Source organism: Rutidosis leptorrhynchoides, chromosome 2, assembly GCF_046630445.1.
Source record: "Rutidosis leptorrhynchoides isolate AG116_Rl617_1_P2 chromosome 2, CSIRO_AGI_Rlap_v1, whole genome shotgun sequence".
Classification (NCBI taxonomy): Eukaryota; Viridiplantae; Streptophyta; class Magnoliopsida; order Asterales; family Asteraceae; genus Rutidosis; species Rutidosis leptorrhynchoides.
This window is the reverse complement of record NC_092334.1, coordinates 319106441-319178529: the sequence shown is the minus strand read 5'-3', so window position 1 is coordinate 319178529 and position 72089 is coordinate 319106441. Positions and strand designations below refer to the sequence as shown.

Genomic DNA, 72089 nt, shown 5'->3' with positions numbered 1-72089 from the left:
CCATCACTTCCTTACCCGAGTAAAATGAGAAAAGAGAGACTTGAAGCCGAGCAATCCAAATTCTTGGATATGTTTAAACAGATAAATGTAAATCTTCCTTTCATTGATGTAATTTCAGGAATGCCTAGATATGCTAAATTTCTGAAAGATCTAATCTCGAATAGAAAGAAAATGGAAGAACTCTCGGCTATTACTATGAATGCTAATTGTTCAGCAGTGCTGTTGAATAAGATACCAGAAAAACTATCTGATCCAGGAAGTTTCACAATTCCATGTTTTCTGGGTAGTCTTAGTTCAATAGAAGCATTGGCAGACTTAGGTGCTAGTATAAATTTAATGCCGTATTCACTATACGCTAAACTAGGCCTTGGAGAATTGAAACCAACACGAATAAGCATACAACTAGCCGATCGATCAGTAAAATATCCTAGAGGGATAATGGAAAATATGCTAGTTAAAGTTGGTACTTTAGTATTTCCAGTAGATTTTGTTGTTCTGGACATGGAAGAAGATTCTCAAGTTCCTCTCATATTAGGAAGACCATTCTTAAACACGGCTAAAGCAATGATAGACGTGTTTGGTAAGAAACTGACCCTAAGTATAGAGGACGAGAGTGTTACCTTTTCAGTTGATAGAGCAATGCAACAACCGCAATCTGCAGATGATACATGCTATTATATTCAAACTATAGAATCACATGCAGAATTGTTAGAAGAATTTCCAGAATTACAAGGAACAGGAGAATGTTCTTTAGGAGAAGGAACTGAACCAATTGATGAAACTGAAATGTTAGCTACACTAATGGCTAATGGATATGAACCAACAACATAAGAAATTCAAATGCTAAAAGAAGAAGACAGATATCGATATAAATCATCGATAGAAGAACCTCCAAAATTAGAGTTAAAGCCACTTCCAAACCATTTGGAATACGCGTATTTACATGGTAAATCTGAATTACCTGTAATAATATCGTCTTCTCTTACTAATAATGAAAAATCTCAACTCATTTCTGTGTTAAAAGCTCATAAACCAGCCATTGCATGGAAGATTCATGATATTAAAGGAATAAGTCCTTCGTATAGCACACATAAAATCCTTATGGAAGAAGGTCATAAAACATATGTGCAACGCCAACGAAGACTAAATCCTAATATGCAAGATGTTGTTAAGAAAGAAATTATTAAACTGCTAGATGCAGGTTTAATTTATCCAATTTCTGATAGTCCATGGGTAAGCCCAGTTCAATGCGTGCCTAAGAAGGGTGGCATGACTGTCATCACAAATGAGAAAAATGAGCTTATTCCTACTAGGACTGTAACAGGATGGCGTGTATGTATTGATTATAGAAAATTAAATGACGCCACCAGAAAAGATCATTTTCCCTTAACTTTCATTGATCAAATGTTGGAAAGATTAGCCGGAAATAGTTACTATTATTTTCTTGATGGTTTTTCCGGATATTTTCAAATTCCAATAGCACCCGAGGACCAAGAAAAAACCACGTTCAGGTGCCCTTATGGTACTTTTTCTTACAAACGCATGCCATTTGGACTTTGCAACGCCCCTGTAACCTTTCAAAGGTGCATGATGGCGATTTTTCACGACATGATAGAAGAATGCATAGAAGTTTTCATGGATGACTTTTCAGTCTTCGGTGATACTTTTGAATCATGTTTAGTTAATCTTGAACGAATGCTTATTAGATGCGAACAATCAAATCTAGTACTTAATTGGGAGAAATGCCATTTCATGGTTAAAGAAGGCATAGTTCTTGGACATAAAATTTCAAAGGAAGGAATTGAAGTGGATAGAGCTAAAGTAGATGTAACTGCAAAACTTCCACATCCCACCAATGTTAGAGGAGTTAGCAGTTTTCTAGGGCATGCCGGTTTTTACCGACGTTTCATAAAAGATTTTTCTAAAATTCCCACTCCTATGAATAAACTCCTAGAAAAGGATGCTCCATTCATCTTTTCAGATGAATGTATCAAATCCTTTAATATTCTTAAAGAGAAACTCACTAATGCGCCGATCATGATAATTCCAAATTGGAATCTACCATTTGAACTAATGTGCGATGCAAGTGATTTTGCAATGGGAGCCGTTTTAGGACAAAGGATTGAAAAAAGATTTCAACCTATTTATTATGCTAGTAAGATGTTACAAGGAGCACAAACAAATTACACAACTACTGAAAAAGAACTCCTTGCTATTGTCTTTGCTTTTGACAAATTTCGATCATATCTCGTTCTAGCTAAAACGGTGGTCTATACCGACCATTCTGCTCTTAGATACCTATTTTTGGAACAAGATGCTAAACCAAGATTAATCCGTTGGATCTTACTCTTACAAGAGTTTGATATTGAAATCCGAGATAAAAAGGGAGCAAAAAATCTCGTCGCTGATCATCTTTCTCGTCTTGAAAATCCCGAATTAGAAGTTCTAAATGAATCGGCCATACAAGACAACTTTCCTGATGAATATCTATTGAAGATAGATTATAATGAAATTCCATGGTTTGCAGACTATGCAAACTACTTAGTATGTGGATTCCTTGAAAAAGTATTATCGTACCAAAAATGAAAGAAATTCTTTAGTGATATAAAACACTATTTCTGGGAAGATCCACATTTGTTTAAGAGTTGTCCCGATGGAATAATACGCCGATGTGTATTCGGGGAGGAAGCTAGTAAAATCTTAAACCATTGTCACACAGGACCAACAGGAGGGCATTATGGGCCTCAACTAACAGCAAGAAAAGTTTACGATGCTGGATTCTATTGGCCTACAATTTACAAAGACGCACTCCTTCTTTGCAAATCCTGTGATGCATGTCAAAGGGCCGGAAAAATAAGTCAACGTGATGAAATGCCACAAAATGTCATTCAAGTATGTGAAGTATTTGACATTTGGGGTATTGACTTTATGGGTCCATTTCCAAAATCTCATAATAATCTATACATTCTCGTTGCCATTGATTATGTATCTAAATGGGCGGAAACACAAGCTCTCCCAACTAACGATTCACGAGTTGTAGTCAACTTTTTAAAACATCTTTTTGCAAGGTTTGGAACACCGAAAGCTTTAATAAGTGATCGGGGTACTCTTTCTATAATAATCAACTTGAGAAAGTTCTTAAAAGATATGGAGTAACTCATAAAATCTCCACTGCTTATCATCCACAAACAAGTGGACAAGTTGAAAATACCAACCGAGCTTTAAAACGTATTCTAGAGAAAACCGTAGGATCAAATCCGAAGGAATGGTCCATTAAATTGGAGGATGCACTCTGGGCATTTAGAACAGCCTACAAAACTCCAATTGGAACCACACCTTTTAAACTCGTTTACGAAAAAGCATGTCATCTTCCAGTAGAAATTGAACACAAAGCATTTTGGGCTTTGAAGACATGTAATCTTGATTTACATGAAGCCGGACGTCTACGGTTAAGTCAATTAAATGAATTAGAAGAATTAAGACATGAAGCATATGAAAATTCCTTAATCTATAAGGAAAGAACGAAGAAATGGCATGATAAAAGAATCAGAAGTTCAAAAGAATTCAAAGAAGGAGACAGAGTTCTTCTTTTCAATTCACGATTCAAGCTATTTCCTGGAAAATTGAAATCAAGATGGTCTGGACCATTCATAGTCAAAAGAGTTTTCCCATACGGAACAGTAGAATTAATAAATTTAAATGGGATTGAATTTAAGGTTAATGGTCACAGAGTTAAACATTACATAGATTGTCCAATGGAAGTTGACAACGAAGTTAATCACAATTTAGACACCACAGCTAACTAAGTGTGGGGAGAATCAAGTCTTTAAAAGATAATATGTATTTCTGTTAGAGTTAGATTTTCTGTTTTCATGTAGTTCTCGAAAATGGAACCCGAATGGTTTTTCCCTAGCAGACCCTAAAGAACTAGTCTTCTCCCCCCATTCTAAATTTTTATTTTTTTTAGGTTTTACGAAATGAAGACTTCCTGTGAATTAAACCATGGTCTAATGCTACACGCTTTGATCACTAAACGTAATAATGACACACTTCCAAGTGAATTAGTATCATTAATCAGAGGTAAATTGGACGGAGTAAGAAAAGAATCCAGATGCGAAGATAATAAGTTACAATTTGGTAAAGGAAAATTAAAAACCGCAGCGAAAAGAAGAGCATGACACCTTGAAAGATGTCACAAATGCGGAAAAGGGTCACACGAAGGTAAATGTTCAAATAATCAAACCTATTCAAATACCGAATTTGTTACTTTATGCAGAGACGGACCGTTCATATGTTTAGAAGAAAAAAATGTTAAATGCTCGAGGTTACGCCTATGTAGCCATGGAAAATCAATTAGTCCGACTATCTTATGAGTGGGCTAGAGCATATCACTAAGAAATATATTTCACAGGTAAGTTTGTACAGTTTTTATTTTTATTTTTATTTTTTAACCTTTTGATAATAAACGCTAATTTGTTCGCTATAAAGTATTAAATTGATATTCGATAAAATTAGGTCTTGCGACCGAATTTATTGATATCATACAAAAATTTATTACAACACTGCGAAATTTAACGTTTATTCTTAAGGTATAAATATCTTTAATCAATCAACCCAAAATATTTCAAAAATTCGACATGAGTTAAACTAGGTTATGTAACCGAAATTACTTTACCGAAAAGAGAGGCGTATATTTTTGATAATATTTGATTGATTAAAGTGGGATAAAAGCCAAAAAGATTTTTAATTTTGTTTTTATTTTGTTTTTAAAATTAATATTAAAATAATATTGTAAACTTGTTAAAATTAATATATATTTAAAATTGTAAATATTTGAAAAATAAATATTTTTAATATAAGTTTGTATGTATAAAAACAAAAATATAATTTAAGTTTGTTGTAAATTTTTAATATGAATTTTTAATTTTATGCATTTTGAATTTAAGTTTGGTGTGAATTTAAAAACAAAAATTTACTTTATTTCGTAAGTTAAAAATGTGATTTTTAAAATTCGTCGTGAGTTGAAGACTAGGTCGTTGAACCGAAATTGCTTTACCCGAGGAAGGGACGGGAACTTTTATTATCATTATTTTATATCTTATTGAATTAAAGTATGCCAAAAACATTAAAAAACCCAAAAATCTTTGCTTTTAAAACCGCGCTTAAAAGTGACAAATTTTAAAATTTTTGTCGAGGGTCCGAAACGCCCTCGCTCCTAAAGGAAAACAAAATTTTTTGAATTTTATTAATTATATGTTTTAGAAGTTATAAGGTTTTATAAAAAAAAAAAAAAAAAAAAAAAAAAAAAAAAAAAAAACGGGCCAAAGTACTGTTCCCGGATACCCATGCGATCGCATGGGTATTGCACTCCAACTCCATGCGATCGCATGAAGCTGGAAAACTGGCCAGATAGAAAAAGACCAGCGAGCTGTTCTTTCTCCACAATACACACACATACACGAAAATACTCTCAAATCTTCACCAAATTTCACCAAAATTCACCGTAATTCATCAAATTTTTCACTCTAATCATGCCTAGATTTTCATTCTTCAGCAAAAAGGTAAAAATTACACCCCTAAACTCTATAAATTCCTAGTTTTTGTGATAATTACCAATATTTTACCTAATGCAATTTTTTTAATTTCTAGTGTAATTAGTGTTAAATTGATAGTATTTTGTGCATGTATAACCTAGATTGATGCTATTTAACATGATTTGAAGCCAAAAACTTCAAAATTTTTAGAAATCTAGGGTTTGTGTTCTTGAGCAATTTGGGGCTTTTTGATATAAACAGGTTATGGCCGATTTTTGTCATGAATTATTGCTAAATTGAGTAGTGTAACATGTTTAGGTAGTTAAATGATCCAAACATTGATCCTAAACATGATTTTTAAAGATTTAAGTGGACTTTTTAGGTACAAAATTCATGAACTTGATTAATTTGATATATTTTCCATTTGAGACTTGTTTAATTATTAGAAATGACTATTTTGACATGTTATTTGAGTTATATGCTTATGAACTTTGTATACATTTTCATATGTGCTTATTTGAAAAAGTGTAGAATTGTGAAAAATTGTGAAAATGTGTATAAGTTTAATTTTGATTTAACATGTTATTGTGAATGTTTTAAGTTGTTATTTTGCTAACACTAATGCATATTTGGATGCACAAATTTTGTGTTTAATGTGTTTTGCAGAAAGCCGATACTGGAGGTTCAGGAGCATCATCATCTAGACGACCTGCTCCAGCACCAGAACCAGAACCAGAAATGCAACACGAGCCAGAACCCGAACAAGAACCACAACAGGAACTACAACAACAGCCTGATCAACACGTACCTTATTATGATCCGGTACAGTTTGTTAATGAATTCATAGTATTCCCGATGAGGCCGCCAGTAGAATACCCAACGATTCCTGAGCACACTTTGCATCCTAATCTGAGATTTAATAGAAGATGGAGGGATTACGAGACATATCAAAGGAACAAATTCAGATTGGTAACTAAAAATGTAGAGGTGCCAAGGGTAATCGATTGGGATCCTTTGGAAAGAGTTCAGCTAGCTAATAGAGTCAGACTGCTACTGATTCAGAGGTACAGGAACTCTTCTTTTACAGATTGGGAACGTCTTTTCACCATTCGTAGACCTGTATATAAGGAATGGTGTGTTGAGCTCATGAGTACTGTATCACTTGATACAAATATAGTTAGAATAGATGATAAAGATTTCTTAGGTTTATCCTTGGTGGTAGGATGTACAGAATATCCATGCTGGACATGGCCAGGGCTTTACAGATATATACTCCTGGTGAGTTACTACTACCCGATTGTACAAATTTGATTCGTTATGGTGAAAGGGTAGATATCAACTTTGACGCTGACGCCATTTGGAGGCGTATGTCACATTTTGATGTTTTTACACGAGCGGGAGGACACTCCTATACACATATTGACAGAGCCGAACTTCGTATCATTCATAGATTTTCGGCTAATTCGATTACACAAAGAGGTAACAATAAAGAAAAAGTAACCTTACATGATTTATTCTACCTAAAGTGTATTCGGGATCCTAGAAGCTTTGTCAATATCCCTTACTGTGTTGGTTTCTATTTATCTAAAATGGTAGAAGGAATGCAGGACGGGAGTATAATAGGAGGAGGTATTTTTGTTACTCTCATTGGAGAGTATTTAGGTGTTGATAGGAACCAAGGGGGTCCATTACAGCTTTGTAGAGAACAGGTTAAGCTTTTAGGATTGAAAGTTTATGTTGGTGCTAAGGTATTGAAAAGTAGACGCAACCAGGCAGTACCCTATGAGGGCCCTCATCCACAGGTAGAAAGGGGATCAGACGAGGAAATGGAGGAGGCGGAAGACATTAGGGATGTCTTACGAGATGCTATTCTTGACGTCCACGTTCGTATAGATGAGGAAGCAATGACGAGCGCGGCCAGACATAGTATGTACGAGCAGTGGAACTCCGAGCGAGTATACGAAGATTATAGGTGACGCCAACACGATAGCTGGTTAGTTCATCAGCACCAAATCATGAGCCAGCTATCATATCAGGTACCAAATAATTACGTGCCTACTCGACCTGCTCATTTTCCGCCACACAACCCCGACATCCGACCACCCTTTAACCGGTATGACTATAACCCAGCCTATCAGAACACCTATAACCAACAATGGAACCCACCTGACGAGATGAACTGGAACCCCTATCCTGACTGATTTAGTTCCATTGGTTATGTTTATGATTTTTATGTTTTTATGTTTTTAATTATTCATGTTTAAACTTATGTTATTGGATATATTTATGTAATTTTTATAATTTTTATTATTATTGTGTACTAATATTTCACATTTAGGATTTGAAAGTGGGATATTAAGTCCCATTTCAAATTTCCATGCATGTTTATATTTGTATGTATGTATATTGTCGATTGTACAAAACAGGGTAAAACATCGCATTTTCAAAGACTGGCATTAAGTTCAGCAAAAGCTAGTAATTTTGACGACAAAACGAAAAACAAATGTGATGAAACAACAAGACGGAATGAACAAATGATGTGCACCATTTATCATTCAGCGAACAAACGCCAATATGTTTGGAAACTTTGGTAAAATTTAATCATTTTTCTACGCTAATCACCCTCAATAATTTAAATTGTTACTGATTTCTTGCAAATGAGGGCATTGCAAGATCTTAAGTGTGGGAAGGGGTTAAATTCTTTCAGAATTTTAAAAAATTTTTTAACTTAAAACACTTGGTTACCATTAAAAATACTAGCAAAGCAGTAGTTGTATTAGAATCTAGTGCTCTTTGATAATAAAGAAGAGCCCTAGTCTTATATACTGACTATCCAATTCTAGTAAAAATTTTCAAAATTTTCAATTAAATGAATTCAAAATCATGTTTATACATATATATGAACGATAAAACTAGGTGTTAACACCGAAATTATTGTTACCTCGGAAAGGACATAAATTGAGAAACAAACCAAAATGTTAGAATTCATTTAAAATGGAATAGAGGACAATAAAAAGGCAAATAAAAGAAAATAAAAGCCAAGTGTGGGAAAATTTACCAAGTTATTTTAAACATATGTCACATATTTCTGTAACAAATAATTGAAGATACTTTTGCTTTGGATTAAAATAAAAGGATTTACCCAATTTACTGTAAGAAAGATGGATCTACACGATGAATCAAGTCCATCATTAAAAGGAAGTAAAGTCTTCCGAAAAAGAAACGCGCTTCTTGATTTAGGTCATGAAGTTGTCGTCCCCAGCTGTAGGTTGACGAAAAATCTAGAAAAGTCATATCTAAAATCGACTGGAAATCTACGGACCTCGGCATAAAACAGGGTCGCCAAGTGGTCAGACTTATCCTAACCATGAGAGGATCTATCTTGTAAAACGGGGAGGGCGCCGTGCAAATTAGCTGGATAAGACTAATGAATCAGATCCCCAGAAAGGATAATCTCCTTAAAAGATCAAAAATCAGCTTTTAAGACTGATATTACTCAATCCTTGAGATTGACCTTAAAGATTGAGAATTACAAACTCATGGAATTCGATGATATCTAAACTCGAGCTTGAACGAGAAAATATTTTGATCAAAATTACAAACCGATTTGTTTTCTAAAAACCCATTTTCAATGCGTTCATTACCATTGAACGTAAAATCCTAGGAATTCACCTAGAATTCATTAGGTCACCTGAACCAAATCGGGTGTCAACCGTAAGAACGGTAGTTGCATAGCATGGTCAAAGACAGGACCTTGTGCCAGACCAAAAAATTATAAGGGTGAGCTTTACTATTGCTCCTACAAAGGATAGTAATTGCATCCGACGCGTTATAGACCATAATTAAAAGCATGTCAGGGGACATTGCCTTAATAGTTGCTTGTTCAACGCTTTCCTTTACAACCGGACGGTAGTTTACCGAAAGGTAATATACGGAACAAGTAAACTGGACGTGTTGCTTTCCTAATACAAGGTTAGCAAGTGGTTGACACAAAACCACAAGTTTTGAGCTAAAATTTTCAAATCTGAAACCCACAAAACCTACAAAAAGAATTTGCAAACACCGGTGAAGGGTTATTCCGGAAAACTTATCTAGGGTAAAAACTAGATTGAATTTTCAAAAAGATCAAATATTTTCGTAAAGATCCAATTTCCTTAAAGGATCTAAATTTTATAGTCATGTGGGACTGTAAACACATCGTTACTATCATTGTTTATACCGCCGTATAGAAATCACTGATGTACAAAGTGTGAAGAATAAAGAGGTGATTCTAGTATTTCATGACTATATTGCTTGAGGACAAGCAACACTCAAGAGTGGGAATATTTGATAATGCTAAAAACGAACATATATTTCATAGCATTATCCCTCAAGAAAGACAAGCTTTTAGTTGCAATTGTTCTATTTACAAGTGATATTCGTTTAAATAATAAAAGGTGAAGACAAAAGATAGATTCGACGAATTGAAGACGCAAACGACCAAAAAGCTCAAAAGTACAAAATACAATCAAAGTGGTTCCAATTATTGATAAGAAACGTCTCAAAATTACAAGAGTACAAGATTCAAAATGCAAAGTACAAGATATTAAATTGTACACAAGGACGTTCGAAAATCCAGAACCGGGACCAGAGTCAACTCTCAACGCTCGACGCAACGGACTAAAAATTACAAGTCAACTGAGTACAAGAATATAATATAATATATATATATAATTAAATTTAATTATATATATTATATTATATAATAAATAAATAAATAAATAAGCATCCCACGTTTTTAATGACTTTTGAGCCTCCCCAGCTGGCCATGCGATCGCATGGCCTTGAAGGGCAAAGCTCATGCGATCGCATGAGCCTCTTTTCCAGCCCACATGCCTATAAAAATCGAGCTTTGGTGCATCATATATGATATATCAATCTCTCTATCTAAACGTATATATATATATATATATATATATATTTATATATATATATATATATATATATATATTTTAATTTTAATTTTAAATTCTAATAATAAGGGTATGTTAGCAAATGTTGTAAGGGTGTAAGCCGAAATTCTGTCTGAGTAACGCTACGCTATTTTTAATCATTGTAAGTTATGTTCAACCTTTTTACATTAATGTCTCGTAGCTAAATTATTATTATGCTTATTTAAAACGAAGTAATCATGATGTTGGTCTAAATACTAAAATTGGGTAATTAGGCTTTGTACCATAATTGGGGTTTGGACAAAAGAACGACACTTGTGGAAATTAGACTATGGGCTATTAGTGGGCTTTATATTTGTTTAACTAAATGATAGTTTGTTAATTTTAATATAAAGATTTACAATTGGACGTCCCTATAAATAACCATATACACTCGATCGGACACGATGGGCGGGATATTTATATGTACGAATAATCGTTCATTTAACCGGACACGGGAATGGATTAATAGTCTATGGAATTATTAAAACAGGGGTGAAATTATGTACAAGGACACTTGTCATAATTGATACCAAAGTATTAAAACCTTGGGTTACACGCAGTCGATAATCTGGTGTAATTATTAAACAAAGTATTAAAATCTTGTTACAGTTTAAGTCCCCAATTAGTTGGAATATTTGACTTCGGGTATAAGGATAATTTGACGAGGATACTCGCACTTTATATTTATGACTGATGGACTGTTATGGACAAAAACCAGACGGACATATTAAATAATCCAGGACAAAGGACAATTAACCCATGGGCATAAAACTAAAATCAACACGTCAAACATCATGATTACGGAAGTTTAAATAAGCATAATTCTTTTATTTCATATTTAATTTCCTTTATTTTATATTTAATTGCACTTCTAATTATCGTACTTTTATTTATTGTCATTGTATTTAATTGCACTTTTAATTATCGTACTTTTTAATTATCGCAAGTTTATTTTATCGCACTTTTATTTATTGCAATTTCATTATCATTATTTACTTTACGCTTTAAATTAAGTCTTTTATTTATTTAATATTTTACATTAAGTTTTAACTGCGACTAAAGTTTTTAAAATCGACAAACCGGTCATTAAACGGTAAAAACCCCCCTTTTTATAATAATAATATTACTTATATATATTTGTATTTTTATAAATTAAAACTAATATAGCATTAAGCTTTGTTTAAAGATTTCCCTGTGGAACGAACAGGACTTAGTAAAAACTACACTACTGTACGATTAGGTACACTGCCTATAAGTGTTGTAGCAAGGTTTAGGTATATCCATTCTATAAATAAATAAATATCTTGTGTAAAATTGTATCGTATTTAATAGTTTTTCCTAGTTAAATATAAGCTATTTCATATACACCTCTACGCACATCAAGTATTTTTGGCGCCGCTGTCGGGGAAAGGTTATTCCGGAAAACTTATCTAAGATAAAAACTAGATTGAATTTTCAAAAAGATCAAATGTTTTCATAAAGATCCAATTTCCTGAAAGGATCTAAATTTTATAGTCATGTGGGACTGTAAACCACATCGTTACTTTCATTGTTTATACCGCCGTATAGAAATCACTGATGTACAAAGTGTGAAGAATAAAGAGGTGATTCTAGTATTTCAAGACTATATTGCTTGAGGACAAGCAACACTCAAGTGTGGGAATATTTGATAATGCTAAAAACGAGCATATATTTCATAGCATTATCCCTCAATTAAGACAAGCTTTTAGTTGCAATTATTCTATTTACAAGTGATATTCGTTTAAATAATAAAAGGTGAAGACAAAAGACAGATTCGATAAATTGAAGAGGCAAACGACCAAAAAGCTCAAAAGTACAAAATACAATCAAAGTGGTTCCAATTATTGATAAGAAACGTCTCAAAATTACAAGAGTACAAGATTCAAAACGCAAAGTACAAGATATTAAATTGTACACAAGGACGTTCGAAAATCCGGAACCGGGACCAGAGTCAACTCTCAACGCTCGACGCAACGGACTAAAAATTACAAGTCAACGGAGTACAAGAATATAATATAATATATATATAATTAAATTTAATTATATATATTATATTATATAATAAATAAATAAGCAGCCCACGTTTTTAAAGACTTTTGAGCCTCCCCAGCTGGCCATGCGATCGCATGTCCTTGAAGGGCAAAGCCCATGCGATCGCATGAGGCTCTTTTCCGGCCCACATGCCTATAAAAATCGAGCTTTGGTGCATCATATATCATATATCAATCTCTCTATCTAAACGTATATATATATATATATATATATATATATATATATATATATATTTTTAATTTTAATTTTAATTTTAATTTTAAATTCTAATAATAAGGGTATGTTAGCGAATGTTGTAAGGGTGTAAGTCGAAATTCTGTCCGTGTAACGCTACGCTATTTTTAATCATTGTAAGTTATGTTCAACCTTTTTACATTAATGTCTCGTAGCTAAATTATTATTATGCTTATTTAAAACGAAGTAATCATGATGTTGAGCTAAATACTAAAATTGGGTAATTGGGCTTTGTACCATAATTGGGTTTTGGACAAAAGAACGACACTTGTGGAAATTAGACTATGGTCTATTAGTGGGCTTTATATTTGTTTAACTAAATGATAGTTTGTTAATTTTAATATAAAGATTTACAATTGGACGTCCCTATAAATAACCATATACACTCGATCGGACACGATGGGCGGGATATTTATATGTACGAATAATCGTTCATTTAACCGGACACGGGAATGGATTAATAGTCTATGGAATTATTAAAACAGGGGTGAAATTATGTACAAGGACACTTGGCATAATTGATAACAAAGTATTAAAACCTTGGGTTACACGCAGTCGATAACCTGGTGTAATTATTAAACAAAGTATTAAAACCTTGTTACAGTTTAAGTCCCCAATTAGTTGGAATATTTGACTTCGGGTATAAGGATAATTTGACGAGGATACTCGCACTTTATATTTATAACTGATGGACTGTTATGGACAAAAACCAGACGGACATATTGAATAATACAGGACAAAGGACAATTAACCCATGGGCATAAAACTAAAATCAACACGTCAAACATCATGATTACGGAAGTTTAAATAAGCATAATTCCTTTATTTTCATATTTAATTGCACTTCTAATTATCGCACTTTTATTTATTGTCATTATATTTAATTGCACTTTTAATTATCGTACTTTTTAATTATCGCAATTTTATTTCATCGCACTTTTATTTATCGCAATTTCATTATCGTTATTTATTTTACGCTTTAAATTAAGTCTTTTATTTATTTAATATTTTACATTAGGTTTTAACTGCGACTAAAGTTTTTAAAATCGACAAACCGGTTATTAAACGGTAAAAAAGCCCCTTTATAATAATAATATTACTTATATATATTTGTATTTTTATAAATTAAAACTAATATAGCGTTAAGCTTTGTTTAAAAGATTTTCCCTGTGGAACGAACCGGACTTACTAAAAACTACACTACTGTACGATTAGGTACACTGCCTATAAGTGTTGTAGCAAGGTTTAGGTATATCCATTCTATAAATAAATAAATATCTTGTGTAAAATTGTATCGTATTTAATAGTATTTCGTAGCAAAAATACTACTATTTTGTACCCCTTCGCTTTAACATCAAGTATTTTTGGCACCGCTGTCGGGGATCAAATCTAGCTTAAAAGCCGGAAGCGCAACGCTTTATATAAAATAGCTTTAAAAAAAATTTTATTTTTAAGTTTACTTTTATAAAAAAAAATACGCTTTTGTAAAAATACGTTTTAAAACCAAAAATATAAAAAGAAAAACAAAAATATAAATATTTTTAAGAGTTTGTTAAATATATAAGTTCTATAAAAGTATCTTTATCTTTATTTTATAAAAATATAAGTTTTATTTAATTTATATAAATATATTCTATAAATATATAAAACAGAAAAATAAACACAGCAAAAACAGAAAAAAAAATAATATAAATAAATTCGAGTCCAGTACTGTAGCAACCCAGTCACTGGCCCGAAACCCTAGCCCATGCGATCGCATGGTCGGGTAACTTAGGACTCACGCGATCGCATGAGCCCTACTGACACGCCACAGTTGACATCGTACTGCAATCATTACGGGTTATTATTATTAATTATAATTAATTTAAAACCCTAATTAGGTTTTACTTATTTTATTATTTAAGTTTTAGTTTTTGTATTTAATTTGTTTTATATTTAGTTTAATTAGTTTAAATAATTTATAAAATTAATAGTTTTATAAAATAAATAATATAAAAATAATATTTTTATAAAAATTGTAATTTTTACAACTTTTAGTATATTTTTATATTTTGTCTCCTTTTAATTGTTTTAGCGTAATTTTTGTATTTTTCGTTCGTATTTAGTTTTAAATCATAGTTTTTGCCTTAGTTATTTTTATTTCTAGATTTTTAGGCTTTGCCGTAAAATCCCTTAAGTGCTTTTTCTTTAGACTAAGATTTAGGTGCTTTAGAATTTTGCGACGCCTTTTGAAGTTTTAGTACCTTTTTAAATTATTGCCATTTGGGATATAGTTTTACTTGTAAGCTTTAATATTTTTAGACGCAACTTTTAATTCTTAGTTTTTAGTTCCTTTTTAAGTTTCAACGCGCTACTTTCTTATTTTTATTTTTCGACGCCTTTTACCTATCTATCAATTATCACTCCAATTAGTAATCTCAATTTGCAATTTTAATTTTAAGTTAGTGATAATAATAAGGTTGGGTTAGTCGAGTGTTTTAAAGTTTTATAAGTCACTCTTTTTCTTTCTTATTTCTCCAATTTTAATACCGACGCGCTCTTTTTCTTTCTTATTTCTCGCCATTCTAGTTTTTAGGACATAGAATTTTCTACTTCTTCTCTAAATTTCTTTAAATTACGAAAAATTATTTTAAGCGGTTAAATTGATAGACATCAAACTTTTCTGGTTCGTAGTAATAGTTGGATTTGTACGTGGACCGGGTTATTGGAGCCAAACAGTACTCAATTATATTGAGACCAAACGAATCCTGCCCCTCTGCTGCATCTTTTGGCTTTTCGAAATGTGGGCAAAATCAGAAAAGTCTATTAATTTGATAACTTATATAATTTTTCTTCCTTTTTAAAAAACTAATAAGATATTCAGTGAATGCACCGAGCAAAACGTTCACCACCTTTTGTACGTTCACCACCGGTAACTCGATCAAGACATCTAGCAAACATTGTCGCCGTTGATTTTTCTTTAGAATCGTCATCCAGTCGACCAAGTACTCCAATTCAAATTTCCGATAATGCATTTTTTGAACCCGACCTCACAATTGAGAATCCGGAGAATATTCAGGGACAATTCATAGATCCTGAACTATTAATCTTTCCTCCGGAACCACCAATCATTCAAACAGAGATTGTTGAGGAACGAACCATTAAATCAGAATCCTCTAGTGATTCTGATTCAACAAATTCAATCATGGAGAATCTGAAACCTTTAAGTATGGAAGACCGAATGAGAGCTAAACGCACTGGCCAAGGTCACACAATTACTCATCCAGACATTAATGCGCCAGATTATGAAATCAAGGGACAAATTCTACACATGGTAACTAATCAAGGACAATTTAGTGGTGCGCCGAAGGAAGATCCAAATGAACATCTTCGTACCTTTAATAGGATCTGCACTCTATTTAAGATAAGAGAAGTTGAGGATGAACAGATATATCTCATGTTATTTCCCTGGACTTTAAAGGGAGAAGCCAAAGATTGGTTAGAATCGTTACCTGAAGGGGCGATTGATACATGGGACGTTTTAGTTGAAAAATTTTTTAAACAATTCTTTCCGGCATCTAAAGCCGTAAGACTTCAAGGAGAAATTGTTACGTTCACACAGAAGCCAAATGAAACTCTATATGAGGCATGGACAAGATTTGGAAAGTTATTGAGAGGATGTCCGCAACATGGTTTAGACACCTGTCAAATAGTACAAATATTCTACCAAGGATGCGACATCACTACAAGGAAAGACATAGATATAGCAGCTGGTGGTTCCATTATGAAGAAAACCGAAACTGATGCTTATAAAATTATTGATAACACTGCTTCCCACTCACATGAGTGGCACCAAGAAAAATATATCGTTAGATCATCTAAAGCAGCTAGAGCCGATTCTAGCCATGACTTAGATTCCATTTCCGCAAAGATAGATGCTGTCGAGAGACGAATGGAAAAGAAGACTAAGGATATACACTCAATACGAATTAGTTGTGAGCAGTGTGGAGGACCACATTTAACAAAAGATTGTCTCAGTATTGAACTAACAATGGAACAAAGAGAGAATGTTTCATACATAAACCAAAGGCCTGGAAATAATTATTAGAATAATTATCAACCGCCAAGACCGATTTACAATCAAAACCAGAATTATAACTGAAATATTCCATACAACAACCAACAAGGTCCTAGTAATCAACAAGTATCCAATAATACTTACAATCAGCAAAGACCTAATTTTTAAAACAAACCACCACAAACCGATGATAAAAAGCCGAATTTAGAAGATATGATGACGAAGCTAGTTGACTCTCAAACTCAATTTTTCACATCTCAGAAGCAAACCAATGAACAAAATGCTCAAGCATTTAGAAATCAACTAGCTTCTATTCAAAATCTGGAACAAGAAGTAAGTAACCTAGCAAGGTTAATAGGTGAAAGAAAACCGGGAAGTTTACCTAGTGATACAAATGCTAATCCCCGGAATGAAACAGCTAAAGCTATTACCACAAGAAGTGGTATTACACTTAAACCACCTGAAATACCTATAATTTCTGATGAAACTATTCCTACTCCATAAGAACGACAACCTGAACAAGATAAGGAAAAAGAACCGGTAGTTGAAAAGGTTAATGAAGATAACACAGTTAAGGCTAAACCTTATGTTAAACCATACCAACCACCACTTCCTTACCCGAGTAAAATGAGAAAAGAGATACTTGAAGCCGAGCAATCCAAATTCTTGGATATGTTTAAACAGATAAATGTAAATCTTCCTTTCATTGATGTAATTTCAGGAATGCCTAGATATGCTAAATTTCTGAAAGATCTAATCTCGAATACAAAGAAAATGGAAGAACTCTCGGCTATTACTATGAATGCTAATTGTTCAGCAGTGCTGTTGAATAAGATACTAGAAAAACTATCTAATCCAGGAAGTTTCACAATTCCATATTTTCTGGGTAGTCTTAGTTCAATAGAAGCATTGGCAGACTTAGGTGCTAGTATAAATTTAATGCCGTATTCACTATACGCTAAACTAGGCCTTGGAGAATTGAAACCAACACGAATAAGCATACAACTAGCCGATCGATCAGTAAAATATCCTAGAGGGATAATGGAAAATATGCTAGTTAAAGTTGGTACTTTAGTATTTCCAGTAGATTTTGTTGTTCTGGACATGGAAGAAGATTCTCAAGTTCCTCTCATATTAGGAAGACCATTCTTAAACACGGCTAAAGCAATGATAGACGTGTTTGGTAAGAAACTGACCCTAAGTATAGAGGACGAGAGTGTTACCTTTTCAGTTGATAGAGCAATGCAACAACCGCAATCTGCAGATGATACATGCTATTATATTCAAACTATAGAATCACATGCAGAATTGTTAGAAGAATTTCCAGAATTACAAGGAACAGGAGAATGTTCTTTAGGAGAAGGAACTGAACCAATTGATGAAACTGAAATGTTAGCTACACTAATGGCTAATGGATATGAACCAACAACAGAAGAAATTCAAATGCTAAAAGAAGAAGACAGATATTGATATAAATCATCAATAGAAGAACCTCCGAAATTAGAGTTAAAGCCACTTCCAAACCATTTGGAATACGCTTATTTACATGGTGAATCTGAATTACCTGTAATAATATCGTCTTCTCTTACTAATAGTGAAAAATCTCAACTCATTTCTGTGTTAAAAGCTCATAAACCAGCCATTGCATGGAAGATTCATGATATTAAAGGAATAAGTCCTTCGTATTGCACACATAAAATCCTTATGGAAGAAGGTCATAAAACATATGTGCAACGCCAACGAAGACTAAATCCTAATATGCAAGATGTTGTTAAGAAAGAAATTATTAAACTGCTAGATGCAGGTTTAATTTATCCAATTTCTGATAGTCCATGGGTAAGCCCAGTTCAATGCGTGCCTAAGAAGGGTGGCATGACTGTCATCACAAATGAGAAAAATGAGCTTATTCCTACTAGGACTGTAACAGGATGGCGTGTATGTATTGATTATAGAAAATTAAATGACGCCACCAGAAAAGATCACTTTCCCTTACCTTTCATTGATCAAATGTTGGAAAGATTAGCCGGAAATAGTTACTATTGTTTTCTTGATGGTTTTTTCGGATATTTTCAAATTCCAATAGCACCCGAGGACCAAGAAAAAACCACGTTCACGTGCCCTTATGGTACTTTTTCTTACAAACGCATGCCATTTGGACTTTTCAATGCCCCTGCAACCTTTCAAAGGTGCATGATGGCGATTTTTCACGACATGATAGAAGAATGCATTGAAGTTTTCATGGATGACTTTTCAGTCTTCGGTGATACTTTTGAATTATGTTTAGTTAATCTTGAACGAATGCTTATTAGATGCGAACAATCAAATCTAGTACTTAATTGGGAGAAATGCTATTTCATGGTTAAAGAAGGCATAGTTCTTGGACATAAAATTTCAAAGGAAGGAATTGAAGTGGATAGAGCTAAAGTAGATGTAACTGCAAAACTTCCACATCCCACCAATGTTAGAGGAGTTAGGAGTTTTCTAGGGCATGCCGGTTTTTACCGACGTTTCATAAAAGATTTTTCTAAAATTGCCACTCCTATGAATAAACTCCTAGAAAAGGATGCTCCATTCATCTTTTCAGATGAATGTATCAAATCCTTTAATATTCTTAAAGAGAAACTCACTAATGTGCCGATCATGATAACTCCAAATTGGAATCTACCATTTGAACTAATGTGCGATGCAAGTGATTTTGCAATGGGAGCCGTTTTAGGACAAAGGATTGAAAAACGATTTCAACCTATTTATTATGCTAGTAAGACGTTACAAGGAGCACAAAAAAATTACACAACTACTGAAAAAGAACTCCTTGCTATTGTCTTTTCTTTTGACAAATTTCGATCATATCTCGTTCTAGCTAAAACGGTGGTCTAAACCGACCATTCTGCTCTTAGATACCTATTTTCGAAACAAGATGCTAAACCAAGATTAATCCGTTGGATCTTACTCTTACAAGAGTTTGATATTGAAATCCGAGATAAAAAGGGAGTAGAAAATCTCGCCGCTGATCATCTTTCTCGTCTTGAAAATCCCGAATTAGAAGTTCTAAATGAATCGGCCATACAAGACAACTTTCCTGATGAATATCTATTGAAGATAGATTATAATGAAATTCCATGGTTTGCAGACTATGCAAACTACTTAGTATGTGGATTCCTTGAAAAAGGATTATCGTACCAAAAACGAAAGAAATTCTTTAGTGATATAAAACACTATTTCTGGGAAGATCCACATTTGTTTAAGAGTTGTCCCGATGGAATAATACGTCGATGTGTATTCGGGGAGGAATCTAGTAAAATCTTAAACCATTGTCACACAGGACCAACAGGAGGGCATTATGGGCCTCAACTAACAGCAAGAAAAGTTTACGATGCTGGATTCTATTGTCCTACAATTTACAAAGACGCACACCTTCTTTGCAAATCCTGTGATGCATGTCAAAGGGCCGGAAAAATAATTCAACGTGATGAAATGCCACAAAATGTCATTCAAGTATGTGAAGTATTTGACATTTGGGGTATTGACTTTATGGGTCCATTTCCAAAATCTCATAATAATCTATACATTCTCGTTGCCATTGATTATGTATCTAATTGGGCAGAAGCACAAGCTCTCCCAACTAACGATGCACGAGTTATAGTCAACTTTTTAAAACGTCTTTTTGCAAGGTTTGGAACACCGAAAGCTTTAATAAGTGATCGGGGTACTCATTTATGTAATAATCAACTTGAGAAAGTTCTTAAAAGATATGGAGTAACTCATAAAATCTCCACTGCTTATCATCAACAGACAAGTGGACAAGTTGAAAATACCAACCGAGCTTTAAAACGTATTCTAGAGAAAACCGTAGGATCAAATCCGAAGGAATGGTCCATTAAATTGGAGGATGCACTCTGGGCTTTTAGAACAGCCTACAAAACTCCAATTGGAACCACACCTTTTAAACTCGTTTACGGAAAAGCATGTCATCTTCCAATAGAAATTGAACACAAAGCATTTTGGGCTTTGAAGACATGTAATCTTGATTTACATGAAGCCGTACGTCTACGATTAAGTCAACTAAACAAATTAGAAGAATTAAGACATGAAGCATACGAAAATTCGTTAATCTATAAAGAAAGAACGAAGAAACGGCATGATAAAAGAATCAGAAGTTCAAAAGAATTTAAAGAAGGAGACAGAGTTCTTCTTTTCAATTCACGATTCAAGCTATTTCCTGGAAAATTGAAATCAAGATGGTCTGGACCATTCATAGTCAAAAGAGTTTTCCCATACGGAACAGTAGAATTAATAAATTCAAATGGGATTGAATTTAAGGTTAATGGTCATAGAGTTAAACATTACATAGATAGTCCAATGGAAGTTGACAACGAAGTTAATCACAATTTCGACACCACAGCTAACTAAGTGTGGGGAGAATCAAGTCTTTAAAAGATAATATGTATTTCTGTTAGAGTTAGATTTTCTGTTTTCGTGTAGTTCTCGAAAATGGAACCCGAATGGTCTTTCCCTAGCAGACCCTAAAGAACTAGTCTTCTCCCCCCATTCTAAATTTTTATTTTTTTTATGTTTTACGAAATGAAGACTTCCTGTGAATTAAACCATGGTCTAATGCTACACGCTTTGATCACTAAACGTAATAATGACACACTTCCAAGTGAAATAGTATCATTAATCAGAGGTAAATTGGACGGATTAAGAAAAGAATCCGGATGTGAAAATAATAAGTTACAATTTGGTAAAGGAAAATCAAAATCCGCAGTGAAAAGAAGAGCACGACACCTTGAAAGATGTTACAAATGCGGAAAATGGTCACACGAAGGTAAATGTTCAAATAATCAAACTTATTCAAACACCGAATTTGTTACTTTATACAGAGACGGACCGTTCATATGTTTAGAAGAAAAGACGTTAAATGCTCGAGGTTAGGCCTATGTAGCCATGGAAAACCAATTAGTCCGACTATCTTATGAGTGGGCTAGAGCATATCACTAAGAAATCTATTTCACAGGTAAGTTTGTACAGTTTTCATTTTTATTTTTAACCTTTTGATAATAAACGCTAATTTGTTCACTATAAAGTATTAAATTGGTATTCGATAAAATTAGGTCTTGCGACCGAAATTATTGATATCATACAAAAATTTATTACATAACTGTGAAATTTAACGTTTATTCTTAAGGTATAAATATCTTTAATCAGTCAACCCAAAATATTTCAAAAATTTGTCATGAGTTAAATTAGGTTATGAAACCGAAATTACTTTACCGAAAAGAGGGGCGCATATTTTTGATAATATTTGATTGATTAAAGTGGGATAAAAGCCAAAAAGATTTTCAATTTTTTTTTTACCATGTTTTTAAAATTAATATATAAATATTAAATTAATATTGTAAACTTCTTTAAAATTGTAAATATCTGAAAAATTAATATTTTTAATATAAGTTTGTATGTATAAAAACAAAAATATAATTTAAGTTTGTTGTGAATTTTTAATATGAATTTTTAATTTTATGCATTTTGAATTTAAGTTTGGTGTGAATTTAAAAACAAAAATTTACTTTATTTCGTAAGTTAAAAATGTGATTTTTAAAATTCGTCGTGAGTTGAAGACTAGGTCATTGAACCGAAATTGCTTTACCCGAGGGAGGGACGAGAACTTTTATTATCATTATTTTTAATCTTATTGAATTAAAGTATGCCAAAAATATTAAAAAAAACCCAAAAATCTTTGCTTTTAAAACCGCGCTTAAAAGTGACAAATTTTAAAATTTTTGTCGAGGGACGGACTAGGACAACGATCCGAAACGCCCTCGCTCCTAAAGGAAAACAAAAATTTTTAGAATTTTATTAATTATATGTTTTAGAAGTTATAAGGTTTTATAAAAAAAAAAGGCCAAAGTACTGTTCCCGGATACCCATGCGATCGCATGGATATTGCACTCCAACTCCATGCGATCGCATGGAGCTGGAAAACTGGCCAGATAGAAAAAGACCAGCAAGCTGTTCTTTCTCCACAATACACACACATACACGAAAATACTCTCAAATCTTCACCAAATTTCACCAAAATTCACCGTAATTCGTCAAATTTTTTGCTTTAATCATGCCTAGATTCTCATTCTTCAGCAAAAAGGTAAAAATTACACCCCTAAACTCTATAAATTCCTAGTTTTTGTGATAATTACTAATATTTTACCTAATGCAATTTTGTTAATTTATAGTGTAATTAGTGTTAAATTGTTAGTATTTTATGCATGTATAACCTAGATTGATGCTATTTAACATGATTTGAAGCTAAAAACTTCAAAATTTTTAGAAATCTAGGGTTTGTGTTCTTGAGCAATTTGGGGCTTTTTGATATAAACAGGTTATTACCGATTTTTGTCATGAATTATTGCTAAATTGAGTAGTGTAACATGTTTAGGTAGTTAAATGATCCAAACATTGATCATAAACATAATTTTTAAAGATTAAAGAGGACTTTTTAGGTACAAAATTCTTGAACTTGATTAATTTGATATATTTGCCATTTGAGACTTGTTTAATTATTAGTAATGACTATTTTGACATGTTATTTGAGTTAAATGCTTATGAACTTTGTATACATTTTCATATGTGCTTATTTGAAAAAGTGTAGAATTGTCAAAAATTGTGAAAATGTGTATAAGTTTAATTTTGATTTAACATGTTATTGTGATTGTTTTAAAATGTTATTTTGCTAACACTAATGCATATTTGGATGCACAAATTTTGTGTTTAATGTGTTTTGCAGAGAGCCGATACTGGAGGTTCAGGAGCATCATCATCGAGACGACCTGCTCCAGCACCAGAACCAGAACCAGAAATGCAACACGAGCCAGAACCCGAACAAGAACCACAACAGGAACCACAACAACAGCCTGATCAACACGTACCTTATTATGATCCGGTACAGTTTGTTAATGAATTCATAGGATTCCCGATGAGGCCGCCAGTAGAATACCCAACGATTTCTGAGCACACTTTGTATCCTAATCTGAGATTTGATAGAAGATGGAGAGATTACGAGACATATCAAAGGAACAAATTCAGATTGGTAACTAAAAATGTAAAGGTGCCAAGGGTAATCGATTGGGATCCTTTGAAAAGAGTTCAGCTAGCTAATAGAGTCAGACTGCTACTGATTCAGAGGTACAGGAACTCTTCTTTTACAGATTAGGAACGTCTTTTCACCATTCGTAGACCTGTATATAAGGAATGGTGTGTTGAGCTCATGAGTACTGTATCACTTGATACAAATATAGTTAGAATAGATGATAGAAGATTTCTTAGGTTTATCCTTGGCGGTAGGATGTACAGAATGTCCATGCTGGACATGGCCAGGGCTTTACAGATATATACTCCTGGTGAGTTGCTACTACCTGATTGTACAAATTTGATTCATTATGCTGAAAGGGTAGATAGCAACTTTGACGTTGACGCCATTTGGAGGCGTATGTCACATTTTGATGTTTTTACACGAGCGGGAGGACACTCCTATACGCATATTGACTGAGCCAAACTTTGTATCATTCATAGATTTTTGGCTAACTCGATTACACAAAGAGGTAACAATAAAGAAAAAATAACCTTACATGATTTATTCTACCTAAAGTGTATTTGGGTTCCTAGAAGCTTTGTCAATATCCCTTACTGTGTTGGTTTCTATTTATCTAAAATGGTAGAAGGAATGCAGGACGGGAGTATAATAGGAGGAGGTAGTTGATAGGAACCAAGGGGGTCCATTACAGCTTTGTAGAGAACAGGTTGAGCCTTTAGGATTGAAAGTTTATGTGGGTGCTAAGGTATTGAAAAGTAAACGCAACCAGGCAGTACCCTATGAGGGCCCTCATCCACAGGTAGAAAGGGGCTCAGACGAGGAAATGGAGGAGGCGGAAGACATTAGGGATGTCTTACGAGATGCTATTCTTGACGACCACGTTCGTATAGATGAGGAAGCAATGACGAGCGCGGCCAGACATAGTATGTACGAGCTGTGGAACTCCGAGCGAGTATACGAGGTTTATAGGCAACGCCAACACGATAGCTGGTTAGTTCATCAGCACCAAATCATGAGCCAGCTATCATATCAGGTACCAAATAATTACGTGTCTACTCGACCTGCTCATTTTCCGCCACACAACCCCGACATCCGACCACCCTTTAACCGGTATGACTATAACCAAGCCTATCAGGACACCTATAACCAACAATGGAACCCACCTGACGAGATGAACTGGAACCCCTATCCAGACTGATTTAGTTCCATTGGTTATTTTTATGATTTTTATGTTTTTATCTTTTTAATTATTCATGTTTAAACTTATGTTATTGGATATATTTATGTAATTTTTATCATTTTTATTATTATTGTGTACTAATATTTCACATTTAGGATTTGAAAGTGGGATATTAAGTCCCATTTCAAATTGCCATGCATGTTTATATTTGTATGTATGTATATTGTCGATTGTACAAAACAGGGTAAAACAGCGCTTTTTCAAAGACTGACATTAAGTTCAGCAAAAGCTACTAGTTTTGATGACAAAACGAAAAACAAATGTGATGTACCAACAGACGGAATGAACAAATGATGTGCACCATTTGTCATTCAGCAAACAAATGCCAATATGTTTGGAAACTTTGGTAAAATTTAATCATTTTTCTACGCTAATCACCCTCAATAATTTAAATTGTTACTGATTTCTTGCAAATAAGGGCATTGCAAGATCTTAAGTGTGGAAAAGGGTTAAATTCTTTCAGAATTTAAAAAAAAAAATTTAACTTAAAACACTTGGTTAGCATTAAAAATACTAGTAAAGCAGTAGTTGTATTAGAATCTAGTGCTCTCTGATAATAAAGAACAGCCCTAGTCTTCTATACTGACTACCCAATTCTAGTAAAATTTTTCAAAATTTTCAATTAAATGAATTCAAAATCATGTTTATACATATTTATGAACGATAAAACTAGGTGTTAGCACCGAAATTATTGTTACCTCGGAAAGGACATAAATTGAGAAACAAACCAAAATGTTAGAATTCATTTAAAATGGAATAGAGGACAATAAAAAGACAAATAAAAGAAAATAAAAGCCAAGTGTAGGAAAATTTACCAAGTTATTTTAAACATATGTCACATATTTCTGTAACAAATAATGGAAGATACTTTTGCTTTGGATTAAAATAAAAAGTTTTACCCGATTTACTGTAAGAAAGATGGATCTACACGATGAATCAATTCCATCATTAAAAGGAAGTAAAGTCTTCCAAAAAAGAAACACGCTTCTTGATTTAGGTCATGAAGTTGTCGTCCAGACCAGCTGTAGGTTGACGAAAAATCTAGAAAAGTCATATCTAAAATCGACTGGAAATCCACGGACCTCAGCATCAAACAGGGTCGCCATATGGTCAGACTTATCCTAACCATGAGAGGATCTGTCTTGTAAAATGGGGAGGGCGCCGTGCAAATTAGTTGGATAAGACTAATGAATTAGATCCCCAGAAAGGATAATCACCTTAAAAGATCAAAAATCAGCTTTTAAGACTGATATTACTCAATCCTTGAGATTGACCTTAAAGATTGAGAATTACAAACTCATGGAATTCGATGATATCTAAACTAGAGCTTGAACGAGAAAATATTTTGATCAAAATTACAAACCGATTTGTTTTCTAAAAACCCATTTTCAATGCGTTCATTACCATTGAACGTAAAATCCTAGGAATTCACCTAGAATTCATTAGGTCACCTGAACCAAATCGGGTGTCAACCATAAGAACGGTGGTTGCATAGCATGGTCAAAGACAGGACCTTGTGCCAGAGCGAAAAATTATAAGGGTGAGCTTTACTATTGCTCCTACAAAGGATAGTAATTGCTTCCGACACGTTATAGACCATAATTAAAAGCATGTCAGGGGACATTGCCTTAACAGTTGCTTGTTCAACGCTTTCCTTTACAACCGGACGGTAGTTTACCGAAAGGTAATATACGGAACAAGTAAACTGGACGTGTTGCTATCCTAATACAAGGTTAGTAAGTGGGTGACACAAAACCACAAGTTTTGAGCTAAAATTTTCAAATCTGAAACCCACAAAACCCACAAAAAGAATTTGCAAACACCGGTGAAGGGTTATTCCGGAAAACTTATCTAGGGTAAAAACTAGATTGAATTTTCAAAAAGATCAAATGTTTTCATAATGATCCAATTTCCTTAAAGGATCTAAATTTTATAGTCATGTGGGACTGTAAACCACATCATTACTATCATTGTTTATACCGCCGTATAGAAATCACTGATGTACAAAGTGTGAAGAATAAAGAGGTGATTCTAGTATTTCAAGACTATATTGCTTGAGGACAAGCAACACTCAAGTGTGGGAATATTTGATAATGCTAAAAATGAGCATATATTTCATAGCATTATCCCTCAAGAAAGACAAGCTTTTCATTGCAATTGTTCTATTTACAAGTGATATTCGTTTAAATAATAAAAGGTGAAGACAAAAGACAGATTCGACGAATTGAAGACGCAAACGACCAAAAAGCTCAAAAGTACAAAATACAATCAAAGTGGTTCCAATTATTGATAAGAAACGTCTCAAAATTACAAGAGTACAAGATTCAAAACGCAAAGTACAAGATATTAAATTGTACACAAGGACGTTCGAAAATCCGGAACCGGGACCAGAGTCAACTCTCAACGCTCGACGCAACGGACTAAAAATTACAAGTCAACGGAGTACAAGAATATAATATAATATATATATAATTAAATTTAATTATATATATTATATTATATAATAAATAAATAAGCAGCCCACGTTTTTAAAGACTTTTGAGCCTCCCCAGCTGGCCATGCGATCGCATGGCCTTGAAGGGCAAAGCCCATGCGATCGCATGAGGCTCTTTTCCAGCCCACATGCCTATAAAAATCGAGCTTTGGTGCATCATATATCATATATCAATCTCTCTATCTAAACGTATATATATATATATATATATATATACATATATATATATATATATATATACATATATATATATATATATATATATATTTTAATTTTAATTTTAAATTCTAATAATAAGGGTATGTTAGCGAATGTTGTAAGGGTGTAAGTCGAAATTCTGTCCGTGTAATGCTACGCTATTTTTAATCATTGTAAGTTATGTTCAACCTTTTTACATTAATGTCTCGTAGCTAAATTATTATTATGCTTATTTAAAACGAAGTAATCATGATGTTGGGCTAAATACTAAAATTGGGTAATTGGGCTTTGTACCATAATTGGGGTTTGGACAAAAGAACGACACTTGTGGAAATTAGACTATGGGCTATTAGTGGGATTTATATTTGTTTAACTAAATGATAGTTTGTTAATTTTAATATAAATATTTACAATTGGACGTCCCTATAAATAACCATATACACTCAATCAGACACGATGGGCGGGATATTTATATGTACGAATAATCGTTCATTTAACCGGACACAGGAATGGATTAATAGTCTATGGAATTATTAAAACAGGGGTGAAATTATGTACAAGGACACTTGGCATAATTGATAACAAAGTATTAAAACCTTGGGTTACACGCAGTGGATAACCTGGTGTAATTATTAAACAAAGTATTAAAACCTTGTTACAGTTTAAGTCCCCAATTAGTTGGAATATTTGACTTCGGGTATAAGGATAATTTGACGAGGATACTCGCACTTTATATTTATGACTGATGGACTGTTATGGACAAAAACCAGACGGATATATTGAATAATCCAGGACAAAGGAAAATTAACCCATGGGCATAAAACTAAAATCAACACGTCAAACATCATGATTACGGAAGTTTAAATAAGCATAATTCCTTTATTTTCATATTTAATTGCACTTCTAATTATCGCACTTTTATTTATTGTCATTATATTTAATTGCACTTTTAATTATCGTACTTTTTAATTATCGCAATTTTATTTCATCGCACTTTTATTTATCGTAATTTCATTATCGTTATTTATTTTACGCTTTAAATTAAGTCTTTTATTTATTTAATATTTAACATTAGGTTTTAACTGCGACTAAAGTTTTTAAAATCGACAAACCGGTCATTAAACGGTAAAAAAACCCCCTTTATAATAATAATATTACTTATATATATTTATATTTTTATAAATTAAAACTAATATAGCGTTAAGCTTTGTTTAAAAGATTTTCCCTGTGGAACGAACCGGACTTACTAAAAACTACACTACTGTACGATTAGGTACACTGCCTATAAGTGTTGTAGCAAGATTTAGGTATATCCATTCTATAAATAAATAAATATCTTGTGTAAAATTGTATCGTATTTAATAGTATTTCATAGCAAAAATACTACTATTTTGTACCCCTTCGCTTTAACATCAATGGGAAACTCACATTGAATAATGTGTTGTATATTCCTGGGATTCGTAAGGAATCTAGTGTCCAGATGGTTTTGGGACAAGTTTGGCGTTAAAAAAAATGGAGTGTATGTTCAAAAGGTCATGTTGACAAAGAAATGTGAAACTTGTGTTAAAGCAAAATTAACGAGATCATCTTCGGTTTAATGAATACCCAAACCCTTGATATGGTCCACACCGATGTGTGTGATTTAAAATACATTCCAATGAGGAACGGTAACAAGTACTTTAATGGTGTATCCTAGAAGATACACGTATAAAAACATCAGTTTCATACAAAAAACACGATCAAAGAGCACAAGACATAATGAAATTTGTTGATCTTCAGAATTTACCGCCCAGCGTCCAGCAGGCCGCCCAGTGTCAAGCGTAAGCCCTGCAGGCAGCTTCTATGCATAAGCCCTTTTACTCAGCGTGTGAACGGCACGCAGCCACGTCAGCACACGCCACCGACATTCAGGATACTTCACGTAACAGAACCATTTAGTCGGACATTCTACGCCTATAAATAGACCCCCTGGGTCACCACATTTTACATCATTCTAATCTGAACTTCAGTCAGAGAGAAGTACACTTTCTCTCTCACACAGTTCTTTCTCACTCTAAAATAACATTGGCCGCTTAGCAGCAGTGCGCTAGACGGATCATTACAGACTGATCCACAGATTGAGTGAGGCTACCAGAGATTATTTCTCGAGGGCAAACAACAATCAACTGTATACGCCATGCACTGAGCAGCTAATCTTCTGTACTAGTACCTTACAGCCGTTATACGGAAAATCGTACTAACAGATGCCGCCACCCGTCTCAAAGACCACCAAAACCACCAAGAGCATGAAGGCAACTGAAACAACCTCATCAAAAACAACACTTGAACCAGTCAATGAAAACCTCATTGAAAATATACCAGTTGATCAGTTAACTCTTGAAGAGACTTCCGTTGAAGAAGAAGAAGATGATTTGCACACTGATACAGCAGATGATCAAGTTCATGAAACCATACCACGATTGAGAAAACCATTGATGGAAGGTTCCAGCACAGGAATATGGAAGGCCAGGCGAGGAACACATAATGTCTCTTTCAAGAAGACTTCTAATGTGAATGCTAGGCATAACAGCAAAGGAAAGTCAATTTCCAAATCACAATTGTCCAAGCTATTCAATCAGTTGAATGCTTTAGTTGATGATACAGACAATCAACAGAATGATGAAGGTTTTTTGGACGATGATTGGAATTTTGAAGATGAATTTGAACAATTCTTTATGGCTGGAGAAATGGCAAGCAAGTTACTGGATGGAATTTTAACTAAAACGACGCCATCACGATTTAAACAAAAGTTAGCACAACCAACCATCCGTGCAACAGCTGTGAATAATTTGTTTGCTTTAATTACTGATGATGAAGTTATCAAACCACCAGCAATGGCAGAGTCAACATAGTGTTTTATTCCTCAAATTGCAGATTATCCATTACCAAGAAATTTGGGAATTCCATCAATCGGTGTTTATGATGGTACAACAGATCCGGAGGATTTTTTGAGTATGTTTGAAGGTGTTATGAGGTTACAGCATTGGGAAGATGAAACTGCGTGCCATATGTTTCCAATGGTATTGCAGAAAATAGCAAGAGAGTGGTTTTCTAGATTGCCACCAACGAGTATTACCAGTTTTCTTGATTTGAGGGCAAAGTTCGTGATGCGGTATCAGAGTTTGAGAAACTGCACGTTGTCACATCTTAATGCACATGAGATAACAATGCGTCAGAATGAATCATTGAGTGATTTCATGAAGCGTTATACCATTGAATGTCAGAAAATACCAGACATACAGAGTCTCAGCTTGTTTCAGGATTTATATTTTGTTTCGATCAATGACGTTTTAGACGACTAATTCATGCTTTGCATTATGATATTCCAAAGACATTGCATCAAGCATTGGGTATTGCTCAGAAGCATTTACGAGCAGGTGAAATGGGATATCCAAGAGTGGATAATTATCAGAAAAATTTCAGACAGCAAGGCAGAGAGCGGAACAGGAATGACAATTATCAGAGGTAACGGGGCTATGACAATAATTACCAGCAACAGTAGAGCGGTTGGAGAGGAAATAATCATCCAAATGACAATTATCACCATCGAAAGCCATTAGACAGGCATCCACTTATTATGGAATTAACAAAAACTCCAAAAGAAATCTTTTTCACCGAGCCAGTTAAGGAATCATTTCACCCTCCACCACCGATGGAAGAGCGTCAGGGACCACATAGTGATGTGTGGTGTGACTTCCATGAGGCATATGGACATGAAACAGATAATTGCAAGTCATTAATGAGAGAGATCATTGCAAAGATCAAGGCTGGCGAGTTGAATCATCTTTTGCCAGGAAAAAAGTATCGACGAAATGATCCAAACAAGCGTTTTGCTTGGCAGGGAAAAGTGCGTCACGGTGGACGACGTGACTGGAATAGAAGGGAAGAACGGAATGAGGAAAGGGATCCAACTCCAGAAATGCACATCAAGGTCATATGGAATGAGGAACAGGAAAATGAAGCAGACGGAGAACGCAGAACGGAGAGCTGGATGTATGCTCCAATCATATTTCATACAATTCCAAATTGGCGCCTGTCAGAAGAGCCTGTGGTCATTTTAGCTGTCATAGGAAACAGAAACATCACTCGCATTTATACTGATACAGGTAGTGAAGCAGATATTTTGTATTTGCATTGTTTTAAGGAGTATCCGTTCAGCGTGAAGGATCGGTTCCGCTACACGAACTTAAAGATTGCTGGTATCACGGGTGAATCAATAAGAGCAGTTGGTAAAGTGAAACTGGATGTCACATTAGGAACATACCCTTTGGTCCGTACAGAAATTGTGGACTTTACAGTTCTTGATGGCAGATCACGGTTCAGTGCATTGTTCGGTAGGCGGACCCTTTGCAAATTCGGAGCAATTACCTCTACACCGCATGCAGAATTGCGATTCCCAACACCAAACGGTGTAACAGTAATACACTCCGAATATGTTGGACCACCAAGGGAGAGATCAGTTGTTCATGAAGCTCCAGGGAATTTTGTCAGGGGGGAATTATCAAGGCAGTTGTTTAGTAGAAATGATATGAACGGGTACTTCAAACCACCTAAAATGTGGCAACATTGAAAGCAGGACGTAACACGGTATACGAAAGACCGTATAGCAGCATGAATATCGCAGAACAGTTTTTATCACATTTTTTTCATCAGTTCAGACAACAACACAATACACTTTTTGTAATTTTCTGATTGGGACTTGAGCACCCCATATGAAGATATTACACAAAAATGTTGTATGTGTGACAATATTATCAATAAAATTTTTTTAATTTTTCTTACGCACAGCATTACGCGTTACGAATGTAAAGCATGGCATTCATTCCTACCCACATAAGGCAAGGAATTTTTATGTCCCCGATGGTAGAAGCTCTTGTGTCAACATTATAGACACAAGGGATCGGCTAGCGTAAAGTATTTACTTCGCTAGAGGGCACCGAGGCAAAACTAAAGATCTCATAATGTCATGACATACATAATGGTTTATCACAACGGCATAAATCCATTTTGTACACAGAATACATTAAATACAAGTGTATTTTATAAAGCGGCACAAAACCTAAGTGCAACACGCTAGACGGAACAATGCTAGTTCCATAAACAGAATTTTCTCTAACACATTTATCAATTTTTATAACATATAGATAGAATACTATCATTATGATTCATTCACATCCTATTTCAGAAGTTATCAAAAAGACTTCTCGATATTTCTTTGTAACATAATTTAGCTAATGCAGAACGGAGAATAAATAAATTGTCTATGCAGCAATCATAAAATTATATTTGTTTTGCTCAAAACAAATCAGATATACAAATTTTAAACTGAAAACACAATGACATTTGAGTAGCAGTATACTTTAGACTCATAAAGGAGGATGCTGTGATGGGTATTACGAACAACGGATGACGGATTACAGTTCACTGCATAATCAAAAATCAGTTTAAACACAAACATCCTTTTAATATGACATGCTATATGAAATTCAAATGCACATAGCAGCAAAATAATAAGAATAGCAAAATATGCTAACATTAAGTATAATGGCAGTATACACAAACAAGATGTTAAGTTATTACAGAGAAATTATGTTCTTAAATAGGCACATCCAAAATATCCTTCACTGATACCTCCTCCTTAGCACAAACTTCACTTACAGAATCAATTTTCAAAGATGTTACTTCAGCAATGGCCAACTACAGCTTGGCATCAGTATCTGGTTTCATGTTTTTCGAAATAGCATCTGGTAAAGGTTCAGGCTTCACAGGCAGGGCATTCAAAATTTCCTCCATTGCATCTACAAGATCACTTTCTGTAGCTGCCACTAAATACGAATTGAAAGTTTCACCCACAAGTTTAGAACTCAACACCCTATGCACAAGACCAGGGATACCAGCTTTTAAATCAGTAAAATTTTTCTTAGCATCAGCAGCAGCAGTAGTCTTTTCCTTCAACAATTGATTCTTTTCTTCTAATACTTTCTTCAACTCTTCATTTTACTTCACCAGCTTATCCTTCTCTTCCATGCATTTCTCTTTTTCTACCCTCTCTGCAACACATTTTTTTCCACTACTTCCAACAGCTTATCCTTTTTCTCTACAGCCTCCATCAAAGTTTTCAATTTCATGTTGACATCCTTTAAATCAAGCTCAAGCTTATTCACTCTAGTAGCATTGTGCACAGCATTGGCAATGATAGTCTCATGAGCTTTCTGCATTTTAAGGTCATGAATCATATGTTGATTTAGAAGTACCAACGCCGCAGCAGTAGACTGATAACTTTGTTTAAAGGTCATGGTGGAGAGAGAGGAAGTTAAATCAGCAACAGTGTTTGCCTACAATACAATGGACAAGATACGAATTCAATTAACAATAAAGTGATAATTGATAAATCATAAAGTATAAAAAAGAGTTACCTTTAAAAACTCAGCAAAATCATCAGATTTGTTATTATGATCATCAAGAAAGGCTTGTAGTCCGCTTAATGGAATGGATGGTGGTTGAGTAGAAGCAGAGGATTGTGTTGTATCAGTCCCTTTCGAAGTATGCAGAGTTCTGAATGGAGGAGTCTCAAAAGAATCAACATCATCAGTTTCCTCATTATCATCATCAGTGTCATCTTCAACATCAACAATTTTATTGCTCTCAAGATCCTTCCAAGAAGAAGCATCAACCACATCATCTTGATGAACCAATCCTATAAAATGAAAAAGCAGATAAATATACAATCGAGCTTCAACATCAAATTATTAATCTACTTATGCAGACACAGTGAAGATACATACTTCTCTTTTTTGGTTTGTCAACAGCTTCACCTATTGGACGTTTCCCTTCACGCTTTGAACCTTTACCAGCCTTCTTCGCGCTGGGCGTATCAGGGGTGACTTCAATAATTTCAACATCAGGAGATGGTTGAACAGTACCACCATCTCGACCCTCAACAGATCGCTCTGGGCTTTTCAGTTGCTGTTCAAAAGCAGCATCTTGGGCTTTCTCCGCCTCAATTTCAGCAGGGTTTTGGGCCGTTCAGACACAATCAAAGGATCAAGATTGGTCTTCTTGAAAGTTCTGTAAACTTGCATTACTTCTCCTACAATCAGATAATATACAAACAAACAAAAACACATATAAGAACATACACAACTCACAGCATAACAAATAACAGAATATATCAATAAAGGTGCCTACCACGGCCTTCCCAGCGTAGCACCGGTGTATATCCAGGATGCCAATTATTACTCATTTTACAGAGAACCAATATGGCTTCATAATCATCATATGACCTCTGGGGAAATTTGAAACTCTTCAAGGTATCAAGAATAAAACTTTCATCCTCAGATAATGTGGTGGATTTGCTAACTCCTATGGTAGTTTTTCTCCAACCAAGAACACATGCCCAGGCATCCTGAACAACTCTTTCATTAACAAAGAAATAAGGATCTTTCCAGTTCTTTAAAGAACTTTCCTTCACCCCAGTAAACGTCTTGTTCGGCTTACAATCAAATGTATACCAACATTTGCTAACTAATCTAGCTCTAAATAATTCATGGAACATATTTACATTGGGAGTTTCTTCTACAGAATTACAGTACATTTTAAACATGATAATTTTTTGTAAACCTAATGGGTGAATTTGACTAAGACCTACCCCATAGTGGGCAAAAAGTTATTGAAGAAAGGAAGAAAGAGGAATACGGAGGTTTCCTACAGTTAATTGCAATTTATAGAGGGTAATCATCTTTTTCGGAGGTTTATTGGCCCTATCGCTAGGCAAAGGCACTATAGGATTCAACAACCTAAGATATCTGTGCTTCTCACATAGCTGTTCTATATCAGCTTCAGTGATACTAGAAGGGATGGTGCTGACGTCACGATTGTCTCTCTGAGAAGACGTGCTGCTGGATTCGGCCATGGTAGTACGAACAAATGAAAAATTCAAACAGAGGAAAAGATGAACAATCAATGACCTTGCACTTCACGGATTGCTAAATTGAATAAATTGCAAGATATCTTCACAGCAAATAATCAGTTTTCGGAAAAGGAAAAAGGTAAAAGTTCGGGCTATTTATAGTCAAGCAAATAGATAATAAAGGGACGAGATTGAGACACGTGTATGGGACAGATCAATAGAGCAAACAATTTAAATTTCGAAAATAAATCAGAAAGATTTTGAGGGCAAATTCATAATTAGATATATGACGTCAGAGCAGAAAATCAGACGGCTACAGCAGTTTTGTGTCTTCGAGGAAAAAGGCATCTTTTATTTTTAGTTTAACGACTTTCTTTTTTACAAAAATAAAGACATTAAACTGGGGGGACTTAATGGTGTATCCTAGGAAATACACGCATAAAAACATCAGTTTCATACAAAAAACTCGATCAAAGAGCACAAGACATAATGAAATTTGTTGATCTTCAGAATTTACCGCCCAGCGTCCAGCAGGCCGCCCAGCGTCAAGCGTAAGCCCTGCAGGCAGCTTCTATGCATAAGCCCTTTTACTCAGCGCGTGAACGGCACGCAGCCACGTCAGCACACGCTACCGACATTCAGGATACTTCACGTAACAGTACCATTCAGTGATTGACATGTGTATCCCGTGAATTTTGGACATTATACGCCTATAAATAGACCCCATGGGTCACCACATTTCACATCATTCTGATCTGAACTTCAGTCAGAGAGAAGTACACTTTCTCTCTCACACAGTTCTTTCTCACTCTAAAATAACATTGGCCGCTTAGTAGCAGTGCGCTAGACGGATCATTACAGACTGATCCACAGATTGATTGAGGCCACCCCACAGATCTTATATCTGTGTTCCGGGTCTGCAGAGATTATTTCTCGAGGGCAAACAACAATCAACAGTATACGCCATGCGCTGAGCAGCTAATTTTCTGTACTAGTACCTTACAGCCGCTATACGGAAAATCGTACTAACATATTTCGGTACGTTTATCGATGATATCACGAAGTATTGTTATATTTACTTGTTGAAAAGTAAAGATGAAGCAATTGATAAGTTTATTGCTTAAAAATATGAAGTTAAGAATCAACTAGAACGGAAAATCAAGGTTGTTCGTAGTGATAGAGGTGGTGAATATATCATGAATTCATTGCTCCTTACTCACGTCAATCGAATGAGACTATTTAATGAAATAATAGAACCTTGAAAGAAATGGTGATTGCCATGTTGGTGTGTTATGGTGTAAATCAGAAATTATCTTTTAAATAAGATACCCTACAGGAATCGGTATGAAACCCTATACGAGTTATGGAGAAAAAGAAATCATTCTATGAATACCTCAAAGTGTGGGGGTGCCTAGCAAATGTAGATTTTCTTTACCTAAGGCACAAAAGATAGGATCAAAGACTATTGAATGCATATTTATCAAAAATGCTGAACACAGTTATCGCTTCCTTGTGTATGAATACAATATTCAGGATATACACAAAAAATCTGAAAATGGATTAGAGAAACGTTTCATTCTTTGAAATTGTATTTTCACACATTACAAATGAACGTGGTAGTTCTTCTACGATAGACGATGAAGGTGTTCAAGATAAGACACCTAATGAGCTTGTTTAAGAGGAACTAGTAGATATGAGGAACTTCCTCGGAAGGATCTCAATGGAGAGATGCCATCAAATATTTATTTTGTGCTAATAAACTGGATTATTTGATAAGGACACGAGGGATTTCTATGAAAAATTCTATTTATAGAGAATTAAATGAACTTCCTTGATAAATGGCATACACATTATGATTATACAGGAACTAATACTGAATGTACGAAAAGATATACATGATATTTTAAACCCTCTTAAGTGGTATATTTAAGGCGGTGTTTAAGTATATGACGTCGATTTTGTCATGATACAAGGGATATGGTATGATATTTCTTGTAAGAAAACCTATGAAGAATATGAATGATGCATCTTTTATTCTAATGTTTGGGACATAAAGTCTATGGAGTATTAGACTTGGACTTGTTAATGATGATCATTTGCAGAGATCAATTAACAACTAATATTTCATTGTGATGATCATTTGGTATATTGTGAAACTAGATTTGTAAACATCATTGATAATATGAATTATTTCATTTTATGTGGGATTATGATATTGAAGATAATTATAAATATAAAGATATCAATCTTTATTATATTGTATTATCTTGAGATTTGAATTATCTAATCAAGATTCAGATGTCAAAATATAATTCGAGTGTGAGAACTTTGTTAAATTTTCTAAATTCAATGTCTCTCGGTCAAACCTAGAATATGACTAAGAATTGTTCAAATGTGCTAAAATACAAATCACAAAATATGTAAATCTTATGTGTAGACATTTGAACGCTTCATTGATTAGAATCATATTAGATATATATGCTAATGATATCAAGTTGCAAGACATGTGGGGGAAGCTTTGAACGGATAAGCGATAACCCTTGTTAGTTATGTAAAATGTACACAATAGCTTGAAAATATGGGCATGTCTTGTATTTTGATATTAAGAACATGATACATGATAATACGTTCTAATGTATCTAATGAGTTGTACTCGATCCGAATTAGCATATGCTGTAAGCAAGCTGAGTCGATACAAGAGTAATCCAAGTACATCTCATTGGAGTTATAAGATTCCAGAGCGATGAGTGGATATGTATTCACAGTTGGAAGTGCTGCTATTTCGTGGAAATCGTGTAAACAAATGGTTATTGCTAGATCCACGATGGAATCAGAATTCATCGCTTTAGATAAAGTTGGTGAAGAGGTAGAATGGCTACGTCAATTCGTTAAGGATATACCAAAATGGCTAAGCAGGTTTTGGCCATATGTATACATTGTAATAGCCTATCGGTGATTGGTAGAGCTCATATTATAATGTATAATGGTAAGACTGACGTAGACATAATATAGTACGACAACTAATCTCTAGAGAAATTGTCATTGTTGACTATGTAAAGTCAAAGGATAATATTGCGGATCCGCTGACAAAAGGCTTAAGCAGAGAGTTAGTATATGAGTCGTGCATGGGAATGGGACCAAAGCCCTTGAAAGGCTAAGTTTATATGAAGGAAAAGCTAACTCAGTTGACTGGAGATCTCAAGATCTAAGTTCAATAGGACAACCTACTTGTATGAACTGACGAAGTCACTGTGAGGGAGTTAATTACTAAACTAGCAACCCCTACACCTTTTAAAGGGAGTTCACTAATTATGAGCAGACTTCCTAGTTCATTCCCAAAAGTGACAAGTAAGAGGATAAGCATATGACTTTTAATGATTCAACTAAAATAACCATGTGTGGTTAATCAGTAGCCATTCGGTGTGTGGTTAATCAGTACCCATTCGGTGGTGAATCACCTATGTGAGAGAGAAGTGTGGTCGCTTCGAAGGGTATTGTTGGGGCACAATACTTGATAAGCTCTCTCAGGACCAGGCTAATGTTCATGACGATAACGAACATAACTATGAGGACTTGACGTTGTCAGAGAGAGTCTTGTGTGAAGCGTATTTTCGCCTACACAAAAGGCAGGCGAGTTCAAAGACATCGCCGTCTACTCAGAGCTAGTAGACTAAGTGCGTTTTCACAAGAGAAAGTTCAAAGGGTAACACATACTTATCGTATGAAAGATTCAACCGCTGAAACTTAATCGGAATATTGTTGTTTCTGAGATTGATCTCCATTCATGTGGGGAATTGTTGGAAAAATTTATGAAAAAATGTGTTTTCAGTAACTTTGGACATAAATAATTACATGGCCGAGAGACATATATTGATTACTATTTAGTGGGTTTTGTAGTCTTTGACGAGGGCTTTACAACGAACTAATGTGTGCCCAAAATGGATTGATGGTGAATGAGAAATCAGCTCTCAAAGTCGCTTGGTTGGTGTAAAATCTGAAAGGATTTTCAAGTGTGAAATTTGTCCCACATATGAAGTGGGATGAAACTTAATGTTATTGTACCAACTATAAATATGAGCCTTTAGGGTTGAAGAAAGACACACTAAAAAAATCGTATAAGCATTCTTATACGTACTTAGTTTTCCTCTCAGCCGCAACAAGGTCTCCCCATTCCAGTTATCTTTTAGGCAAGTGTTCAAGTCCGGCTATATGCTGCTTCGGACCGGTGTACCCTAGGAACAGACGAGAATCTGTTTAAGGGAATTATGTCAAACACAAGCCCGGTTCAACCTTCAATTCGGTTAAATCGTTCTATCTTTTCTTTCTTAATCTGATTATTTATTCTTGTGTGAATATTATAATCCGATTATTATGTATAAGTTGAGGATATGTTTATATTATTTTCAGTTTCATATACTATATTTCTACAACCTTCACTAGTATAACAGTGCAATTCGTTAAAAATTAACACGGCTATGTTATAGTCAAAAATCTCTCAACACTCTCGAAAAGTCTAAAATCACATCATACTCACGCGAGGGCTGATATAAGATTAACACAGAAACATATTATTATCCTATATACTAACAGGCATGGGAGATTTGGTCGTTTTGACCCTCCCATGCTTTCCAAACGACATCCAAAAAAAAAAATGTCCCCTCAAACTATAAGCAAGTCACAACTTCAGTCCCAAAATCAGGGGTGCAAAATGTAAAATTATTATTTTAATTAAAAAACTTAATCAAACTTCACCCAAATTTTCAACGGGACATATCTTTCCGCTCGTCATGCATTAAATTTTTTCGAACGCACCGTTCAACTCGAAAAAATCTTACGAACACAATGGGACAAACTATACGCGAAACGGACATTTTTAAAAAAATGCTAAATACCTCGGACTATATTCAATACATATACATACACCTATAATATACAACTCATTATAACTCAAAGTACCTACATCATATAGATGGTTCTGTTTCCCTTTTTTATGCAATCTTCCCGACGTTAAAAATGCATAGGGCATTAGGTATACTAAGTACTAACTTCGTGCATCTAAAAACACCCGTAGCAAAACGTTTTTAATTCTGTAAATACATAATAGTACGTTAGCTATGAATATGTGATCCGAAAGGCCCCGCGTCATCGCGCGGGAAGTTTGGTCAATTTAAAAGATAAGAACCCCGAGTGAAGTAAAGCATTGCAGTGCAGGCATGGCCTCCACGTGTAACTCTTTAGGCGCCACGTGTATACCATTGACATCTGTACACTCTAGTTCTAATATTCTTTATCCATGCCATTTCACATGACACTAAACATTTCGAATTAATCGTTACTAATTAAAATTAATTCAAATTCAATACATCAAGTATGTCGGAAACAACTGATCAACACCCTCCTAAGGTGCCAACAGGTCTGTTTCATTGTTACTCCATTGTTTATAATCTTAAAAGTAATATAGGATAATAGGATAATCATTATAATTATCTTCTGTTGTTTTTAGATTGGAGTAATACTTAAGCAGTTTACTGTATATGTGTTTAATCAAATTCAAACCCATCATCTTATAAGTAATCTTGTAAGTGTAGCTTTTTGTTCTTAAAATTATCCTTCTAGTTGTTACGGAGTACTTTGTAGTCATGGAAGCCCATATAATCCAATTTGAGAAATTTAAAAAAAAAATCCAGAAATCTTAATGTTATATAGGAGTGTGAAAAAAACCAACATTTTTTTAGAACTACATGAAATTAAGTAAGAATTTAAACTACCCACTTTGAGATTATAAGTGAAAATGTCTACTTGCGAATTGCAATTGTCAAAAAGAATATGTTAGAATAGAACCGCCTTCGTGGCCCATTGGTTTGGGCACCGTTGAGGTCAAAGGTTCAATCTCTGGCTCTGTAAAAGCCTGTGTGAGGGACGTTTTAGCGTCCCGTACGCAGGAATTCGACGATCCACATGCGATTGATGGATCAGGTCCCTGTTATGTTTCGGGTTTCTATCCGAAAACACGTGTGTACGTGCAAAACGATCGGGTGATTGGGTGGTTGGTTTCTATCTTCGTCGGTGATTCCAAACTCAGTTTTCCAAAAAAGAAAAAAAAAATAAACATGTACGAATGATTGCTCGTTGAAATTAAGAAACAAAAACATATTGAAAAAAAAAATAAATTGATAAGTAAAATTCATACCTACTGTCTTAAAGATTATGGTTTCAAATTAACCTCCTTAATCCTAATTTGTAATCGTGATAACAAACATAATCATAATCATAATTCCTATAATCATTCAATAGTAATTATAATTCTGTAATATATTTTTCATTTTTTCGTTGTTAATAAAAAAATACTCATAGGCCTAATTCATATACTCCACTCGTTCCAATTGAATAGTTGAATTTTTCTTTTTATGATGTCTTAAATAATAACCCTTCCCGGTTTTTCTTCCATAGATAAGAATGATAACATAAAGTTCTTTTATCCTATTACTTTTTGTATTCAACAAAAATTTAGGTAAATGGTTAGGGTAAAGCGATAAAATATACAGAAGTACCAAGCTAGATCAACATGTTGACTTAAGACCGGACATCTTATTATGACATTTTGTAAAATGTGAGTTTTTTTTTTCTTCTTTTTTCGACTGCTAAATGGAAAGAGATAGAGTATATGGTTTAAAGATGTTTAAAAATAATTAAATTTTAAATATATGGGCAAAAAAAAGTGGACATATAGAGAGAATCCGCATGAGCTATATGTGTGAGAAGCAAAGAATGAGGTAGGCATATACGGAGTATTATATACCAAGTGTATGTTATATTATTATATATTTACATTTATAATATATTTTCATGTATAGGCAAGGGGAATTTAGTTTCCTTAAAAATTGGTTTTCAGCATTTATGTGTTATCACTTCAAGGTGTTTTTATTGGACACGACTTTCCATAAGAGAGGCCAGGGGTTTGACATTCATGAGGTGCAAAATTTTTTTTTGAGTTACCCGTCCATTTCATAGGCCTCGGAAGCTGCAAACGTCTTGCATTCGAGCCTCGTGCGACGGTGTTTTACCACACGCGATGCCTATATGGACTCGCCGTGGGGTTTCCTCCTGTGGGGCAGAAGGTACGTAACGTTCTTCCCAAGAAATGATTGGGTGGCTTGGTTCTGACATCGCTTTAAAACTCTGTCAGTGACTCTTAACTGCCGTTTAAAAAGGCAGTTATGTGTTAACAGTTGTCTACAAAATTTATAAATATTTACTATCTATTTTAACAGCCTTGTTTAAAAGTGTAATTTGTTTTCTATTATAGTTTGGTCTTTTTGGGTTGTATACTTAATATGATTCATAGTTCATACATTCAATATACCACAAAAGTATTATAAAGATTTAAATACTTTGCAAAACCTCTTTGTACGAGACTCTTGTCGTTTTATTTGTCTATCCTTGTCAAATCAAACAAACACAACCTTAAGTATGTGTACACAGGGGAACCTTTTTTTTATTATACATTAGTGTCTTTATAATCTTACTTTTAACAGTTATGTGTTAACTACCACATTCAAAGTTTATAAACATTCCTACAGTGTTGTAAATTCATTTATATATTTTTTAGAACTCCAAAGTCATTTCTATGTGTTGACGCCAATTCTCCCAAACCGGAGCTACAATTAAGATAAGTTAAATAGTAATAGTAATATGTTTTATATATACTACATGTGTTGTAGCTCATGTGGTAAGGAGATCGACTCCCTTGGCGTACAACATGCACACAGGGTTGTCCCTTTACCCTTGAGTTTCGCTCAAGAGTGCCTTCCGCACAACGCGTTTCGGGGGGCAGTGGGGGAGGGGGTTTACCGCTCATGCCCTAGGATTGGGTCGTGTTTTCTCCAAGGAAGCAGTTCGGGCAGGTTATGCAACTACGAGAGAAGAACACGTGTGTGGTTTAGTCCCTTTGGTGATCCCGAACTGTTGTTCAAAAAAATGTTTTATACTACATGCATATTATATTATTATATATTTCTAATAAATTTATTATCTTTGTGTACACGAGGATCTTTTTTGTTGTTCAGTAGTTTCGTTAGAATATTAGTTTTTAGCAGTTACGTGTTAGTAGTTGTCTACAAAATTTATAATGATTACTACACGATTTATAAACATTTACCATCTATTTGACACTTCTGTTTAAAAGCGTTGATGGTTTGTATTTTAGTTCAATCTTTTTGGCATGTTTTCCTAATATGATTCATATATCGTACATTATGTATACCCCAAAGTATTGTAAAGAATTAAAATCTTTGTAAAATCTGTTCGTACGAGACTTTTGTCATTTTGTTTGTCTTGTGGTCATCCTTCTCAAATCGAACAACCACAACTTTAAACATGCGTACACAGGGGAACTTTTTTTCTTATTAATTAGTGTCTTTAAAGTCTTACTTTAGCAGTTACGTGTTAACAACCACATTCAAAACTTGGTATAACCACGATAGGGCTTAGGGTATTTGTATTGTATAATAGAAATCACGTTGGAATCACTTTATTATAATGTGGTATCTATAGAGTACTTAAATTCTAAGAATGCCTAAAAATGCTTTGAAACCTCACATCCCCAATCCCACAGTCGAATTTAAGCCTAACTTAATGTCTAATAATTTGGCCTAGTTTAAACTCATGTGAGCTCGAGCTTGGGTTACTGCTAATGACTTCTTATGAGACACTAAAGTAGTGCTTATATAGTTAGAATGTATAGTGTGTTTGGAATTCTAGATAGCCCCAACAGGAACCTCATAACTCTAGTTATCGCTAACCGAGCAACAAGCAGATAAATCACAAGAATACACAAAGATAATGATAAAATAAAGTGCAAGAAACGTAAAGAATAAATGAATTTTGTAGTATTTATGTCTAATCGTTTAATCTAACGATTGGTTTAGTCTACAGCTAAACAGAGAGTTTTTATCGATAATTTTCATATGGGTTGTTGATACAATGAGGTTAGGGTTACAATTTATATCGCAAAACATGAAATCGTTTCCAAAATAGAAAAACTTGCCGGCTACGACACAATTTTGTTACCGCGAAAGTATACCTTGCGACCGCAAGGTCTTAAACTCCAACTTCCAGATCCACTGTGATGCATTTCGTGACCGTAACCTGAAACTCGAGACCATAATATCAAACTCGCGACCTGCATCTTCTAGCCCGCAACCGCAGCTCGAGTTTCCTTCGTTTTTCGTTTCGTTTAACATCTTCAACCCCAACATAGAACCCCAACATATAGTAATTTGAGGTAGGTTTTGAACTTGACTAGGAATGCATTATATATTAGGCTACTCGAGTAGAGTTTGTCAAGCTAACAAGTAGCTTGTTTTTCATGCAGTCCTGATCATGGTTGGATCTATCTCGTTTAAAAACGAGTTTGTTTTTTGGCTGCAATACGCGTTAGATGTTGGAAGACTAGTAAGAATCTTAAATGTTAGATACTTGTATACATGAGCCATTAAAGACAAAACTGTGGCTGTAATACGATTTAGATGTTCGAAGACTAGTATGAATCTTAAATGATAGATATTTTCTTGAGGCTAGGTAATCGTAAAATAATGAGTTGGGTGGTTTTCAGTTACCATGAAAGATCATTCATTAGTTCCATTTCAACTGTTGTGCATGCTTGTATTACTTTTGATCATAAAAACTCAATATAACTATATAAGTTTACTAAAAATCTAAACATACTGTCACTGTATTCCAATACTGTAATATATATGGTGATATATGATTGTATTATATGCATTCAGATGATGCTTACTCCTGGAAAGATGTAATAATGTGGAGGAAGAAGCGTTTGAGCGTTGGAGTACTAACGACCGCAACAGTTTTATGGGTGGTAATGGAAGTCTATGCCTTCAATTTCATCACCGTGTCTTCTTGGCTTTCCATTTTTCTTTTTTCGTCTCTTTTTGCATGGGCTAATATTTATAGGCTCATTTACAAGTAAGCTTACAAATCCAATCTTTATGCATTTCTCAATCATTAGTCCATATTAATACATTATAGTCAAAAGATTAATTGCAACTTAAGACAACCGAGTGTATAAAATTTTACTCCATATTAGTTAGTCTATTGAGTGTATAAACTTTTACTCCATATTAGTTAGTCTATTGACAATGGTTTTGGTTAACGATGGCTGCAGAGAGGAACCAACTATGTCGGGAATTGGGATATCCGAGAACACGGCCAACGGAATTGCGAATTTACTTAGAGAATACTCTGAAGAAGCAGCAAGGTGGATGTTTAAGATTGGTGCTCAAAGTGAGTGGTATGTTTTTGCTGCGACGGTTATTGGTTTGTGGTTACTCTCCATCGTTGGTAGCTTGACGGACCTTCTTACTCTTCTCTTCATAGGTATATATGCATATTTTATGTTCTTTGCGCGTAACAATTTAGTAAAATAAAACTGAAACTTTGTGAGAGACACGCGATAGCAATGTTTTTTTATGTTACTTGATAATATTCTATATGATTATAGGATAAAATTTGGTCCATTTTTCCGACACTTGAACTGAATATCATTCGTGTATGCATTGGTTGTGTTCAGGGACTGTGGTAGGTATGAGTGTTCCAGTTATTTGGTTGAAATATGATAACAAGATAAGGGAGCATGGAAAAAGGTTGCAGATGCATAGCAAGAGGTTTTATAGTATGATGGATGAAAAGGTTGTGCAGAAAATCATGAATAAAGTCAAAGTCAAAACACCGAGACAAGAAGTGAAGGAGAAGAAAATTGAATAGTCCTCGTGCGCGGGGAGCGTTTGAGAATGTTATGCAATGTGTTTGTGTTTCTTAATAATGTTAATGTTAAATTTTAATATGTACATTTTAAGGGTTCATATCTATTCCAATTTGTTATAAGGAACTACTTTACATTTGTGTGTGAGACTATGTTGTATTGTAAGTTTGTAACTAGTTCAAGAATTTGAAGTGTTTTACAAATCTATCGAACATATCACATATGTATTCTTTTTTTTTTTTTTAATTCAACAGACTGAAAAAAAACCGGTTTCACCAAAAAAACGGTCGATCCCAACAACTTGACGGCGCTGTTGTTATACTCATCATTTTCTGGTAAAATCACGGCAGGTTCAGACGCCTCTTCATCATGGTTGGAAACACTCGTTATACTCCACTCAAAGATGGGTGGTTGCGCAAGGAACGACGTAAACCAAAACCTGTGTATCGTAGATTAGATGTGAATTTTGGGAAACCAACTGATAAGGAATTTACATCGTACTACATTACTAATTTCCCGGATCATGCCGATAGGAATTCTCCGTGGAGGATTTTTTATGCTTATGGATACCTGGTGGATGTGTTCATCACTTCAAAACGTGCAAAAACCGGTAAAAGGTTCGTATTTATTCGGTACATGGGTGTCACTAATCCTTTATCGATGGAAAACCGGCTAGCCGATGTGTGGATGGGGCACTATCATCTATATATCGAACTCTCGAAATCTCCTAAACCCTCGCCAGACACAAAACCTACTAGAGTTGTGGCCCCAAAACCTCCAACTAAGATTGTGGACGATTCACTAGGTAAGAAGGACGATGATACGAAGGGAGAGGGCTCTTATGCATCTAAGGTGTCGGGTACTGATTCGAATTCTAGGGTGAAGAAGTTTCGTATTAAAGATAGTGATCTTATTACTATAAAAGAAGAAGATCATCTTTTGCTGGCCAAAGTGAAAGATTTGAGCTCATTATACTCCGTACACCTACTTTGTATTTCTGAAGGTTTTAATGATTTTAAGATGCAATATATTGGTGGGTACTGGATTTGGATCAAATTCGAGTCGGTGTCCAGCTTGTTAGCCTTTAAAGATAATGCAAATTTGATGTCCTTGTTTGTATGCACGAAAGATGCGACAGATGGTTTCATTGTGGATGAGCGATTAGTTTGGTTTGAAATATCGGGTTTACCCACTTGTGCTTGGGGATCTAATGCTTTCAAAAAGGCAACCGCGTGTATAGGGCGTTTTCTGTTTTTCGAAGCTAAAAGTGATTTACATTTGTCTGTTGGACGTGTATGCGTCGCTACTTATGATCATAAAAACATTTCTAAACTGTGCCCATCGAAATCAATGGTGTAGATGTCCCTGTTCAGTTCCAAGAGGTCGGCACTTGGACGTTTAACATTGATTCTACTACCGATGACTCGAGTAGTGATGTGGCTATATTCGAAAAAGAAGATATGGTTAGTGTCTCTTCCAAATCTGATTCTGTGCATATTGATTTGGATCCATTGAAGGAATTTGCTGGTGTCAATTTAAATGATAACACTGATGGTGAAGGATCAGCTTCTGTTGGTGTTGCTTATCAACAACGATACTATTGATTCGAATGCAACAAAGGCGGTAGGGAACGATGAGGTGATTAGTTCTAGTATTCCGGTTTCACCCGGCTTCACGCACATGCAAGAAGATACTTGTAATAGAGAGAATTCTAAAGATTCTGTTAATTGTCATCGTCAAATAATGTTTGATTGTGGTTTACGTAATGAGGCAGATGACCTTATTGAGGTTGGAGATATTCTGGGCTACAATTTGAAAAGATGCGGTATAGTTGTCGATCGTGTTGGTGATTTTGTTTTCAATGAAGATCATCTCCATCAATAGTTGCGGGTTTCAAATGTTCATGAAAAGAACATGGATACGTAAGTTGTGTGTTTCGTCGAATGTACAGTTTCTTGGACTACAAGAATCTAAGATGACTCGTCTACGTTTGTCTCATTTACGATCTATTTGGGGAGACTATAATTTTGATTATGCTATTAGTTTGGCTCGAGGCTTTTCAGGAGGCATAATTTCAATTTGGGATCCTAATGCGTTTGTTAGAAGTGCTATTTGGTGCGATGTTCATTTTGTTATTGTTAAGGGTGTTTGGCTCTGTGATAAAATAGAGGTTTATATGGTGAATGTTTACGCCCCACAACACCTAAATGACAAAATTTCTTTATGGAATAAGCTTTCAGATTTTATGTCTTCAAATCGTGGTGAATATATTTTTTTCGGTGATTGGAACTCGGTGAGACTTGAATCTGAATGGAGTGGAACTCAGTTTCATCATCTTGATGCGGATGCTTTTAATGAGTTCATTGATTCAAATTCTTTATGCGAAGTCCCTCTTGGCGGATTGCAATTCACTTGGAGAAATAAAGCAGGCACGAAATTCAGCAAACTTGATAGATTTTTTATCACTAACAATGTTCTTGAATGTGTAGATGATATAAAAGGTGAAGTTTTGCCTCGAGGTTACTCAGATCATTCTCCCGTTGTTCTATTTCAAGATAAAGTTGATTTTGGCCCGACTTATTTTAAAATTTTTGACTCTTGGTTCGAAAGAAATGACTTCGATGTGGTTGTTCGTGATGCTTGGGCTGAGATTAGCAATACTTCTGCTGTTAATATTGTCACTAAGTTGAGGCTTTTGAAAATTAAACTTAAAAATTGGATTCACTCATCTAGAGCTAATGAGAACAGTAGACTTAAGGAAATATCTACAAAAATTCAATATCTTGCTATTCTTATAGATGCGGGCAATGCAGATGGCGACTCCGTTAGTCTTCGTAATAGTCTGTTCCAAGAGGAACTTGACATCTCCAATTATGAAGCTCTCGATTCTATTCAAAAATTCAGAATGAAATGGGATGTAGAGGGTGACGAAAACTCAAAATTTTTTCACCGGTGTCTTAAGCAAAAACGGGGTCAACAACATATCAAAGGTTTGATGGTGGATGGTACTTGGGTTACGGATCCAACAGTTATTAAGAATAAATTCTATGATTACTTTAATCTAAAGTTTGACACATTTCGTACGGATGTAGATTTCATCTCAGTTCAGCCTCATTATACGCTCACTCCCGAGGACGTGTTGTTCTTCGAACGAAACTTTGATGAAGAGGAAATCAAAAGTGCTGTATGGGATTGTGGTAGTTCAAAAGCACCGGGTTCGGATGGTTACTCATTCCGGTTCATTAAGCATTTTTGGGATATTATCAAGACCGACATTTGTAGACACATTCGGTTGTTTTTTGATTCTTCGATAATGCCTCCCGGGGCGAATTCCACTTTTTTTGCTCTCATCCCGAAAATGCAAAATCCGTCTCTTATCACAGATTTTCGGTCGATTTCTCTTGTTGGGTTCTTTTACAAGATTGTCACAAAACTACTCCCGAATCGTCTAGCTCATGTAATAGATAAATTGATAAGTCCGGTCCAATCGACATTTATTTCGGGTTGTCAAATTTTGGATGGTATGCTAATGCTAAGTGAAATAATGTCGTGGTACAAAAATTTAAATAGAAAGATGTTGATAGGTCAGATCATGTTGAGATTGGAAGATGTGACGAGTTAGAGTGGGATTCGGTAAGTAAGAATAGACTCGGTAAGAGAGAGATTTGGTAAAATTTACATTCCACAACTTCTAGAACTCAATTACAATACAATGGCTATCTAATTAGGACTACATAGGTTCCTTATATAGCCCTCTTCTAAGGAACCTTCATTTAAGCATGTTTCACATTAACACTATACAACTTCGGGGTCCTAACAATCTCCCCCTTAGTGTTAAATGTGAAATTTACAATATAATCCTATTTAGTAATCTTGAGAGGTCCAAACGTTAGTTTCCATCGTGTGCCATCTGGTTTTGAAACTTTAACTTGATTTTCTGAAATTTGCTTAGAAGGTTTCCAGACGCGCACGCTTTTCTTGGATCTCCCTCATGTAATGGTATTCATCCATTTCTTTAAAATATCTTTTTTTTCTTTGGCCACGAAAAATCTCAAACTATCTAGTACAGATCCGGAGTTTCAGATGATCTCTGATATGCTTTATATACTCTATGAACTCTCCAAGACCCATTCTCATGTCAATGTCATCAAACTTGCTTTGATGAATTTTAAGATACTTCGATACAGCCTTGAGTGTACCATCTGAATATTTGTTTAACTCTTCAGTGAGGATGAATATTTTTTCTTTCTGAGAATTCACAAATACAAACCCTTCGGGTTCGAATTGCATTTGAAACATTCCCATATATTTCAGTCCCTCTGTGAATTGATTTGGATAAGTTATTCGAATCTTTTTCCTATTAGCTTCAAGACCAATTTCCAAATCTTCACGTCTCATCAGTTCGATTGTCTCCATCATGTATCTTTTCACAGTTTCCAAAGCTTGCGCCTTAGCAAAAGGTCGATTGGCGATGATACTGAGGTAGTTATAGATGTGAATGATGTCAAGCATGTCTACATTTTGGAAATCAGCTTCTGTGAACTTGTATTCCTTCTCATCTTCTCTAATAACATGGAACTGACTGATGACTTCTCTTTTCTCACTTATATCTACTCCGACTCGAGTAATCTTTAACACTTCTGAAATACGATACTTCCTTTGAAGCCACAAATCATCTTCATTCTTATTGATATGTTTCCTCCACATAAACTCATACCAGTTTCTTTCATTAGCTGGAAGCAATCGTGAACCTATATAGGTAAACCTTTTACTTCTTGGCGTTCCGTTAATGCGGAAGATCTTATATGCATTTTCCTCGATGAATGTGTCTCGTAACGTTATGAAATCATGTACAAATCCCAATGGTAATCTTTGTTCCCGATTCTTAAAGAATATACCGTTGTTGTATTTGAATCTGGAATTTAATGTTTCACTTGAAGTAGAGGTACCAGAAGTTGAATTTTCATTTGCATTTGTTGAATTTGAACTCGATGATGGTGTAGAATTTGATGAATGGTCAGTAGGATTTGTCGTGTCATCTGTTGGAGCATTATCATCTTCAATATGATCAAAGATGTCATTATCATTTGGATTAACATAAAGATTGTCTTCATCTTCATCAGAAGAATCCATTTCATCATCACTTTCCATTACCGGATCAGGATTCCCTTCATCCACAATTTCTACATCCTCATGAATAGAAGATACTGCAGATAATTTGCTTAGAACGACAAACCCATCATCATCTGTTTCTTCAAGATAAAAATCACTTAAGCTCAAATCCTCGTCTACCGGTCCACTATCAGCCTCAGAATGAATAATTGGAAGTATGACTTGCTCAGGTTCCTTGTCATCAATATCATCATGAGTAGAAACCATTTCTGATTCCGTATGAACCTGTTGAGCTTGAGAAGCTGATGTCGACCTCACACCACCACCCCTAGTGAAAATGTTCACCGTTGGAAATTCTCCATCTAATCCTATCTCCCCTTCATGACTATTCTGAGGATCAGAATCGTCATGTTCATCATCACGGTGACGACTTAGAGGAGAAGAGCATGGAATAAGCGGATGTCGTACTCGAGCGCGAAACATTGATTGAAGCGAAGTTCGTCGAAGAACATCAAGATTGACTCTACAAAACATACGACTGAAATATTCTTGCTCCAAAGCATCATAATAATTTGGTGAATGTGAGGGTGATGGTGGTAAAGTAACAATAGGAACAACGGCAGCAGCATCTGTTGAAGGCGATGTCGGTGGAAGTGTTTGATTTACCGTGAGGGCAGGTAAGGATAAACGTGCAGTATTATTCTTATATGTAGGGTTGTACGTACTACTAGTCAGATTTGTGATATCCCCTTCTGATGGAGGTTGGGCAACAACCGGAGTTGTCACCGGCGAAGATTCTTTCGAATCACCCACTTCCATGACTTTAGTCTCATGGGACTATGACAAAGTAGCAGAACTACCCGTTGGTTTAGCTCTCGCAGAGATATTACTATCTCTGACTCCTGAAATCATTGATGTACCATGAGATGGCATATCTCTTTCAGTTAAAGACTCATCCTCCAGACCCTGAGTTTTAGAATCCGGAAAAGAAGTGGTTTGAACCAATGGATCAATTTCTTGAACCAAAGGAACAGTCAGCTCGAAGTCTGATAAATATCCCGAAGGATTGTCATGTTGACTCGTTTCCATGGGACGCGGCAGATCTTCCTCATCAAGATAAGCCGGACCTCCAGACCCTGTTCTACGTTGAGGCACAAGAGGATTTCCAGCCGATACGCAAGGTGCATTTTCAAGATTTTTCGGCTCCCCTTCGGCCGTTCTGTACTTCAATGATTGAGTTTCCTCAATCGATTGAGTCAACGCAGACTTTACTGCAGAGGAAGACTTTACTTCCTTAGATGCTGAAGCACCTTACTTAGTAGGATTTATTATTAAGTCCTGTTTAGATTGGATGGGCTGATTGGTCTTTTTACCATCCTTGCTTTCAGCTATCTTGCCTACCAAAGCTTGCGATTCATTTAGTGTAGGGCTTACTGTTATTGTTGGATGTGATACGGAGATAGGTGAAGGTAACCTAGTTGGCTCTAAGTATTGGTCCATATCACCAATGGTTGGAGTAACTGTTCGGCGTATGATAGGAGTCGTAGTCCTAGATCTAGTTACTCGTAGGGTTGGCGGAGTCTGAATCATCTCATCAGGCATATAGCTGTAACACCCCGTTTTCCCTTGCGCGTCTAAAGGTACGTACTTAATCAATAGTACGCTTATAACTTACTTGTTATGTGATTAAATGAACTAAAGTGTTAGTTAGGTGTAAGTGCATATATGTATATGTGTGTATATATATATATATATGGGTATATGCGAATGCTTGCGTATACGTGTTTGTGTATGTGTCGCGATGGTGTTGAGTCGTGTGAGACTTAAGGGCGAAGCTTAGACGTGGATAGGAATAGTGAACGAGGTGTGCTAGTTGTATGAACCTTCGTTTTGTGATTGGTTGACAAAGTGACCAGGAACAGGCCAATGTCGCGCCGCGGGGAATGGGGCCGCGACGCGACAAGCAAAGCAAATTCAGATCAGAACTTGTGTTAAGAAGGGTCGTTTTTCCTTCTTTATGTCGCGCCGCGACAAAGGTGCCGCGCCGCGGCAATTCTGCAATTCTGACTCCGAATTCCACTCAAATTAAATAGGGTTTAGGGGCAATTTGGTCTTTTTGCATGTAGATCTGATGGGAGCTTTTAATATCAACCACTTATCCTATATTCTCATTTCTTTTCCATTTTGTTTCATAAATTCCTCTCAAAACTTAAAATTCACTTAGTTTATACTTGAGATTTGAAGAAGGAGTTTTGTGAATCAATCCTAGGAGCAAGAATTAAAGTTGTTCTCCTTGCTATTAGCTACAAGAGGATAGTTTTGGTAAGTCTCAACTTTAAGTTTCGAGTTTTATTTAGTTAAGCTAGGGTTTGGTTCATATGGGACTTGTGTGACCCATTTGAGGGTTAAATGGGTGGATTTTGGGTTAGATTGTTGAATGGAAACCCTAATTACCATAATCTAGGGTTTGGTCTAATGAAATGGGGTTTGTAAGTATTAATGGTGTTGTAAGCATTAAATACACTTGTTAAATGTTGGTGAGATTGTGAATAGGTCATGTATGACAAAGTTTGATTGTGTAAGTGTCAAAATGGGTCATATGAGTCAAAGTTGAACTAATTGGGTAAAATGGGTATGAAGTACACCAAGTTTATGTTAGTTGATGTTAATAGACCCTAATCACTAGCTTTTAGTGATTTATGACAAGAATGGTCATTAATGGGCGGTTTTGGTGTAGTTGAGTCATTTAATGCGATAGGGTCATTAAATGCTCAAGGGTTAGTGGTTAGAATTTAATTCAACTAGATTGTATGTTAATAAATGCATAATGTAATAGGTACGTTACATTGAAGGGTTGCAAGCTCGGTTAGCTTTCACAAGAGACTTGAGGTGAGTGGAAAATCTATATATGTATGTATATGATTTACGTGCCGTATTAATGGTGTCACATAGCCGTTTTGTGACCATAGTTGTGAGACATAGCCATTTTGTACACGTTTTATATTTATGTACATAGCCGTGTTTGTGCATATAGTGGCGAGTAATAGCCGTGTTTTACTCCCACATTATTATCCGTGTTATTGTGCACATAGCCGTGTTTGTGTACATGATTGTGAGTAATAGCCGTGTTTTACTCACATGTTGATCAAGTGATGCCATAGCCGTTTTTGGGAACACTTGGGGGTGATGCCATAGCCGTTTTTGGAACACCTCGGGGGTTAGTATACCATAGCCTTGTTTGGGAGCTAACGGTTGTTATGAACATCGATGATTTGTTTCGCAAAGTCATTCCCTTTGCGAAGGATTTTGGTTAACCATGGTTTATAGTTGGTGATGCTAGTATTTGATTTATGATTATGATATTTATGTTATTAATGTGGCTAGTTGTACGGTTTGACGATACTAGCTTATTTATCGAGATGTTATGCGATTGGGTGCGTTATATGATATCGTGGATGCATGTGGGTAAGTCTTATATGCATGTATATATTTATTCTACTCACTAAGCTTTGCTTACCCCTCTCGTTGTTATCTTTTTAGATGCAGTCGCGGACAAGGGCAAGGGGGTCATTGGGCACTAGGTGTCCCTTGTTGTTGTTATGTTGTAGCTTTTGGAAGTTGGCCTAGTTTTGGGTAGTTTAGTCCCAAACCATGCTCAGAACGTCGTTTGGTTTCTAAACTATCATTTGTAATGGGTCAAATTTGTACTAAACTTTATTCGTGGCCCTCGTGCCTATTGTAAACAATTAATTGTTGTGCGTTTTAAATAGAACTCGTGAAATGGGTAACATATTTAATTGGTGTGTAATTGTGTTGTATAAAAAAAATTTATCGTATGGATTACGGGTTGGGTTGTTACAAGTGGTATCAGAGCATGGTCTAAGGGATTTAGGTGACTTGAGATAGGCGCCTAGACTTAGACTTTTGTGTTGTTGAATTATGTGCGGGACTTGTAGGACTACGGGTCAGTGCGGGTTTCGATTAGTTCTTTGGTGCATAGGTGGAATAACTATGCTTATGTTATGACATACTAATCATGTGTTATTATTTTGAACATCGAGCAAGATGGTTGTGATATGTTTGAGCATGGCACGGCATGTGAGCGTAATAGTGAGTCGCGACCACTATTACGGTTGCAAGTCAAGTCAAGCAAGGATGTACGACAAGTATCGAGCTAGATGTGGTGTGTGTGCGGTCATATGCATAGGTATATATGTGTATTAAATTGTTGGTGATGTCTAATCCATTTTTAATCTTTAGAATGAAGACGAGAAACAGAATGAATACGAAGGGCAATGATGGTCCCTCTCATGTGGAGGAAGATGAGATGACTACTAAGATTGAGACCGCTTTAGAAAACTATGTTTCGGTTTTCTCACGAAGGGTTAAACAAATATTCGAAGAGTCGGTTTCGAAACAAGTTGTCGATATGATTCAAGAACGGATGACTAATGCCGTTAAAGAAGAAGTTGAAAGGAGGTTTCCTAGACCTCAAAATGTGGGCGAGTTGGAGTTTAGCTATAAGAACTTCTTGGCAACTAAGCCTCCTCACTTTCACGGGGATCCCGACCCCATGAAGAGTGCAGCTTGGATTTCCGATGTTGAAGATTGTTTTCGCACGACCGAGTGCCCACCCGAGAAGAAAACGAGGCTTGCTACTAGTTTGTTAAGGGGCCATGTGTGACGACCCGGAAATTTCCGACTAAATTTAAACTTTATCTTTATATTATTCTGACACGATAAGCAATGTTTGTTAAGTTAAATCTCAAGGATTTTAAACTATGTTTATACATTTATTTAAACCTCGACCAAATTCCAATGATTCACGAACCATTAAATGAACATATATGAATATGTATGTATATGTGTATATGTTATAAATTGAAAATGTCAACAAAGTATTTAAAAGTATAATGCTTTATATGAATGTATTTGTTTCAATATGATTATCGACGAAATTAAAAAAAAATATATATATATTAAATGATTGAATTATCAGAAACATTGAATTATGATTACAAGTCTCTGTTGAGAGGTCCACTATGATTTGAGAAATCTATTCCTCTTAACGATATTCGGAATAATTTGTAAAGCTATTTATAAATAAAAATAAAAAGTGTCATTTACGAAAGTTAGACAAAAGCTATTGGAGAATTGGTTTCCATAATATTATATTAATCTATTTTCAAACGTACAAAAACGTTTTCAGTTTAAAAAGAACTTTGTTATTAAAACATATATAACTTTTATAAATATCTAGAATCACTTTTGACAACTCATTACTTAACCAGTAAAATAAATATAAAGATATTTATATTTTATTTCATTAAATATATATAACGATTTAAATTAATATTATATATACTTATACACGTATTATACATACATAGTTTTTATATTTTTACTATACTTTAACTTTACCTTTACTTTACTTTTACTTTACTTTAACTTTAATAATTCACTTTAATAATTCATACTTTAATAATTCACTTTAATAATTCACTTTAATAATTCATACTTTAATAATTCACTTTAATAATTCATACTTTAATAATTCACTTTAATAATTCAAAAATCTATTATAAATAGAATTCAATAGGTTTCATTATTTCATAGAAACTTGAAAATATATTTCTCTAAACTCTCTCAATCGATTTACATATATATATATATATATATATATATATATATATATATATATATATATATATATATATATATATATATATTTGCTCTATATTATTTCAAGATATTATTAGTATACATAAAACATTACGACGGAGTGATGTCCGAGTGATTTCAAAATAGTTTTTTGAATGAGTCGAAGCTAAGGAAATTATGGGTTATAGCTATGGAGGTGATGGGTATGGTTCATGGGTATGCTCGTGAGGTCAATCTAGTGTTTATCATCTCCGTTGCGTCTACGTACTTTCCTGCAATATTGAATCTCAATATTGATACGTGAGCACTCATAACTTAACTTTTATATATCAATAGTGTATCCCTGACTAGTGCTCGAGTATATAGGATTATGCATGCTTGTACATTCGATATTGTCCTTAGATAGGTTTGTTGAATCCTGAATTAGATACATATGCTACTGAGATAGGGTATATGATATGCATGTCATTGGAAAGCTAGCGAAAAATTAAGAACTTTTCATTTAGATATCGAATGGTTTCGATGAACGGATTTGAAGTTAAAGTCAACTGAATTTTAGTATTATTGTTAAAATGATTATTATTACTATCGTCGTTATTATTTTAATAGAAATATCATTGTTATTATAAAATATCATTATTACTATTATGTTAGTATTATCATTTTATCATAATAACATTTTTAGTAAATATAAATATTGTTATTTTTTTATAGAATAATAATAATTATTATTACAAAATAATACAACTTTTACTTATTATTATTATGATCAATATTATTTTATCAAATAAATAGGGGATACAAAGATATTTTTCACCACGCGTAATATAATTACATTAATAATACTTATCACTATAGTTTTACAATATTAAGTGAACTTTATAAATTTTACTACTTAAGATATATAAAAGTATATTTTATCATATATAAACGTTAATATAAATTTTTATTAATAAATGACTTTTATTATTATAAAATCTAATAAATATATTTAAATATATAAAACGACTATAGCTAAGTTATATAATAAACACGTATAAATTTTAGAAGTCATTTTGGGTCAAGTTGACTTTTGTTGACTTTTGCTGACTTTTGCATATTAGTCTCGAGCATTAGGATTGTGGTACACTATGACTTGACCAAAAATTGTTAGACAAATATTGACCAACATATAAATATATATAATTAATATAGGTTCGTGAATCCGAGGCCAACCTTGCACTTGTTAAATGACGTTATATGTATTTTTACTACGAAATACAGTATGGTGAGTTTCATTTGCTCCCTTTTTAATTGCTTTTGCAATATATATTTTTGGGCTGAGAATACATGCGTTGTTTTATAAATGTTTTACGAATTAGGCACAAGTACTGAAACTAATTCTATGTGGGTTTAAACCAGAAATGTACCCTTAGCTTGGTAACATTAAACTACTTGTCTATGTACGGTAGGCGCGAATCCTAAAGATAGATCTATTGGGCCTGACAAACCCCATCCTGACTATGGGATGCTTTAGTACTTCGAGGTTATTTTAAACACACCTGATCTGGTGTACTTCAGAGGGTAAAACATGAATGTTAAGGCTTGTTACCGGGTGCCTACAACTTATAGAATACTTTTATACACTTGCGAGTGTACATATATTTATAAACGGAAATCTTGTGGTCTATTAATATATTGAAATGATTATTATGATAAACCTATGAACTCACCAACCTTTTGGTTGACACTTTAAAGCATGTTTATTCTCAGGTATTAAAGAAATCTTCCGCTGTGCATTAGCTCATTTTAAGGATATTACTTGGAGTCATTCATGGCATATTTTGAAAGACGTTGCATTCGAGTCATTGAGTTCATCAAGATTATTATTATGTCAATTATAGTTGGATGTATTATGAAATGGTGTGCATTCCGTCAACTTTCGTTGTAAAGAAAGTTTATCTTTTAAAAACAAATGCAATGTTTGTAAAATGTATCATATAGAGGTCAAAATACCTCGCGATGTAATCAACTATTGTGAATCGTTTATAATGTATATGAACGGGTCCTTTCAGTTGGTATCAGAGTGGTGGTCTTAGCGAACCAGGTCTGCATTAGTGTGTCTGACTGATAGTCGTTAGGATGCATTAATGAGCCTGGACTTCGACCGTGTCTGCATGTCAAAAGTTTTGCTTATCATTTTTGTCGGAAATTGCCTGCTTATCATTCTTAGTCTAGACACATCTTACTGCATTGATTGCATGAATAGTGTATAGACAAAATTCATATCTTAGCGTATCTGCTAATCCATATCTTAGCGTATCTGTTACTGTAAACTTTGCCTGACATATCCCGTAATTTCCTCCGTAATCTACGAAATCTTTTGCGCTATATATATAGATATTCTATGTAATTAAAATACCACCCGATAGCCGAAAAATCATTTCATATCAAAAAATTCTTTATTCAATCGAACGAAATGGAATTCGTCATTAGTTCAAGTCCCTCGAATTCCGATATGGAATCCCACTCAAGCTCCGAAAGCAGTGTGACCGGAATGGATCAACCAATTAGCCATCATCTATTATGAATGAATTGGGGATAGGTTCGTAGCTTCCTCAATAATTTGAGACAAGAAGAAGGTGATCCCTTCCATCCACCACATTGCCCTCTTGGCGATGAACCTGAAGCACTTAACGGCGAACCAGTCCGAAACACCATTTTCTCTCTCATTTTCAGAGTATCTCGTCACGATTATATACTACATCAAATTCTAGATTTTATTTATCCACTCGTCCGAACCGACAATCACCCCGATGTAATAGAAGAAGTCAACGAGCTTCGCGCTCGAGTAGTGGATTTAGAGAATATGGTGCAAGGGTTACAAACACCAACAAATAACGAAGTATTAATTCATAATTTCAATTTTATTGAATAAATACTCCGTAAAAGTTATGTAATTTCTAAAGTCTTTAGGGATTATTCAGTTCTAGTTTCAACCGTAAATCAAATGAGTTTAATTTAATATTAACTCATTATATCTATATTACAACTGAAGAAAATATGCACATATATATTTTCATAAAGACTGTAATAAAATTCTGTTGTACAAAATATTAATTGTGAAATTTTTTTTTTAACGGGTAGGTAATACCCGAGAGATATATAAATTCACAATTAATATATTATATTTTTCGAATCTGATTAAGCAAATCATCAACTATACTCCCAAAATCTCACAACAATATACATTCTTGTATAGAAATCAAAACAACCATTCTCACCCAAATTTGATTACGCATTCTGATTTTGACAAATCAAAATCCAAGTCATGATTTAACAGAAGACATCACTCTTAGATTCCTACATCTTTCAAAGCTATACTTTGACTTCAAAACCGTGTTAGAACATCATATGTATATTAACGATTACAAACTGTGTTCAAACTCTCCGAAGTTTTCGAAGACATTTCAAACAATGAACAATCGAGATGATGATCCAACCACATATTACCCACATTTATGTACCTAAAAAGCTCTCGAAGCCAAAGTCATAGTTCGACGGGTATCCGTGTCAGACCCTTTGGCATTTATTAGCTAAAATGACTTTTCAATTCCTTTTCAAAGTAGATAGTTTGTCACAGCTCCAGCAAGTCAACTTCGACTTTTTAGTCGGACTAGTCTTATTATAACCTCGATAGATGCGTTGCCCTTTCGTCATCGTTACTGGGGACCTTTCATATCTCGCCACCTTAGTAATAAACTTACCAACAACTTCAATTATCTTTGACTTTTCGAAAAATCATTATATTTATTGAAATCACATCATTTACTCATTCGCATCTTCTAACGAGAATTGTCATACGAATCATCGAAAAACAGTAACCAGTATTTTGAAATCTCGCAGCATGTCTACGCCAACAGTTATATGTGCACGTAAAACGTCTATCTCCTGGACTTACATACTTTGAATGTGAAGTTCTGAAAAATATTCTGAACTGCAAACTAGTTCTTGAAATGCTGACGAAGCATCAAAAACTGTAAACGATCTTAACAGTAAAAAGTTTGATGACAAAGAATAGTAAGGTGGTAAAGCTGAGAAAAAGAGAAGGTTTGGAACTGGAAAACGGATTGAACGGACTATGAAGGAGGCTGTGGACAAATCACAAAGACTAAATCTGCCTTCAAAGAATCCAAATGATTCAGTGCCTGTTAAAGTCATTAATGAATACCTTACTCTTTATTCTAAACCTTTATAGACAAATCTTCATCATCATCCATCAATATTAGAAATTCTAAGATATTATCATATCTTTCATTATAAATATCCGCGATATTTCTGAAGATATTTTCACAACTAATTTTATCTGAAGTCATTTATCTCTTTGCGCTATCAGTGTTACATCATATAAGAAACTATTAGTTTCTATATTCTATAAACTTTCGAGTTTAAATTATGAATGTTTTGAAGTAGTGTTGGGAACTGAAGCATGAGTTAGTATAATATAATGACACTTGATCAACGTGATTATATTACAGTAAGTCATGCTGAGTTTCTAATGGGACATGACGATTCACAGACCATGCCGTCATCATGTTCCATGTTACACGACTCTTGTATTCTATTTAATCTCTAAAAATATCAAGAATATATTTTCTTGATGATTCGGTCTTTTCAGGGTATTCTGGTAAATTAACAAATCAAGATCGTGCCATTACCATTTCCTTCTTAGAACATTAACTATGTTCATTCTGAAATTCATATCTGCGAATACTGGACCATTACAAACGTTGCTTAATCGCAAGAAGAAGAAATGAAAGGACAAAACTCCAAAATAGAAATTGGAGTATAAATCGCAGCAAATAGAAGGGAGCATTAACTTGGATGTCAATGATTATAGAAGACAAAAGCAGGGGCTTTGAAATATAAGGGAAGATATAAAACCCAACAACCACCCAAAAATTATAAACCGTATATATCGATGCATATAGCAATATAAAGACACGGGAGAACTAAAAACACTATAAAACCGAGAGTATAGTAGAAGTAAATAGATTCTTCCGGAGGCAGATGAAAAAGAAGAACGACAGATATGAAAGTGAGGAGTATATCGAGAATCAGTACTGGATGAAGCATATTGACAAATACTTTAAAATATGAGTTGAGGGAGAAAGAATAGAAGGTGTGAGTTGTAAGGAAACGAAGGAGGTGGATTTATAGAGAAATACCCGACAGAGATATCAAGATGGATTATCGTATTAATTCGAAGAGAATCATAATCTCCTTAATCACCGAAGCATCAAATCCAACATAGATTACAAAGATTTTCTTTAAATTCGGAGATCAATTGTGATGACGTCAAAAGATATGACGAATCACTATAATCTTATTTCCTTCATTTACGATAACTTCCCTCATACGCTTTGAGTAATCGAATTATTTTATCCATACTTCTTAGACATGATAAAACTTCATAATCGTCATAATAACATTCTCATTGTTAGCCATAACGACCTCTATCAAATTTCGGGGACGAAATTTCTTTAACGGGTAGGTACTGTGACGACCCGGAAATTTCCGACTAAATTTAAACTTTATCTTTATATTATTCTGACACGATAAGCAATGTTTGTTAAGTTAAATCTCAAGGATTTTAAACTATGTTTATACATTTATTTTAAACCTCGACCAAATTCCAATGATTCACGAACCATTAAATGAACATATATGAATATGTATGTATATGTGTATATGTTATAAATTGAAAATGTCAACAAAGTATTTAAAAGTATAATGCTTTATATGAATGTATTTGTTTCAATATGATTATCGACGAAATTAAAAAAAAAATTATATATATTAAATGATTGAATTATCAGAAACATTGAATTATGATTACAAGTCTCTGTTGAGAGGTCCACTATGATTTGAGAAATCTATTCCTCTTAACGATATTCGGAATAATTTGTAAAGCTATTTATAAATAAAAATAAAAAGTGTCATTTACGAAAGTTAGACAAAAGCTATTGGAGAATTGGTTTCCATAATATTCTGTTAATCTATTTTCAAACGTACAAAAACGTTTTCAGTTTAAAAAGAACTTTGTTATTAAAACATATATAACTTTTATAAATATCTAGAATCACTTTTGACAACTCATTACTTAACCAGTATAATAAATATAAAGATATTTATATTTTATTTCATTAAATATATATAACGATTTAAATTAATATTATATATACTTATACACGTATTATACATACATAGTTTTTATATTTTTACTATACTTTAACTTTACCTTTACTTTACTTTTACTTTACTTTAACTTTAATAATTCACTTTAATAATTCATACTTTAATAATTCATACTTTAATAATTCACTTTAATAATTCACTTTAATAATTCATACTTTAATAATTCACTTTAATAATTCATACTTTAATAATTCACTTTAATAATTCAAAAATCTATTATAAGTAGAATTCAATAGGTTTCATTATTTCATAGAAACTTGAAAATATATTTCTCTAAACTCTCTCAATCGATTTACATATATATATATATATTTGCTCTATATTATTTCAAGATATTATTAGTATACATAAAACATTACGACGGAGTGATGTCCGAGTGATTTCAAAATAGTTTTTTGAATGAGTCGAAGCTAAGGAAATTATGGGTTATAGCTATGGAGGTGATGGGTATGGTTCATGGGTATGCTCGTGAGGTCAATCTAGTATTTATCATCTCCGTTGCGTGTACGTACTTTCCTGCAATATTGAATCTCAATATTGATACGTGAGCACTCATAACTTAACTTTTATATATCAATAGTGTATCCCTGACTAGTGCTCGAGTATATAGGATTATGCATGCTTGTACATTCGATATTGTCCTTAGAGAGGTTTGTTGAATCCTGAATTAGATACATATGCTACTGAGATAGGGTATATGATATGCATGTCATTGGAAAGCTAGCGAAAAATTAAGAACTTTTCATTTAGATATCGAATGGTTTCGATGAACGGATTTGAAGTTAAAGTCAACTGAATTTTTGTATTATTGTTAAAATGATTATTATTACTATCGTCGTTATTATTTTAATAGAAATATCATTGTTATTATAAAATATCATTATTACTATTATGTTAGTATTATCATTTTATCATAATAACATTTTTAGTAAATATAAATATTGTTATTTTTTTATAGAATAATAATAATTATTATTACAAAATAATACAACTTTTACTTATTATTATTATGATCAATATTATTTTATCAAATAAATAGGGGATACAAAGATATTTTTCACCACGCGTAATATAATTACATTAATAATACTTACCACTATAGTTTTACGATATTAAGTGAACTTTATAAATTTTACTACTTAAGATATATAAAAGTATATTTTATCATATATAAACGTTAATATAAATTTTTATTAATAAATGACTTTTATTATTATAAAATCTAATAAATATATTTAAATATATAAAACGACTATAGCTAAGTTATATAATAAACACGTATAAATTTTAGAAGTCATTTTGGGTCAAGTTGACTTTTGTTGACTTTTGCTGACTTTTGCATATTAGTCTCGAGCATTAGGATTGTGGTACACTATGACTTGACCAAAAATTGTTAGACAAATATTGACCAACATATAAATATATATAATTAATATAGGTTCGTGAATCCGAGGCCAACCTTGCACTTGTTAAATGACGTTATATGTATTTTTACTACGAAATACAGTATGGTGAGTTTCATTTGCTCCCTTTTTAATTGCTTTTGCAATATATATTTTTGGGCTGAGAATACATGCGTTGTTTTATAAATGTTTTACGAATTAGGCACAAGTACTGAAACTAATTCTATGTGGGTTTAAACCAGAAATGTACCCTTAGCTTGGTAACATTAAACTACTTGTCTATGTACGGTAGGCGCGAATCCTAAAGATAGATCTATTGGGCCTGACAAACCCCATCCTGACTATGGGATGCTTTAGTACTTCGAGGTTATTTTAAACACACCTGATCTGGTGTACTTCAGAGGGTAAAACATGAATGTTAAGGCTTGTTACCGGGTGCCTACAACTTATAGAATACTTTTATACACTTGCGAGTGTACATATATTTATAAACGGAAATCTTGTGGTCTATTAATATATTGAAATGATTATTATGATAAACCTATGAACTCACCAACCTTTTGGTTGACACTTTAAAGCATGTTTATTCTCAGGTATTAAAGAAATCTTCCGCTGTGCATTAGCTCATTTTAAGGATATTACTTGGAGTCATTCATGGCATATTTTGAAAGACGTTGCATTCGAGTCATTGAGTTCATCAAGATTATTATTATGTCAATTATAGTTGGATGTATTATGAAATGGTGTGCATTCCGTCAACTTTCGTTGTAAAGAAAGTTTATCTTTTAAAAACGAATGCAATGTTTGTAAAATGTATCATATAGAGGTCAAAATACCTCGCGATGTAATCAACTATTGTGAATCGTTTATAATGTATATGAACGGGTCCTTTCACCATGCTAAAGATTGGCTCGATGGCAAGATTGATATGGTAGGTGATGCGGCTTTTGTGGGGTTATCTTGGGCGGATTTCAAGAAGGAGTTTTTCCTTGAATATCGTACGCAAGCGGATCTTTCCAAATTGCGCAACGAGTTAAGGAACATTCGTCAAGGGTCTTTGGACCTAAACACTCTTAAAACCAACTTTCTCGCCAAGGCACGTTTTTGTTCCGTGTATGCGGGAAATGATCAAATGCTAATGGAAGACTTTCATGCAACCCTTAGAGATGATTTAAAGGGTAAAATTAGTATCGGTCATGTTGAAACTTTCGCTAAGCTTTTGGTGGTGGCAAAAGGGTTTGAAGCACAAGCTCCGAGTCCGGTTCCGGTTAGTTATGGGTCGAGCAAAAGAAAATTTGGAGCGCCTAGTTACTCCAACAAGAAGAGCAAGGGTGTGTCCGAAAGCGTCGGAAGTATGAAGAAGGGTGGTTCGAATACGTTTATGCCTACTTGTTATAGTTGTGGGAAGCCGGGTCATTACGCTCGTGATTGTTTGATCAAGACGGTCACGTGCTTTAATTGTCAAAAGACGGGGCACCGGAAGGCGGAATGTCCCGAATTATCAAACGACCAAGTAAAGAGGCTAGAGAAGGCGGCGGGGTCGGCTAGGGGGCGTAACTACTTGATGACGAATGATGAAGCCAAACAATCCAACGAAGTCATCTCAGGTACTTTCATGGTTAACTCTAATCCGGCAAGGATTCTATTTGATAGCGGTGCAAATTTATCGTTCGTGTCTCCAAAATTTGTGCCTAAACTTAATAAACCGTTAGCTAAGTTAAGTCGTCCGGTAGAAGTCGAAATAGCGGATGGAAAGACGGTGCTAGTGGTTGATGTGTGTAAAAATTGTAACGTTGTGTTTGGTTCCGAGAACTTTAATATTGATCTCATTCTGATGACGTTGAGTGATTTTGATATCATGGTTGGTATGGATTGGCTCGATCATAATAGAGCCGATATGCGTGCCATGAAAAATCTATTCGTATAAAGACCCCAAGTGGGGGAGAGTTAATTATTCATGCGGATAAACGAAGGAGACCGGTGTCGATATGCACTTTTGCACGGGCACGTCGTCTCGTTGTTACCGGTGGCATGGCTTTCCTTGCTCATGTTGTTGATACTCGTAATGAGCCACCAGCCATTCGTGAAATTCCGGTGGTAAGTGAGTTTGATGATGTTTTTCCGGATGAGTTACCAGGTGTTCCGGCGGAAAGACAAGTCGAGTTTCGCATTGAGTTGGTTCCGGGAGCTACTCCCATTGCTAAAACTCCTTATCATTTAGCACCGACGGAAATGCAAGAGTTGTTAAATCAAACCCAAGAGTTTCTTGAGAAGGGTTTTATTCGACCGAGTGCTTCGCCATGGGGCGCTCCGGTTTTATTCGTGAAAAAGAAGGATGGTAGTACGCGGATGTGCATTGATTATTGGGAGTTAAATAAGGTGACAATCAAAAATCGTTATCCATTGCCTCGGATTGACGATTTGTTTGACCAACTCCAAGGTGCGACATATTTATCTAAGATCGACCTACGGTCTGGGTATCACCAAATGCGGGTCCGTGAGGAAGATATTGAGAAAACGGCCTTTCGAACGCGTTATGGGCATTTTGAATTTGTGGTTATGCCTTTTGGTCTTACGAATGCACCGGCGGCATTCATGGATCTTATGAACCGAGTGTGCCAACCTATGTTGGACAAGTCGGTAATTGTGTTCATTGACGATATTCTTGTCTATTCTAAGAGCATGACGGAACATGAACACCACTTGCGCGAAGTATTGAAGACATTGAGAAAAGAGAAGTTGTATGCTAAATTCTCAAAATGTGAATTTTGGCTAAGGGAGGTTCAATTTCTTGGCCATATTGTGAACAAGGATGGTATTCAAGTAGATCCGGGGAAGATAGAAACGGTGAAGAGTTGGGGACAACCGACTACGCCTACGGAAATCCGAAGTTTTCTCGGATTGGCCGGTTACTATCGTTGGTTTATCCAAGACTTTTCCAAGATTGCTTCGCCATTAACTAAGTTGACAAGGAAGAATACGAGATTCAATTGGGAGAACGAGCAAGAAATCACTTTTCAATTGTTGAAAGAGAAATTTTGAAAAGCTCCGGTCTTAGTATTGCCGGAAGGTGTAGTTGATATGACGGTCTATTGTGATGCTTCTTTGAATGGGCTCGGGTGTGTTCTAATGCAACGAGGTAAAGTCATCTCTTACGCCTCTCGCTAATTAAAGGAACATGAAAAGAGATACCCGACTCATGATCTCGAATTAGCGGTGGTGGTCCATACTTTGAAAATTTGGCGCCATTACTTGTATGGTGTCAAGTATACGATTTATTCGGATCACAAGAGTTTGAAACATCTTTTTGATCAACGAGATTTGAATTATCATCAACGTAGATGGATGGATGTGGTGAAGGATTATGATTGTGAGATACTTTATCATCCGGGCAAGGAGAATGTGGTCGCGGATGCGTTAAGCCGAAAGAGTCACCACCCGGCGTTACGATTGGGATTGTTACGTATGATTATTACTAACGATTTTCTTGAAAAACTTGGTGTGATTCAAATAGAGGCTTACGTTCACAACAAGCATGCGGAACGAATTGTGGGGCAATCGGAATTCATTACGATGGGTTCGCGTGGGTTATTGTCTTTTCAAGATAGAGTGTGGGTGCCTAAGATGGGTGATTTTCGAGAGGTGCTTCTTGATGAAGCGCATAAGTCTAAATATTCTATTCATCCGGGTGCGACAAAGATGTACCTCAATTTGAATAAAGATTATTGGTCGTTGGGCATGAAACGCGACGTTGTTAAGTATGTTGAGCAATGCGTCACGTGTTTGCAAGTTAAAGCCGAACACCAAAAGCCGTATGGTAAGTTGCAACCGCTAGAATCCGATGTGGAAGTAGGAGCACATTACCATTGATTTTATTACCAAGTTGCTGAAAACGGCAAGAACCCAATTTGACACTATTTGGGTGATTGTCGATAGATTGACAAAGAGTGCGTTGTTTCTTCCTATTAAAGAAGCAATATCATCAGAGGCACTCGCGAAGATGTTCATTAAAGAGGTGATATCAAGACATGGCGTTCCCGCGTCTATTGTTTCGGATCGGGACACGCGTTTTACTTCTCGATTTTGGAAGAAGTTTCATGAAGATATGGGTACGAGGGTAAATATGAGTACGACGTACCATCCTCAAACGGACGGTCAAACTGAACGTACGAATCAAACATTGGAGGATATGTTACGTGCGTATATCATTGACTTCAGTGGTAGTTAGGATGAACATTTACCTTTGGTGGAATTCTCGTAAAATAATAGTTTTCACTCTAGTATTGAAATGCCACCGTATGAGATGTTGTATGGTAGAAGGTGTCCAACCCCGATTTGTTGGGGCGAAGTGGGACAAAGGGAAGTCGGGAGCTCCGACTTGGTATTGGACACAAATGATAAAATCAATATGATTCGGGGACATTTGAAAAAGGCACAAGATAGGCAAAAGTCTTATGCCGATAAGCGTAGACGCTTGATCGAATTCCAAGAAGGTGATATGGTGATGCTCAAGGTTTCGCCATGGAAGGGTATCATTCGGTTTCGAAAACGGGGAAAGTTAGCTCCTCGGTTTATTGCGCCATTTAAGATTTTGGCTCGTGTTGGTGAATTTGCTTATCGTTTGGAATTACCCGAAGAGCTTGCGGGGATCCATAATACATTTCATGTTTCCCATCTCCGTAAGTGTCTTGCGGATGATTCGTCTTGGATGCCACTAGATGATATCGAGTTAAACAACAAGTTGGAGTATGTCGAAGAGCCGATTGCTATACTTGATGAGAAGGTTAAAATATTGCATAACAAGGAGGTGAGGACCTTTAAGGTCCAATGGCGTCATAGTAAAAGTTCCGAGTTTACTTGGGAGCCCGAAGAATTTGTGTTGGTTTATCTTCCCTCGTGTCATGCGGCTTGGATCGCGAGGACGCGCTCCGATTTAAGTGGGGGAGAGTTGTAACACCCCGTTTTCCCGTGCGCATCTAAAGGTACGTACTTAATCAATAGTACGCTTATAACTTACTCGTTATGTGATTAAATGAACTAAAGTGTTAGTTAGGTGTAAGTGCATATATGTATATGTGTATATATATATATATGGGTATATACGAATGCGTGCGTATATGTGTTTGTGTATGTGTCGCGATGGTGTTGAGTCGTGTGAGACTTAAGGGCGAAGCTTAGACGTGGATAGGAATAGTGAACGAGGTGTGCTAGTTGTATGAACCTTCATTTTGTGATTGGTTGACAAAGTGACCAGGAACAGGCCAATGTCGCGCCGTGGGGAATGGGGCTGCGACGCGACAAACAAAGCAAATTCAGATCAGAACTTGAGTTAAGAAGGGTTATTTTTCCTTCTTTATGTCGCGCCGCGACAAAGGTGCCGCGTGTGACGACCCGAAAATTTCCGACCAAATTAAAACTTAATCTTTATATGTTCCAACACAATAAGCAAAGCTTGTAATGTTGAGTCTCGAAATGTTTGAACTATTTATAAAGATTCATTTAACCTGTGACTATTTTCGACGATTCACGAACAATTGTGTGTAAATAAATATGTAAATATATATACATGTATAAATATAAGAGTGCATATTAAGTTGTATTAATAAAATACAAAATAATCATTTGAATTGAAAATGTAAAATAATGTACAAGATAATTAAGATTAAAATTTATTTATGATTTAAACGAATTCTTATTTTTATTTATTATCATTTTTATGATATTATTTAGTTATTTTATTAGAATTATTATTAATATTATTAGGGTATTTACTATTAATATTTATTAAAAATAAAAATAGGGAATCCCATTATGTTAGAAGTAACTATCAATTTTTTTTCTTTTTCTTCACATGAAAATAATTTACGTACTTCATGTCTCCAGTTTGTTACAAGTCTACTTCACAAATCAATTGGAAATCAATTTAACTGTTAAATCATGTACCTAATCACTCTATATAAGTTACAAACTGCAATTTGAGTTGAAAACAAAGAAAACCCAGAAAATAAGCTCGACACTCGGTACATTCATCTTTTTCACCATATTTTGATTTAGAACAAATTTTCAAAATGTAATAATGCAGTCATGTTAGGAATCGTCTATCTAAACTATCTGTAAGTTTTCAATCCTCAATTCTTTCTATTAATTTCTAATTTGAGAGTCAAAGTTTTGGTTTTCAAAGTCAACTAAGTGTTCTTGAATCAAATTCGAGTTTGTTTTGATATCTCCAGTTAATTCGATGACCATAAAGATTATAGGAATGATTTACAACACAATTCATGTTGTAATCATAACCTATAACACTCTTAATTTAAAAATCAATTTTTGAGTTCTTGAGTTCTTCACAGTGATATACACTAACGTGAATTCGAAACAAATTTCAAAAACTAAAAATGTAGAGTTGTTAGGAATCATTTACTTAAACTTCCTGCAAAATCTCAAGTTCCAATTCTTGATAACGAATTCGAATTTGCGAGTCAAAGTTAAAATTGTCAAAAGTCAACTGTTTTGTTCTTGGAGAAATTAGAGCTTGTTTTGATGTTTTAAGTTCAATTGACGATTTCAATAGTTTTTAGGAATGATTTGAAACATGTTTCATGTTGTAAAGATTGTCCAAAACGAATTCAAAATTGAAAACAAATTTTTTTTTTCTTGGCTACTAGCAAGCAGTAGGATTTTTTTGTTTTTTTTTTCTCATTTTTTTTATATCATGAACACATTTTTATTTTTTGTTTCATGTTTGTTTAGAAGTCCTAAAACCATTTTGATGATTGACTATTAAGAATGAAGTTGTTTGATTGTTTAGATTTTGGTGAAGAAGATGAAGTGGGTTGAAACATGTAATAGATAAGTATTTGGGTTTGTATTATAAATCAGAAAAACTGAAATGGAGGAATGGTTAAGGGTGTTGATGAGTGAACGAGAGGTCTCGGGTTCGAGCCCGGCTTGGTGCAATTTTTTTAAAACTGACTCCTAAGGTAGTTTTATACTTTTAAAAATTATTATTATTATTAATAATATTATTATTATTATCCTTAGGTATTTCTACAATTATTAATTTT

At 34.6% G+C, this 72089-nt stretch overlaps 1 protein-coding gene across 1 annotated transcript; it reads left to right on the top strand.

Moving 5' to 3' along the window:
- Positions 1-41205: 41205 nt before the first annotated feature.
- Positions 41206-46617, top strand: LOC139888780 (reticulon-like protein B13). The gene is made up of 7 exons (XM_071871767.1): positions 41206-41248; positions 41659-41811; positions 42690-42750; positions 42847-42953; positions 45624-45819; positions 46019-46230; positions 46424-46617. Exons 1-7 carry the CDS (start codon positions 41206-41208, stop codon positions 46615-46617), a joined length of 966 nt encoding a protein of 321 aa, XP_071727868.1.
- The last annotated feature ends 25472 nt before the right edge of the window (positions 46618-72089 follow it).

Excerpts from the sequence above, each read along its gene's own strand:
- LOC139888780 (XM_071871767.1), top strand. The coding sequence starts at position 41,206 with ATGTCGGAAACAACTGATCAACACCCTCCTAAGGTGCCAACAG. Across the intron at positions 41,812-42,689 it reads ACATGCGATTGATGGATCAG|GCAAGGGGAATTTAGTTTCC; the intron begins GTCCCTGTTATG and ends TTTCATGTATAG. Across the intron at positions 45,820-46,018 it reads ATTTATAGGCTCATTTACAA|AGAGGAACCAACTATGTCGG; the intron begins GTAAGCTTACAA and ends CGATGGCTGCAG.